General features: G+C 37.2%; 1 protein-coding gene and 1 non-coding gene across 9 annotated transcripts; both read left to right on the plus strand.

The window, feature by feature from the left end:
• Positions 1–28,252: 28,252 nt before the first annotated feature.
• Positions 28,253–28,359, plus strand: LOC140854933 (small nucleolar RNA R71). Its single transcript, XR_012138027.1, has one exon. It is a non-coding gene; the product is annotated as a small nucleolar RNA R71 (small nucleolar RNA).
• Positions 28,360–60,128: 31,769 nt separating this feature from the next.
• Positions 60,129–64,193, plus strand: LOC105039185 (uncharacterized). Of its 8 annotated transcripts, XM_073244956.1 has the most exons (5): positions 60,140–60,714; positions 61,048–61,601; positions 62,039–62,181; positions 62,273–62,335; positions 62,416–64,193. In XM_073244956.1, exons 2-4 carry the CDS (start codon positions 61,157–61,159, stop codon positions 62,285–62,287), a joined length of 603 nt encoding a protein of 200 aa, XP_073101057.1. In that variant the 5' UTR covers positions 60,140–60,714; positions 61,048–61,156; the 3' UTR covers positions 62,288–62,335; positions 62,416–64,193. The 8 variants fall into 8 exon arrangements, 7 of the variants coding, with proteins under 7 accessions (XP_029118581.1, XP_073101046.1, XP_073101037.1 ...); XM_073244945.1 differs by having other exon boundaries at positions 60,130–60,714; positions 62,039–62,335; XR_012135027.1 differs by having other exon boundaries at positions 60,132–60,714; positions 62,039–63,166; positions 63,641–64,193.
• The last annotated feature ends 7,896 nt before the right edge of the window (positions 64,194–72,089 follow it).

Here is a 72,089-nt window from a genome sequence, read left to right on the forward strand (position 1 = left end):
TTTCTTTTGCAGGAATTATCTATCTTTCGAATTCTATTGCCTTCATTAAATTATTTTTCTATCACCTATAGGTACCAACCTTATCACAATAATAATGAATCCCTTTCAAAAGATGTGAATATTTTTATTATATTTGTCTCTTTTATTTTCAATTAATGTTATATTTTATTTCCCATTATCTCTTAGTAATGGCTTTCCACGTGGGCAGCATACCAATAGCGAAAGTCCTCGAAAGTTTATAATAGTAAGACAATTACTATTTTTTCTCTCTTTTCTAGTTCAAACGGATGGTATAATCATGCTCTAGGCTGACCAGTATCTTTGTTGGCCCCTCCTAAAGAAAGAAAGAAAGCTAAGTATTGCATGAGCCTCTTTTGTTCTAGCTTCGACTTAGTTGCAGTGGATATCATGAAACAACATGATCTTCTTGAGCAAGAAGTCTCATGCCCAACAAGTTTTCCCCAAAGCCTTGAAGGCTTTGTTAGTTGGGAGCCATATTTTGCCTTCAAACAAAGTACACCAGGTTTTCTTCTTCTTAAGAATCCCTCAATCATAGGATGGTGATGTGAGATTGCTCTTTGTTGTGTTTAAACTCTCCATTATACCTTGGAGAGCTTGTTCTAATCTCTCCTTATATGCTTAATGAATATAGGTGGTCTCTTTGCTCCTCCTCCAAAAAGATGAAGGTGAGTACTTGAATAAGAAGCAACAGTCAACTACAATGACAATTGGTCTGCATCTATGAATTCGCTTGCTCAAATGCCATTATAGATTGTCGTCTGATTACATAAGTGGATTGCAAGTCATAGAAGATGGTTCCATTGAAAGAGATATCTTTCAGAACAACAAAAAAAAAGGTACAAGATAAATTGGGTGTGGACCAATTGATCTGACCAGCAACATTTTTGTTCAATGACATGTAGTGTGTGGAGCCTGTAAGATTTTGATCTAAACTTGGCATGACTTGGTCTATGTGAGGCATAATTTGTTTTTGATTGCAATCTTATAATCACAAGTCAATGGTATCAAATTTTAAGGTTAGATCAAGGACAGACATTTGTTCATGTAAACATGATCAGAAGTGTGAAAAAACAAATCTAACCCTATTTGGATCAAGATCTCATTCTTATTATTTTTTTTCCTTTTCTTTCTTTCGTTCTTTGTCGCCATGGGCTTGATTTAAACTTTTTGACCAAGATTTAAAGGGTGATAGAGATAACACTGGAGATAAATCAGGGATTCAATCATGATTGTGTAATCTATAAATTAAGAATATTTGAATTTATATTTAATTCATGTAATATCTTGTAATCATAATTGTGCATATCACACCACTATATAATATCAGTAGACTTATCCTGGTGAATAAGGTGAGATTTTTACAAATTCTCTCTAAAAATCCATTATGGTGTCAAAGCAATCTTTTGGATAATTTTTACCAATTTTTCCTATTTTCTTCTACAATTTTCTAATTCACCCACATCCTTCCAATATTCTTTTCACATTCATCCTTGGAAATTTTCACATTTACCTCATCTTCTCAGTTTTTCTTTCAATCTCACCCTCTTCCTCCTTTCAATCTCACCCTCTTCCTCCTTCATCTCACACACGACAGATCTACTCTCTACTCATCTACATGAAACACTATGCTCAATCCCCTTTCCCCATGCAATCTACATCCACTCTTCCTTCAATAATCCTAAATCTAGCTATTAAACTTGACGGATCCAACTTTTACATGTGGAAAGATGTCACATTTTCTTGGGTATGCCAATGGCTCCATCCTAGCACCACCAACCACGATTCGTGACAAGGATGATAGCCTAATCTCCAATCTAACATATGAACTATGGGTGGTTCATGATCAGTTTACACTCATAGTTCTCCTCCTCTCAATCGATCAGAACATCAGAGCCAACCTTGTCGGACTCTCCTCTACGCATGATGTCTCGTTGATTCTATCCAAACTGTTCGACTCTCAAACGATGGCCCAAGTCGACTTTATTGACCACTAGTGGCGACAACTCAGCAAATCTGATAAAACCATGCTTGAATACTTGAAATCAGTGAAGGATGTCGCAAATCAATTTGCTCAAATCGACAAACTTGTTTCTCCAGCCGACTAGACTCGGCTTAGAATGGAAACCTCTGATCTTAGCCCTAGGCCCAATACTGTGCACTATGACCACCAATGATTTATAGGCTCTTCTTCTTCAGGAGCAGGCACAGCACAACTTCACCGCCGCAATCGAGCAACCACCACCCCTCTCTAGGCTTCTCAAACCCATGCCACCGCTCACCATGAACTGGACTGACGGACGCAGCACCTCCATTTACAATGGCGGTCACTCTTCTCGTGGACAGTATGGCGGCTATGGTGGACGTGGTGGTTCTTCTCAGCACGAATAAGGATCCTCTCCTATACAACCCACTTTTCACCGTACAGGCCATTCTTCATTTTTTTCATGTGGGCCTACTAACTTAACTCAGCCCAACTCATCTGGACCTGATGACCACACAGTGCAGCCTTATTCTTCTGGGTCTAGCTGAAATAATTTGGCCCATCACAAGGAGTCTTCTAGGCCTAATAACACTTTTAATTATTATGAGTCTCAAGTTATTTGTCAGTTGTGTAACAGACCTGGACACATCGCCCTATTTTGCTAGCAAGACTTTTCTCTAGCACAAGCCCACTCTCTTCATGGCTCTCTTTCTAACACACATGACTGGGATTAACACATTGACTCTGGTGCGACACACCATATGGCATTTAATCTTGCCAATCTGAGTATCAGAGATGATCAGTCTATCATGGATCATGTATTTATCGATGATGGCTCAGGTTTGCCTACCCTTGCCTTTGGTTCTTCCACTTTACATACATTTTCTCATCTTTTATATATGAAAAATATCGTTTGTGCTCCCAAAATTTTCAAAAATTTACTATCTATCTCTAAATTTGTGCATGATAATACCTGTTATTTTGAACTTCGCTCTGATTATTTCATTATTAAGGATTTTTGTACACACTAAGAGCTACTTTTCGGACCAATTAAAGATGGCTTGTTCTGCTTTTGCCCAAGTTCTAGATGCTCTCCTGATCCACAGGCTCTCTAATCCACCTCTACTTCAAGCATTTTCTGGCACCAGCATTTAGGTCATCCTGTCTTTTTTATTATTGAACGAACTTTAAACTCTAGAGTTTAATTGAATAAGGATCATGCTTCACATATTTGTTCTGCATGTCAAATGGGTAAAATTGTTAATTGTTCCTTTCCTATTACCATGAATAAAAGTATTGAATTATTTGAGCTTGTTTATACAGACATATGGGGTCCTGCACCGATTCTCTTATATTCTGGCCATTCATATTACATATTCTGGTATCTCATATTCATGGTTTTTTATCATGAAATAATGTTCCGATGTGACTCGTATATTCCATGCCTTCCATACACAAATTGAAACACTCTTTAGCTATAAAATTAAATACCTACAATCTGATGGCGCCAAAGAATTTCTATCACATCATTTCAAAATGAACTATAAAATCAAGGTATTTTTCGTGGTGTATCCTATCGTCACACACCTCAGCAAAATGGTTATTCTAAGCACAAATATTACCACATTATAGACATGGGGCTCACTCTCCTTACTCATTCTCACTTATCTCCCAAATTTTGAGATTATGCTTTTGAAACTGCAGTATTTCTTATTAACCATCTACCCACTAAATTTTTTCATTTTCAGTCTCTATATCAACTTTTACATGGTCACTCTCCAGACTACTCTTCTCTTCATGTCTTTGGATGTCTATGTTTCTCTTATTTGAGACCCTACATGCAACACAAACTTGAACGACGATCTTATCCATGCATCTTCCTTAGCTATCCTCCACACTATCATGGGTATAGATGTTTAGACTAGGCACTAATCGTATCTTTGTGTGTCGCATGGTAGTTTTCAATGAACACTCATTGTTCTTTGAATCTCAATCATCTACCTCGATCGGTATCAGTACACTATGTTGGGATTGTCTTAAAGCCAATTATCTATCTGTAGACAATTGTGCATTTGTATATATATTGTACTTTGATTTATATTCACAAAAATTTGACAGTTCATCATTTCTTGCATCTTCCATTCTTATTATAATGATGAAGTCCTTAGAACAATAAACACTCAATAAAGACGATGAGAATTTATCGAATAATTTTTAAATTATGTTTGCGACCAAATGATATATTATTAATAGGACGATAACGCTTATCAAGTTTAGGTCGTTATAGGCCATATGGGTTAGTTGTCCTCATAACCAAGGAGTGTAAAGATACTGGTATGGCATGCAGGTGAAATATAGAAGTACATTATTACTGAACGTGACTCAGCTGTGGACTCTACTATTAAGAGCAGGTCGCGAAGGATATGGATATAAGTATCCCTCCAACTTGAAATCACTACAGTGACTTGCAAGCAACTCACTGTGCTTTGGTGTTTAACTATCTATATTTTTAATATAGTGATAGAAAGTTTCTGGATATTGTCAAGCACTTGTGAAGTCTGTATGTGAGTCAAGATGGAATTGACCACTCCAGATTATAGGAGATAATGCTTCGCTGTGTTTCAATTCAGTAAATTCTTAGTCAAGATAATCCATGTGATCAATCATAGAATTTATAAGATTGAAATACAATATGGAAGGTAGATTAAGGATTTGATAATTTATCCTAAAGTCATCCTAAGCATTGAGGGTCAAAGGGATGAATTATGCAGTAACTATATGCCAAGTTTCTTGAATATTACTTCATATTTATTTGATCTATCTGGATGTCGAGTATCATTGCTAGATAGTCACTTCGATTAATACAGAAATTAGTTTTTATACTATCAGCTTAGTGTTCGAATCTATGGAGTCATACATATTGTCAAGCGATGTGGAAAAGAGACTTGACCTAAGATCTATATGTTCAATTTGAAAGTAGGTGACTTGATTGAACAAATAGATTTATTTGATTGAGAATTAAAATTTTAGATTATATGAAATTAAATACTGACGATGTGCAGTTAGCATTAGATATTAGCTGCAAAATTAATTTTGGGGATGAACTTGAATTAATCTGTAATCCAAGGAATGTGAGGGGATTGGGTTCGAGTCCTAATTTGGTTAGGACTCGAACTTCTAATCAATGTTTGATTTGAAATTAGAGGAGATTGGGTTTGAGTCCTAAATTGGTTAGGACCCAAACTTCTAATTAAAACCATCTTCTGATCAGGAGGTAGTTTTGGACATTTGAATTATGAATTCAAATCATAAAAAAATCAAAGGATTTGAGAAATCAAAAAAAAATTAGGAAAAGTCTCCTCTGAAGCAGAAAATCCCATGCCTTCATCTCTCTTTTACTAAGTTGCTGGATGTGCATGCGAAGTAGAGGAGCTACACCTGCTGCCCTCACAAAAGGATTTTCAATAACCTTAATCCAATTTTTTACTATAAATCAAGGTAAAATTCATAATTTATTGAATAATTTTTTAGAAATCTGTTCTTCCTTTACTAGGGATCCAACTTCAGTCTATCTTTTATCGGATTTTCTCCTCAACTGGTATCAAAGCGTGATATCAGATTTGAAGACAAACTAGGTCTGGTTAAAAATCTGGTTCTATTCATATATTTTTTTAGAATTTTAGATCTAGTTTTTGACTAGTTTTTTTTATATGAAATTAGATCAGATTCCATCCTGATTTTTGAAAAGTTCTAATTTGGTTTTGACCAGACTTTCATGTATAAAATCAAGATCTGATTCTATCCTAATTCCTATGTAAATTAGGATCTATGTTGACAGAATTTTTCTGCTACCTAGATCTATTTTTGAACAGACTTTTACAGATATACAGATTAGGTTTTAATCAAACTTTGATGTGTATTAAGAACTATTTTTTACAGGTGTCTATGGGTATTCAGATCTGAATCTAATAATTTATATTTTGTATAAATTCAGATTCAGATATGAAGTTTATGTAAAGTTATTTTGATCTAATATGATTAGATATAAATTTCTACTGGCCTTAGTTTATGTATATGTCCATGTGCATGCCCAAAACTTAATCCGTCGCACATGTAAATTAGATTGGATCTGATTTCAAATAATTCAGAACTAAAATTAATCAATTGATCAAAGGATCATATATACTGACATAAAGTTGTCCTGATATAAGATTTACCCCTTATACTGCAAAGATTGTCCTAGTACATGCTGATCAAGTTTGGAAAAGTATTTTTTAAAATTATTTTAATCATTATGTTTAAACATGAATTTTATGGTAATGGATTAACTCGAATTCGATCCTTTTGACTAGGTTAGACCTAGAGTCTAAAAATCAAATGCATAATGGACAAATTTTTTTTTAGCAATTGATGAAATCTAACCAAGAGTTGATTGAGATCAGAACTAGAATACTCTAGATCATACACAATAGTTATAGTTGATCAAGCCCATATTTTTTATTATACCAAATGGATCTGATTGTGGCTTGATGGTCGAGTCTGAATTCTTAGGCTGATTGAATCGAAATTGATAAACCAATTGGTATCTAAGATAAGCGATTGAAAATTTTTTTTAATTGTGACTATTATCTATCCTGGCCAATGATGATGTCTAAGGAAAGAAATAAGAATCCTCCTACCAATCCCCACTTGGCCAATGTGGTCAATCAATTTTCAATTAGGTTACTTAAGTGATTCGAGTTCACCCATGCTATCTAGGTTAGTCAGTTAGACTAATTAAGGTATCCTTGGACCAGCTTAGTCTCTTGTCCTCTTCGATGACTTAGTGAAGCCAGTAGAAGGAATTTCTAATTACTGGTTGATTTTTTGATATTTTTGTATGTAAATAATCATTATCATATCTTAAACTCTCTAAATTATTAGGTCCTTAAAATGACATAGTTATCGAGATAACTATAATTCATAGCCCCCCATTAAGATGCATGGTAATAGGTCTAATAGTCTAGATAAACATTAGAGGCGCCACATGCCTGGTATTTATCTAGATATTAGAATTGTCATCCATGATATGATGACCTTGTTGTGTCTTTCAAATGGATGGGCAGGTTGGTCGAGCCACACTCAGGCCTAATCATTCATTAGTTAGATACACTGGGTATGGTTATGTTAATGGTTAGACCTAACCAGACTTTTCAATGGAGGCACCATACGTCTACTAAAGGGGAGCCTGGGGTAAAATTTTTTATTAAAAATCGTTTGAAGTAATAATTGGTTAAGAACATATCTATAGATGCACATAGGTTGGTCGAGCCACACTCAGGCCCATATACAGTCTATGTGAATTCTATTACCTGCTAAAGAATCAAATAAATTTTTTAAATTAGAGGTAAAGGCTATCAGTTCATATAAAATAGTGGAAGAAATATTTAGAATAAAGTTCAAGTCTTTAGGATTGTATAATTCATATACTTAAAGATTTTTGTATTTTCTTTTACAGTAATGGCTAATACTTTATCGCTCTACTTACTGTTAGATAGTGATAAGTTTATGAGATCCAACTTCGATAGATGGTATCGAAAGTTGAAAATTATTTGGAGCATGAAAAGATTTTGTATATCCTTACAAATCTTGCATCTGAAGAACCTGCTGCGAATATGCATGGTACAATTAGAGATGCTTATCAAAAGTGACTCAATGATCGTATGACAGTATGTTACATTATGAGGGTGGTAATGAATGATGAATTTAGTCATAAATTCGAAGACGTGCAACCAGAGGACATGCTTCAAATATTGAACGAGTCCTTCGATACTTCTAAGGATGCTGAGAGATACAAAACCTTCTGTGTAGTATTCAACATCCGGATGTGAGAAGGGATATCAATTACGAACGTTTAAGCAAACTTGACTTTTTGTTGTACGAACAGTTAGGTAAGAAGGGATATCAACTAATATTACTATCTTGGTATTGGATACTGAAAGTCCAACTAATATTGGTAATTCATTGCAAAGACTTCAGATTAGTAAAAAATTTAAAAATGACGAGTAATTCCTGAACATTGGAGATGGAAGTCTTGTTCCAGTTCTAGCCTTAAAAATAGTTCGGCTCATTTTCAATTCTAAAATTATCAATTTAAAGGATTGACATTATTGTCCCTCCTTTCTATTAAATGTAATTTCTATTGGCCTTCTGGCCAAAAATGATTTTAATTTTTTAATAAAAAATGATTTTTATGATATCATTATGAATAATATTACAATTATGCATGGATAATTGAGATATGACATATACCTTTTATCACAATCTGTTAGTGTAATGTACATATCAAATAAACGTCCAAAAATAGATTATGTCATCAATGCCTACCTTTGGCATTGTTGGCTTGGTAATATAAATAAGAACAGGATAAGTGGGTTAACTAAAGAAGAAATTCTCAATATTAATGATTGTGAATCATTGCCAATTTGCAAATCCTATCTTCTTGAAAAATGATAAAGTCATCCTTTACAAGAAAAGGTGAATGGATCGGTGATGTTTCGAGTCTAGTACATAGTGATGTATGTGGATCCATGAACACAAGTACTAGGGTAGATATTATTACTTTATTACCTTCACTGATGACCTATCTAGATATGGATACGTCTATCTTATGAAACATAAATCTGAATCTTTTGAAATGTTCAAAAAATTTTGTAGGAAAGTGAAAAAGTAAACTGAAAAGAATATTAAAACTCTTTGCTCAGATCGAGGAGAAGAATACCTCACCAATGAATTTTTGATATATTTTAAAAAAATAAGATTCTCTCTTAGTGGACTTCTCCTGAAACACCACAACATAATAGGATGTCTGAAAGAAGAAATTGAATGCTGTTGGATATGGTTCGATCCATGATAGATTTTGCAAATCTATTAATTTTTTATGGAGATATACACTAGATACTGCTTGTTATATACTGAACAAGATTTCAAGAAAATATGTCAATAAAACATCATATGAGATATAGACGAAGCGTAGGCCGGTACTCTCTCACTTTAGAGTTTGGGCATGTCCGACTTATGTCAAATATTTAAAAATAGATAAGCTTGGATCTAGATCCGATAAGTGCTTATTTGTTGGGTATCCAAAGCAATTAAGAGGGTACTATATATTTTTATCTCACTGAAGAACAAAAGGTATTTGTCACTAATAGGGCATTCTTTTTGGAAAAAAAATTTTTTGGGTAAGAAACTAATGTCACTGAAATTTGATTTGATGAAGTTCGAGAGGTAAAAAAATTGACATAATCAAATGAACTTACAAAACTAGATTTGATTAGAAAATCAAACCCCAATCTCCTCATGTATGTGCCTTTGAGGAGATCTGATAGAGTACGATATTGGTCGGATAGATATTATGATTTTTTGATTCGAAATAGTGATCCTGTTGAATTAAATGAGAACAATGAGGATCCGATCATCTATATGGATGCTATGCAGAGGACTGACTCTGAGAAATGGCTTAAAACCATGAGATTCGAGATGGAATCTATGAAAATCAATGATGTATGGACACTCATTAATTTATCTGAATGAATAAAATATATAGGGTGCAAATAGATTTTTAAAAAAAAAATTGATGCAGATGAAAAGGTAGAGATCTATAAAGTCCGTTTAGTTGCCATGAGATATCATCAACATTATGGTATAGATTATGATGAGATATTTTTTTCTATGATAATGCTCAAATCCATTTAGATTATGCTTGCGATAACAGCATACCTTAATTATGAAATCTGATAAATGAATATCAAGATGGCCTTCATTAATGGAGAGCTGGAAGAAGAGGTGTATATGATATAGTCTGAAGGATTCACATCTATAGATAAATATAAAGTATGCAAGCTACAGAGATCCATTTATGGATTGAAGCAAGTCTCTTGGAGTTGGAACATATATTTTGACAAAACAACCAAAACGTATGACTTCATTAAGAATGGAGAGGAGTCTTGTATCTACAAATGAGCTAATAATTCTGTAGTCATATTTCTTGTACTGTATGTGGATGATATTCTCTTAATTAAAAATGACACCCTAACATTATAAAGTATGAAGCTCTGGCTGTCATCATAATTTTTTATGAAAAATTTGAGAAAAATATCCTACATCTTAGGGATGAAAATCTATAGAGATAAATCTAAAAGATTGCTTAGATTGTCCCAATCCACGTATATTGATATCTTACTGAAATGGTTCAGCATGACGAATTCTAAAAGAGACCATCTACTGATAGGTCAAAAAATATCTCTTTCTAAAAAAAATTATCTGACAACCTCATAAGAGAGAAAGAGTATGAGTAAAATCTCATATACCTTGACAGTAAGATCTATCATGTATGCCATGACATATACGAGATCAGATGCGGCCTACTCGCTAGGGATAATGAGTAGGTATCAATCCGATCTGAGTGAAAAGTATTGTAAGATTGTAAAAATAATCCTTAAGTATTTAAAAAATACTAAGGACCTATACAGATTTTAATTTTCAGTCGGACCATGATGACAGCAAAAGTATATCTGGTTATATTTTTATCTTGTAGGTGGGGTGTTATGTTGAAAAAATTTCAAGCAACATATAGTAGCCGACTCTATTTGTGAAGTGGAATACATTGCGGCATCTGATGCTACCAAAGAAGTAGTTTGGTTAAGTTCATCAGTGAGCTTGGGGTGATTTTCTCCGTTAATGGTTCAGTTCTATTATATTATGATAGTACTGGAGCCATAGCTCAAGTTAAGGAACCCAAGTCCCATCAAAGAATCAAACATATTCTGTGTCGCTATCATCTTGCTCGAGAGATTATTGATAGAGGTGACATTGATTTGCAGAAGATCAATCAAAAAAAAAAAATCTAACCGACCCCTTCATTAAAGCTCTCGGGATTAAAAAGTTCGACGAACTCAAGTGAAAAATAGGTATTAGATATAGATCTGATTGGCTTTAGCACAAGTAAAAGTTTATTGGGATTGTGTCCTAAAGTCAATTGTCTAACTGTAGATAATTGTGCATTTATATATGTATTATATTTTGATTTATATTAATAAAAATTTGACAGTTCATCATTTTTTGCATCTTCCATTCTTATTATAATGATGAAGTCCTTAGAACAATAAACACTCGATAAAAGCGATGAGAATTTATTGAATAGTTCTTAAATTATATTCGTGACCAAATGATATGTTATTAATAAGACGATAACGTTTATCAAGTTTGGATCGTTGTGTGTCGTATGCGTTGGTTGTCCTCATAGCTAAAGAGTGTGGAGACATTGGTATAGCATATAGATGAAATATAGGAGTACATTATCACTGAATGTGATTCAGCTGTAGAGCACTCTACTGTCGAGAGTAATTTGCAAAGGATATGGATATAAGTATCTCTCCGATCTGAGATCACTAAGTGACTTGCAAGTAACTCATTGTATTTTGATGCAGGACTATCTATATTTTTAATACAGTGATGGAAGATTTTTGAGCACCGTCAAGTACTTGCAAAGTTATGTCTAAGTCAAGATGGAATTGATCGCTCTAGATAATAGGAGATAATGTTTTACTGTGTTTTAGTTCAGTAAAATCTTGATCAGGATAATCCATATGATCAATCACAAGATTTATAAAGTTGAAATACAATATGAAAGATTGATTAAGGGTTTGACAGTTTATCCTGAAGTCATCCTACACATTGAGGATCAAAGAGATGAATTATACAGTAACCATATGCCAAGATTTTTGAATATTGCTTTGCATTTATTCGACCTATCCAGACGTCGAGTATCATTGCTATATGGTTACTTAGATTAGTACAAAAATTAGTTCCTATACTATTGACTTAGTATTCGAACCTATGGAGTCACGCACATTGTTGAGCGATGTGGAATAGGGCTTGACCTAAGATCTATATATTCAATTTAGAAGTAGGTGACTTGATTGAACAAATAGGCTTGATTGAGAATTAAAGTTGTAGGTCATACGAAATTAAATATTGGCTATGTCCAGCTAGCACTGGATATTAGCTACAGAATTAATTTTGGGGATGGATTTGAATTAATTTGTAATCTAAGAAATGTGAGGAGATTGGATTCGAGTCCTAATTTGGTTAGGACCCAAACTTCTGATTAGTGTTTGATCTGAATTTAGAGGAGATTGGGTTCGAGTCTTAAATTGGTTAGGATCCGAACTTCTAATTAAAACCATCTTCTGATCCGGGGTTAATTTTGGACATTTGAATTATGAATTCAAATCTTAAAAAAAAATCAAGAGATTTGAGAATTCAAAAAAAAAAATTAGAAAAAGTCCCCTCCGAAGCAGAAAATCCCTTGCCTTCATCTCCCCTTTGCTGAGTTACTGGGCGTGCGTGCGAAGTAGAGGAGCCGCACCTGCTGCTCTCACAAAAGGATTTTCAATAACCTTGATCCAATTTTTCACTGCAAATCAAGGTAAAATTCATAATTTATGGAATAATTTTTTAAAAACATGTTCTTACTTTCCTAGGGATCCGACTTCAGTCCATTTTTTGTTGGATTTTCCCTTTAACCCCTCTGCTCCTATGGACACTCCTACTGCAACCCCTGGTGTTGGGAATAGTGTCCCAAAGTCAATCGTCAGCCTGTTGATGGTTGTGCTCCTTTTGTATTAGTACATGAATTATAAATAAATAAAAGTTATTTTGGTATTTTTTTCATCACAAATGTTCCATCTTCTAATGAACTCTTGTGTTGTGGTGAAGTCCTTAGGACTATTTAGACTCGACAAAGGAGGATTTGTCGCTTAGTCCTTAAACCTGTTCGCGACCAAATGATACGTTGTTACCAAGGATGACAACGTTGATCAAGCATAGGTCGTTGTGTGCCATATGGGTTGGTTGTCCTCATAACCAAGGAGTGTGGAGACACTGGTATGGCATACAGGTGAGATGTAATGGTACATCTGCACTGAACGTGACCGACTTTGGAGCTATTTCTGCTGTCAAGATTTGCTCCGATGGGATATGGGTATAAATATCCCTCTGACCTGAGACCGCCATGGTGACTTGCAAGCAACTCACTGCACTTAGGCACTGGACTACCTGAATTTCTAATTCAGTGATGGAAGACTGCTGGGTGTAGTCAAGTACTTGACTTGTCGGTGCGTGTGTCAAGATGGGATTGACCACTCCAGTTTAGGAGCTGTGTACAGTCGTGTTTCAATTTAGCAAAACCTTGGTCAGGGTCGTCCTAGTGAGGAGTCACAGGACTAATTGAGTTGAGCACGATTCGGATGATCTCATCAGGGTTGACAGTTTAACCCTGAGTCATCCTAAACACAGGGGTCAAAAGGGATGAATTATACGGTAACCATATTCACGTAGGTTCTGAATATTGCGATTGCGACTATTCGACCTATCCGGTCATTGGGTACCATTGCTAGATGGTCACTTCGATTAGTACAGGAATTGGTTCCTGTGCTACCGGCTTAGGTTCGAACCTACGGGGCACACACATTAGAGGTTCCTTTCTGATCTGATGGCTGATTATGAGTCTTATGTGTTTGGGACTCTATGATTGAGAATTAGGATTCTCTGATCATGAGTTCCACACATTTTGGATACCGGGGTCAAAATTTTGATTTTTAAATTTTGAATTTGAAATTTGAACTCTTCGATCAAGATTTCATATTGATGGACTTTGATACCCGATTGCCCATCGAATTTGGACTCAATAATTATGAGAAGTTTTATTAGTAATTTGATCGCTAATTAACTCAATTTGATTAAGTAATTATTTTTGGATCAAGTCCAATTCAATTGGATTCAGTTGGGTTTGACCTGATTAGGTTAAGAGTTGACCTAATCGTCGAGATGGTTTGATCCCTGATTTGATCAGGGGTTGGACTTAGTCAATTTCTAATTTGATTAAAATTTTATTGAGCCTAATTAAGGTGGATTTAATTTAGTCTAATTATGCTTAACCTATTTTGATTAGGTTGGTTCAATTAAGATCAAACCACCATTTGAATTTGAATCCCTGCACCACCTTAAATCTCTGCGCCCACTCTTGTGCACCAATATGGATGGATAAAGCTGATTAGTTAACTATTCAAATTCAAAGCGTGTTTGAATTTGAATGGATAACTTATCTTTTTTGCCTTCAAGCTTATCCATCTTGTGCACCACATAATTCACACGAGAAAGAGTTTCTCGTGAAATCTTTCCACGCACAAAGAGTCCACGCCCTTCTCTTCTCATGCCACAAGTGGATAGGGATGAGTTGGTTTTTATTTGAATTCAAATTTGATTTGAATTCAAATGTGTAACCACTTATCTTTATCCTCTCACGCGGATAAGACACGTTTTGAACTGTTTTAAAAGAGATAGGGAGGTGGGACGTGCGTAGAAAAATTCTGAGAAAGAAAGTGGGGTGTGAGAAAGCCTTGTGCATGAGGTGAAGGTCCAAAACCTTTCGAGAGAAAAAGAAAGAAAAGAAAGAAAATTGGACGCAGGGTTTTTGGTGTGTACCCTTGGGTTTCTACCTAGGGTTCGGGAAGTGAGATTGGTGTGCCACGAGTGTCGTGAGTCTACCAAATTTCAGAGAGAGATCCATCAGCCTCTCAACCAATCGTGTAGATGATCTGGAGCATCCGAAGAGTCGACATACATCGATCGAAGGAGTTCGATCAACATCAGCCATCAAAAGGATGAAATCACGAACTAGCATTCGTGAGGAGCCGATCAAATGGGAGCTTCGTGTGGACGATCCGCAGAGGCCAGACACTAGTGTGGCTGTGACATGATAATCAGAGTCCCCCGACGGTGATCAGATTACGATGATCGACTACCCGCAAAAGGTGATGTATTCTGAACACAGTACAGTAAAAAAGTTTTCTGTTTCAAATTTGAATTTTAAATTTAAATGCATGCCGTTGTATCATATTTAGATCCTAGTGTAGGGTTAATTAGTATTAATTAATGAGATTAATTAATAATTTCACTGTAAAATAGTAATTTTGAAAAATTTATTTAAAATTACCATTTTGCCCCTGCACTGAATTATCACTTCAAATGGTATCAGAGCATGGTTCTAGAATATGATATACATATGCATGCGTAGATTAAGGTGTAATCTATAAGTTCAAATTTGAAATTCAAAATTTGAAATTCAAAATTTTGAAATTTGAATTTTGAAATTTAAAATTTGAAATTTGAAATTTATTTGAAATTTGTTTGAAATTTTAAATTTAAAATTTGAAATTTAAAATTTAAAATTCAAAGATTGAAAATTCAAAATTTGAAATTTGATTGAAATCTCAAATTTGAAATTTAAAATTTGAAATTTACAATTTAAAATTTGAAAATTAAAATTCAAAATTTAAATTTTGAAATTGGTATATTTAGATATACTTGATCCAAGTAGCAAGTAATCTAATTGGGTTGGTTGCCATGGCCGTCCGGTCATAGGAGAAAAGTAGGGTTTAAAGGCCCTCTCTTCTCATTCGATGGGGTCTCCTATGGCGGTAGGGGTGCCGATGCAATTATATCCCATGCCGATGAAGCAGCAAAATGACTTAATTATAAAATTTATCATGAATGTGTTAGATTAGATCTAAAAAAAAATTCATGATTTGTTTTGAGTTATTTTCTATTATGAAATGAGCAATAGGATTGTTGTTTATGAATTGTGCTGATCCGTTTGTGAAATGAGTCAACACATTTGGTGAACAGAAAATAAAATCTTTCAAAATTTAAAAATTATTTTCGAAATACCAAACCCTGACCCATCAGCCCAAGTACTTAATAAAAAGAATTAAGTATTGTCTAGTAGGTCTAGAATTGTGAATTAAGACCTAAGATAATTGCATAAACTTGTGGGTCAATGGGTTAGATGAATTAGGTCCATAATTGGGTTAGACCTAAGGTTAGCTTAAAAATAGACTAAATGGAGTAATTGGTCAAATCTAATCAAAAGTTGAATTAGATTAGGTCAAGGATACTCTAGACTCAACTTCAATAGTTGTAGTTGAATGGGTCCATGTCTTTAACTAGACCAAGATGGACTTAATTCATGGCTACGCAGTGGAGCCCTATTTACTAAGTTGATCAAAATTAAAACTAATGAACCGGTTGGTGTCTAAGGTAAGTTCGACAGTTTTGATCAATGGTTCTTAAGCGGGAGCTACTCGCATTGATTCGATCATTGACGAGTTAATGGCAAATCCCCACCACTGATCTCACTTACCTGGCCAATCTGGTAAGTTAGATTTTGATTAGATCACTTGGTGATTAGAGCTCACCCATGTCATTAGGTAAATCAGTGTGACTGATTTAGGTGCTCCTAATGCCAGCTTTAATTAAATCTTTTTTAATCTGACTTGGTGAAGTCAGTGGGAGGATTGAAATTGGCTGGATGATTTCTTCTCTACTATCCTTTAATAAAATCCTTAAAAATTATTAGGTCCCTAAAATGATTAAGTTATAATGATAACTAAGTCAAAGCCTCCCATTAAGTGAGTGATAATGAGTCCATTAGTTCAATGATCATTGGAGGCCCAAAGGCCTGGTGCTCATTGGCTAATGGAATTATCATTCATAATATGATAATTTGGTTGAATCTTTCTGATGGTGGTTAGGTTGGCCGGCCAAAGTCAGGCCTGATCATTTATTGATCTGATTCACCAAATTAAGTCATGTTAATGGTTGGACCTAACCAGATCTTTTCAGTGGAGGCCAAAGCCTACTGATTAGGTTTTGAGGCAAAATCAATTACTAGAAGTTGTTTAGAGAAACAATTGGTTAAGAACTTACCCATAGATGCACATGGGTTGACCAACCAAAGTTGGGCTCGTGTGTAGTCTGTATGGATTCTAGTACCCATTAAAGAATTAAAGTAATCCCTCGAATTGGAGGTTGAGGCTACCGGTTCGTAAAAATATTGGAAAAAACTTTAGACTAAAGTTCAAGTCTTTAGTATTAATTTATGTACTAATAGAGGTCTGGTTTTCCTTTATACAGCTATGGCCACTACCCTGTCGCTCCGATCATTATTAGATAATGACAAGTTTATGGGACCTAATTTCGATAGCTGGTATCGAAAATTGAAAATCGTCCTTGAGCATGAGCGGATCCTTTATGTAGTAACGGATCCAGCATCTGAGGAGCCAGCTCCGAACGCTAGTAAGGCGATCAGAGACACTTACCAGAAGTGGCTCAATGACCGCACTACCGTCCGATGTATTATGCTGGCAGCAATGAATGACGAGTTCAGTCATAGGTTTGAGAACGTCCAGCCACAAGAGATGCTTCAAATGTTGAACGACTCCTTTGGTATGCCTGACGATGTTGAAAGGCACAAAACTAGTTGTGCCATTTTCAATGCTCGGATGAGGGATAGGGCCTCAGTCACTGATCATGTACTGTACATGATCGAGATGATTGAGCACCTGAGCAAATTGCATTTTTCTCTGCACGAGCAGCTCGGTAAGGATGCGATCCTTAATTTCTTGCCCAAGTCCTTCCTCCCATTCCTTACTCATTTTCGAATGACAAAGCCTGCAGTAAACTACCACGGATTGTTGAGATTACTGCAGAACTTTGAGAAGGATCACTAGCTCCATAAGGAGTCGGTGAATGTAGTGGGAGGGTCTTCTTCTCGTCGTCGACCCTTTGGGAAGGGGAAGAAGAACAAGAAGAAGAAGAACAAGAAGGTGCAGCCTCATGCTGGGACGGTTGCACAGGGTCAGACCAAGAAGCGCTAGCCCAACCAGAGCCAGGCGGAGTGCTTCTTTTGCAAGAAGCAGAGGCATTGGAAGAGGAACTGTCCTCAATACATTGCCTCCCTGGACTCGAACAGGCTGAAGAAGAAGCAAGGTAATTATATGATAACTCCTTGCAACTTTTCCATTTGTGATACTACTGCCTGGGTATTGGATACCGGAAGCCCTTATCATATTTGTAATTCGATGCAAGGTCTGCAGGTCAGTAGGAGATTTGATGAAGGCGAGAGGTTCCTGAACGTTGGAGATAGAAGCAGAGTTCCAATTCTAGCTTTAGGAATCATGAGTCTTGTAATCAATTCTCGTAATGTAATTCTGAGTGAATGTTACTATTATCCAAGTTTTTTATTAAATATTATTTCTGTAGGCCTTTTGGCCATGTACGGTTATGATTTTTTAATAAAAAAAAATATTTGCAATATCATTTTGAATGATATTACAATATTTGTTGGATAATTAAATAATAAAATTTACTTACTATCACAGCCTGTTAATGTGGTTCAAAATTTTGGTAAATGCTCTAGAATAGATAATGTGTCAGAAGTCTACCTTTGGCACTGTAGGCTAGGTCATATCAATAAGTACAGGATAAACAGGTAGGCTCAAGAAAGAATTCTTGAACTTGGTGATTGTGAATCACTTCCAACCTGTGAGTCTTGTCCTCTTGGAAAGATGACTAAGTCACCTTTTACTGGAAAAGGTGAGCGAGCCAGTGAACTCTTGGGTCTGGTATATTCTGATGTATGTGGACCTATGAGCTTAAGTACAAGACATGGATATTTCTACTTCATAACCTTCACAGACGACTTATCGAGGTATGGGTATGTCTACTTAATGAAGCATAAGTCGAAGTCGTTTGAAATGTTCAAACTATTCCGAAATGAGGTAGAAAAACAAACTGGAAAGTGTATTAAAATTTTTTGATCTGATCGAGGAGGTGAATACCTTTCCAATGAGTTTCTGACATATCTAGGAGAGAATGGAATTCTCTCTCAGTGGACTCCTCCTGGAACACCACAGCATAATGGTGTGTCTGAAAGAAAGAATCGGACCTTATTGGACATGGTTCGATCCATGATGGGGTTTGCTGGTCTGCCGATCTTCCTCTGAGGATATGCACTCGAATCGGCTTGTTACCTTCTAAATAGAGTTTCGAGTAAGTCTGTAGCCAAAACGCCATATGAGATATGGATAGGACGTAAGCCAGTACTCTCGCACCTTAGGGTTTGGGGGTGTTCAGCTTATGTTAAACATTTAATTACAGACAAGCTTAGACCTAGGTCTGACAAGTGTAATTTTATAGGGTACCCAAAAGAGACCAAAGGGTATTATTTCTACCTTGCTGATGAGCAAAAGGTGTTTGTCAGCCTTAAGGCAATCCTTTTAGAAAAGAAGTTTCTTAGTGAAGGAACTGTTGCCTCTAAGGTTGAACTTGACGAAGTTCGACAGGTGGAAAATTCGACACATGTTACTGAACCTGAACCGGATTTGATTAGATCAGATTCAGAGCCCATTGATTATGCACCCTTAAGGCGGTTTGGTAGAGTACCACATCAACCGGACAGATATTATGATTTCTTGGTCTGGGATGGCGATCCTGTCGAACTTGATGAAAACGATGAGGATCCGATCACCTACATGGATGCAATGTGGAGACCTGACTCTGAGAAATGGCTAGAGGCCATGAAATTCAAAATGGAGTCCATGAAGGTCAACGATGTGTGGACATTGGTTGACTCACCTGAAGGAGTGAAACCCATAGGGTGTAAGTGGGTCTTCAAGAGGAAGAGGGGTGCAGACGGAAAGGTGGAGACCTATAAAGCCCGTCTGGTTGCCAAGGGATATCGTCAACGTTATGGTATAGACTATGATGAGACATTTTCTCCTGTGGCAATGCTCAAATCCATTCGGATTATGCTTGCGATAGCTGCTCATCTAGACTATGAAATCTGACAGATGGATGTGAAGACAGCCTTCCTAAATGGAGAGCAAGACGAAGAGGTGTATATGATACAACTTGAAGGGTTTACATCCACAGATGAGTCTAAGGTATGCAAGCTACAAAGGTCCATTTATGGACTTAAGCAGGCATCTCAGAGTTGGAACATATGTTTTGATAGGACAATCAAAACGTATGGCTTCGTTAAGAACGGAGAAGAACCCTACATTTATAAGTGGGCTAATGGTCCAGTAGTAGTATTTCTTGTATTGTATGTGGATGACATTCTCTTAATCGAGAATGATGTTCCTGCATTACAGGAAATAAAGATTTGGCTATCGTCATAGTTCTCCATGAAGGATCTGGGAGAAGCTTCCTACATTCTAGGGATGAGGATCTATAGGGGTAGATCTAAAAGGTTGCTTGGCTTATCCCAGTCCATGTACATTGATACTATGCTGAAAAGGTTCAGCATGGAGAATTTCAAGAAAGGCTATCTACCGATAGGCCATAGAATTTCTCTCTCGAAAAGGGATTATCCGACAACACCTCAAGAGAGAGAGAGCGTATGGATAGGATTCCATATGCTTCGGCAGTGGGATCTATCATGTACGCCATGACATGTACACGACCAGATGTGGCATACTCACTAGGGGTAGTGAGTAGATACCAATCTAATCCAGGAGAGAATCACTGGAAGTATTTAAGAAATACTAAGGACCAGTGGCTTGTATATGGTGAATCGGACTTGAGACTTATGGGGTTTACAGACTTTAGTTTTCAGTCTGATCGCGATGACAGCAAGAGTGTGTCAGGATTTATTTTTACCCTTAATGGTGGGGCTGTCTGCTGGAAGAGTTCCAAGCAGCACACTGTGGCTGATTCAGTATGCGAGGCGGAGTATATTACTGCATCAGATGTTGCCAAAGAAGCGGTGTGGCTGAGAAAATTCATCACCGAGCTCGGAGTAGCACCCTCCTGATGTGCAAATCTAAAATTTGTTTATAAAACCGCAAGCACACAGTGTGCAGAGTAGCACGACCAGCGAGTATGGGTCGATCCCACAGAGACTTGGTTTAAAAATAATTTTTAAATCTATGCTCAAGCGAGCTTTAACGAAAATCAAAAATCGAAAGTTATTTGCTAAAGACAATAAGACTAAGGATCTAGGGTTTTTGAATCCACTAGATCTAGATTAGGAAATTCTACCTAGAATTTTTCTTATTGATCCTAACGACTACTCCTCTTATCTTTTTCAAGCATAGATTATGAAGGGACTAAGGTCCAACGATAACCCATCAAGATTCTTTACAGGAGAGTAGTAACTAGGATCCCTTAGGATTTTCTCCTCCTATGCACTGAATCAAGCATGAACTATGAAGGGATTCTGACCCAACTATAGTTCATCAAAAATTCTTGGCAAAAGAGGAAGAAAAAGAAATCCTAAGAAAAAGAAAGAACCCTATGTAAAACTCCTACTCATGATCTAGCTTCATCGCAAACCCTAGAAGGGATGCTTAGCTAGACATGATCTAAATCTACTTACAAAATTTAAATGCAAAAAAATAAACTACCCTAATTTCATAAATTAAACTATCATAATTGCATAAATTTAAACTGCATAATTTAAACTAACCTAATTGCAAGAAATTAAATTGCATAAATTAAACTATCCTAATTGCAAGAAAAATAAATTGCATAATGTAAAGAGATAAAATTGTATAAAAATAAGATTTTATATAAAAAAAAAATTATTACAAAAATTTCAAAGCTCGAGGCTTGAGAAGAAAGCTAAAAACCCCACTATCTAGGGTTACAAGCTTGATCGGAAGGAAAGAATCATTAAAACAAGGGCCTTTGGGGGCTTTTTATAGGTATTTGGGGGTTATAAGGTTTTCAAAACTTTAGATGTAGGGCTAAGAGGTTTTAGAGGGCTGTTAGGGGGGTTTAGGGGCTCAAATCTCGTTCAAAAAGCACTTAAATCCATCAAGAAACCCTAAAAATTGTTCCAGCCGTCCGATCTTCATCTAAAGGACCCAATTTATCTAATAAATCAAGCCGGGAGCGATTCTGGGCCGTCGGATCATGATCTGGGTGAAGCGCTGCCGTTGGATCGCGCTGCAGAGATGAGATCAGGTCGGATGCATCGCAGACCATCCGATCAAGGCGCTGAAAGATTTCGTCCGTTGGATCGCGCTGCAGAAGGATCCCGTGTTGTCCTAGTGTTTATTGATTCTTACAATTGCCTTGATTACGGTTGGATCTTGACCGGCTGCGATGGTGGCCGTCCGATGGCGCAAAAATGTGGAGCGTTGTATCTTGATCGGACCATCGAGTGATGTGAAGTTACCAGGTTGCCCTTCGGACCTTCTTCTCTCTCCTCATGAGCCCTGGACCGCGCGCGTGGACCGGGCTCGTGATGCATTGCGGTGAGCCGAGACTCGCTGATTGGCTGATTTATGGTGTGCCAATGGGTCCATGGTCTAGGCGCCTATTGCTGTGGACCAGACGGCTAACCAGATCACCAAATCAGTTGATTTTTGATCAATTTTGACCTGATTTGACTCGGGTTTGACCCAATTGAGTCTTCTTTCTTCATTCTTCAATTCCTGGGTTAATTTAACTCCATTTTACATAAAATTTGCACCGTTGGAATCCTCTTTCCTTGTTCTTTCTATTGATGACCTCTTCTTCTGCAAAATATAATAACAAGTATCAATTTTCTAATAAAGTTAGATAATTTAGATATTAATTGATACTTTTTATGTCAATTTGTGACATAAATCACCCCCCCCAACTTAATCATTACTAGTCCCTTAGCAATGTACCAAAATAAGATCATATTCCAAAAAGATCCTTCCTTTGCAAATTAATTTAAGATCAAAATTCAAGAAGTTTTCTAGTATTACTAAGTAATGAGCTTCGAATTAGAATCGGTAGTCAGTCTACTTAGGGGCTTTCTTAGAGTACACTTAAAGTTTTATAGCACTTGTGTGAGTGATAACTAACTTAGTATTTCAGTATTAACTTGTACAGGCCAATTGTATCATTTTTCATAACTTAGTTCGATTAATTTTCTATACACCCCAGATTAAACAAAGAACTAAGGTAGCTTTCACACTGTTTTTTTTTTTTTTTTTTTTTGAGCATCCTGGCCTTCCCACCACCATTTGATGCGAATCTCAACACTTGACTTAGGTGAAGAGATCCGATTACTAGGCTTAGGGCAATCCACATTTACTCTGTGTTTTGTATTTTATTTCAGGCAGGTAGCTCTTTCTTTAAATTCAAATTTTTTTAATTGGGGTGTAGAAAAAATTATCTAATTTAAATAATACTCAAATTCTTAATTGGCCTTACAATTAACACCTACTTTACCTTGTGAGTGTGCATGTGCAATTGGAAGTGCTAATAGTCTTTAAATGACCTAGGCCACCAAGAGTCTAACCAGCTAATCTTCTCCGTGACTCACTACATTTATTAGCAAATACTTTCTAACTTACTCTTATTTCTTTTCTAGATTAATTTATTTCAATTTTTTTTTAATATATTAAATGCAAGAAATAACTCATAGTGGAAGGAAAAGGAAATGATAACACCTGATTTTGTTCAAGCTCTCCTTCCAACTTGACCGACATTGTCCCCAATGGAGTTTATCTAATTTATTTGTCCTAAGCAAACTAAAAACAAAAAAAGTATTAGAAATTAAATAAGCTGGGTTGCCTCCCAGAAGCGCTAAGTTTTATATCTTCAGCCAGACCAAACCTCGAAGCAATTTAATCAGAATAAGTTGGTTCATAAAGAACCATGGCATCTTCAACAGTCTCGACAGGTAATTCCAAGAATGGTTTTAATCGTTGACCATTAACTTTAAAGATAACACCATTACTTGGGTTTTCTATCTCAACAGCTCCGTGTGAAAAGACTTCCTTTACTAAAAATGGTCCTGTCCATCTAGACCTAAGCTTTTCTGAAAATAGATGTAATCTAGAGTTATATAACAGCACCTTCTGTCCGATATTGAAAGTTTTTCTCATAATTGATTGATCATAAAATGCTTTGGTTCGTTCCTTGTATATCCTTGCATTTTCATAGGCTTCATTTCTAAGTTCTTCTAATTCATTCAACTGAAGCTTCCTATGGTTTCCAGCATCGTTCAAATTTGTATTTAGTTGTTTGATGGCCCACATGGCTTTGTGTTTTATCTCAATAGGCAAGTGACATGGTTTACCAAACACAATCCTATAAGGAGACATTCCTAGATTGATCTTGAAAGCGGTTCGGTATGCCCAAAGTGCATCAATTAATTTCAAAGACCAATCCTTTCTATTGGCACTAACAGTTTTTTTCAGGATCCGTTTGATTTGTCGGTTTGACACTTCAACTTGCCCACTAGTTTGAGGATGATATGGTGTGGCCAATTTGTGGGTGACATTATACTTTTTTCATCAATATTGCAAAAGGTCGGTTACAAAAATGGGTTCCCCGATCACTAATGATTGCCCTAGGAATACCGAAACGGGAGAGAATATTTTTTTTAAGAAACTTAATGACCATTTTGCTATCGGGTGTTCTACATGCAATTGCTTCTACCCATTTTGAAACATAATCAACTGCTACTAGAATATATTCATTTACAAAGGAATTTGGAAATGGTCCCATGAAATCGATCCCCCAAACATCAAAAACTTCAACTACCAAGATTGGGTTGAGTGGCATCATGTGTCGCTTGGTGATTCGATCTATTTTCTGACATTGAGCACAACTTTTACAATATTCATGAGCATCCTTAAACAAATTGGGCCAATAAAAATCACATTGGAGAACCTTAGCAGCAGTTTTCTTAGACGCGAAGTGACCCCCACATGCTTGATCATGACAAAAAGATAAAATATTCATGACTTCGTTATCTGGGATACACCTTCTAATAATTTGATCAGGATATTGTTTAAAAAGATAAGGATCATCCCAAATGAAATACTTCACTTGGGCAAAGAATTTATATTTATCCTGCTTAGTCCAATGAGAAGGTATCTTACCTATGGCTAAATAATTTACAATATCAGCAAACCAAGGTTCAGTAGACACAGACATGAGTTGCTCATCTGGAAAAGATTCATTGATGGGTGGTTCACTAGATGGTGCGACTGAAATTCGGGACAAATGATCTGCTACAACGTTCTCAGTGCCTTTCTTGTCTTTAATTTCTAGGTCAAATTCTTCAAGGAGCAAAATCCATCTGATTAAGCGTGCCTTGGCATACTTCTTTGCTAGGAGATGTCTAATGGCTGAGTGATCGGGGTAAACAATGGTGTGGATCCCAACCAAATAAGATCTAAATTTCTCTAAAGCAAAGACAACGGTAAGGAACTCCTTCTCAGTTGTGGTGTAGTTAAGCTGCGCATCATTTAAGGTTTTACTTGCATAATATATCACTCTAGGCAGCTCATTTATCCGTTGACCTAAGATTGCGCCCACAACATGATCGGACGCATCACACATTAATTCAAATGGTTCAGACCAGACAGGAGGATGAATGATTGGAGCTGATACAAGTACTTTTTTTAGAAATTCAAAAGATTCCAAGCACTCATGAGTAAATTCAAATTTGGTATCCTTTGCCAAAAGATTAGTCAGTGGACGTGCTACTTTGCTAAAGTTGGCAATAAACCTTCTCTAGAATCCAGCATGACCTAAAAATGAACGTATTTCTTTCACAGATTTAGGTGGTGGAAGACTTGCAATTAGATCTATTTTGGCCTTGTCCACTTCAATCCCCTTTTTAGAAATAACATGGCAAGAACTATTCCCTGTTTGACCATAAACTGACATTTTTTCCAGTTGAGAACTAAGTGCTTCTCCTTACATCGTTCTAGAACTAATTGCAGGTGATTCAGACACTTGGAGAAGGTTAGGCCAAAAACAGAAAAGTCATCCATAAAAATTTCTAGAAATCGTTCTATCATATCTGAAAACATGCTGATCATGCATCTCTAGAAGGTTGCTGGTGTATTACATAGTCCAAAGGGCATTCGTCTATAAGCAAAAGTACCAAATGGACAGGTGAATGTAGTCTTTTCTTGATCTTCAGCGGCTATGGGGATCTGATTGTAATCGGAGTATCCATCAAGAAAACAGTAAAACTCTTGTCCGGCTAGTCTTTCCAACATTTGATCAATAAATGGCAAAGGAAAGTGATCTTTCCTTGTCGCAGCATTCAACTTTCTATAGTCTATACAGACCCTCCATCCCGTTTGGGTCCTAGTTGGGATAAGTTCATTTGCATCATTTTGGACCACTGTTACCTCAGATTTCTTGGGTACTACTTGAACTGGGCTTACCCAAGAGCTATCAAAAATAGGATAAATTATTTCATTATCTAGGAGTTTCAGAATCTTCTTTTTAACTACATCCGTAATAGCTGGATTAAGCCTTCTTTGGGTTTCTCTTGTTGGTTTAGCCTCTTCCTCTAAGTATATTCTATGTTGAACTATAGAAGGGCTTATTCCTTTGATATCTGCTATGGTCCAACCTATTGCTTCTTGATTTGCTTTTAGAACTGACACTAACTCCTCCTCTTGCTTGGGATCTAGGTCTGATGCAATAATTACAGGCAAAGTTTTTTTGGGTCCTAGATATGCATACTTGAGATGTTCTGGGAGGGGTTTCAGTTCTAAAATGGGTGCTTCCTCTATTGATGGTTTAGGTGATGATTTCACCATCTCAATGATTGGTTCAGTAGGAAGTGTCGATTCCTGATTAATCTGATTTTCTTTAAGTATTTCATTGACATCCTCAGACTCATGGATTAACCAGGGGTTAGACTCTAGGTCGACTTCATCATCACTAATGTCAATGGATTCATAAATACCATCTTGGACTACATTGACATCAGCATGAGAAGAGGATTCCTGTTCTAAGTTAAAAACATTAAGCTCAATGGTCATATTCCCTAAGGATAATTTCATTAGACCATTTCGACAATTGATTTTAGCATTGGTCGTAGCTAAGAATGGTCTTCCTAAAATGACAGGTATATGTCCTTTAGGATTCACAACTGGCTCAGTCTCTAAAACAATAAAATCTACAGAAAAAATAAAATTTTCAACCTTTATCAGAACATCCTCGACCATTCCCTTAGGGATCCTGAGAGATCTATCGGCTAACTGTAATGTGATCCCAGTAGGTTGAAGTTTTTCTAATCTTAGTTGCTCATACACCGAATATGAAAGGATATTCACACTAGCTCCTAGATCTAGCAAGGCCTTTTTTATATTGGTTTCTCCAATAACACAAGAAATTGTTGGAGCTTCAGGGTCTTTATATTTAATTGGCACATGGCTAGATAGGTATGAACTGACACTTGCAGCCAAAAATACTTTCTTTGGTACATTAGTGGTCTTTTTCCTAGTGCAAAGATCTTTTAAAAATTTGGCATAAGTTGGAACCTGATGGATTATATCTAAAAGAGGAATATTAACTTGGACTTGTTTAAATACCTCTAAAATTTTGTCTAAATGTTCAGATTTATTGAATTTCAGTCTGTTTAGAAAAGGAGCTCTAGGACTTTTAAGTACTGGACTAGGTGAATTTTCAGTTTCTGGTGCTTGAGGTTGAAAGGTAGTAGTTTTAGAAGGTGACTCGGCAGATGAGTCCTCTATATCATCAAGTGCAACTACCTTATTGTCTATTTATTTTCCCGATCTTAAGGTATGAATGACATTTACACCATTAACTTGGTTTCCTTGTTGGGGTCGTGGATCATTTTGGTTCCTAGGATTTGGCTCAGGTTGGCTAGGTAACCTACCATGTTCTCGTTCACTAATGGTCGAAGCCAGCTGACTTACTTGCATTTCCAGACGGGCTATAGCTTGGGTGTTATTATTTATGAGTTGACCCGTGGTTTGCATAAAGCTGGTATGTATCTTCATCATGGCTTCTAGGCTTTTCTCTAAAGAGGTAATTTTCTTGTCATTATCATGGAAGCCTGGCGGGTTGTTCATCACTGGGTTGGACCTTAGATTTTACTGATTGAAATTTGGATTGCCTACATTAGGATTCTGGGACCATGAGAAATTCGGGTGATTCCTCCAACCTGGGTTATATGTGGGTGCATAAGGATTGTTCAATGGTCCTTGATAGGTGGTATTCATCTGTGCACACTCATTCGAGTAGGAACATTCTTCTAAGACATGGTCTGGTGCATTGCACCCTTTACACATGGGTGCAGATATTTGATTTACATTGGCTGGTCTCTGTAATTCTAAGGCTTCCAATCTACGTGTTAAGGTTGCAATCTTGGCCTCTGATGCTAGGGTTGGTTGAATTTGATGCATTCCTCCTTTTGAAGGTGTAGCTTTATCAGGTTCCCTAGTTGTTTTCCACTATAAATTTTTCTCGGCTAGGTCTTCTAAGAATTGCCAAGCTTCAGTAGTTTCTTTATCCATAAATTGGCCTTGGCACATGGACTCTAGCATGGTTCTTGAGTTTGAATCTAACCCCTCATAGATGATCTGGCATAGTCTCCAAGTTTCTATTCCATGGTGTGGGCATTGGGTCAAAAGATTCTTGAAACGATCAAAGTACTTCCAAAATGATTCACCAGCTAGTTGGTAAAATTGATTTATTTCATTCCTAATCCTAGCTATTTTATGATGGGGGAAATATTTTTTCAAAAATATTCTCACAAAGCCCTCCCAGGTAGTGACAGAATAGTTTGGCAGACTATAAAGCCACTTCTTAGCATTATCCTTAAGGACAAAGTTGATTAATCTAAGTTTGACCTCATCCTCTGTTAATTGCAGTTTCATGGTTGCACATACCTCCTCAAATTCTCTAATAAATATATAAGCATCCTCTAATCCTGTGAATTTTGAAAGCATATTTATGATTTGAGGTTTGATTTCAAAATTGTTAGCAGTGGGTTGTGGCAACCTGATACAAGATGGTTGGATGGAGCCAACTGGATAACACAAATCCTTAAGGGTCATGGGTTGGATTGGTTCAGCCATTGGAACAACAGGAATTGACTCAATTCTAACTAGACGACCCGACACTCTTCTCCACACACGAGGTGTACAGTTCTCGATGTTTATATAATTTTTTTTTTATAAAATTTTTATGTATAAGAAAAAGAAAGAAAAGAGAAAAAGTCCTAAAGAAAAGATCCTAAGGAGTCCTAAATCTAAAGAAAAGTAACCAAATTAATTTAAATTTTAATAATTTTTTTTTAAAAATTTTTCAAACAAGTGAAACAATAAATTAAACTCAATCTATTCTAGGGTTAACCTAAATCTAGACAGCTCCTAACTGTTCCAAGATGACCCTTCAAGCCTTCCAAGTGGAGATTGGTCAACTAGTTAGCCAGGTAAGTATAAGAGGTGGGAGGTTCACTCATCGTTGCCTTTCTAGACACCAAACGAGTTGGCCAGGCCAGCAACTGAACCAATTTAACAAACCACCCTCAGGGACTTGCCTAGACACCAACTAATCAAACAACTCAAATTTGGTAGAACTCTTAGGGTTCCTTGTCCTATTGAGCTCGAATTCCTTAAGGTTGACGTCTAATTGATTTTAAGATTAAAGGTCTAGGTAATGCAATATGATGGAGATGGTTTTTGGGCTAAGGAAGGGTAATGAAATCCCCACCTTATCTTGTTAATAGGTTGATGCCCTTAGATTAATTATGAAAATACAAATGCAAATAAACAAGATGACCAAGAATGTAAAAGATTTTAATTTAGAATTTTTTTTTATTTTGATATTTTACTTCACGATTATGAAATATCTTTTGTTTTGTTTTTTTATTATTATTTTTTTATGATTAAGTAAATTCAAATGATTAGGTCTAAAAGGAAAAGTAATTAACTAAAAATAATAAAAGAAAAATTAGAAGCATACCTGAGTTTTCCAGCAATCACCAACTAAATCTAGAAACCTAAAGGAAAAAGAAAGAGAGTTATAAAGCACGAAGAACAAATATTTGAAAATAATTTAAAACGCCAAATCCCCGGCAACGGCGCCAAAAACTTGATGTGCAAATCTTAAAATTTGTTTATAAAACCTGTTGCTCCTAGATTGATTTTGATGATTACAAAGCAGATTGAAGGGATACAAATAATTTTAAAATGAAAAAGTCCTTATGCTCTTCAAGGGCAAAATCGTAATTTCACTAAAATACTGATTTGATAGTACCATTTGGTAGAACAAATGATTTGAAATCTATTGGTGAAAATTTCATTGTGTTTGGGTTTATATTTTTGAAGTTATGAAGGTTTGAAGTGCATGAGTCGACTCATGAGTCAACTCATGGCACTGTGAGCTGATTGGCACGCAAAAATTCTCCTTGGCACGCTAGTTTTCTGGCTTGGCACGACCTGTGAGTCGACTCATGAGTCGACCCACAAGGCATGAGTCGACTCATGAGTCGACCCCTGCTAATTTGAGCCAAGAATTTTCAGAAATGCATTCTCTGGTTTTTGCAACAGAGGTCGACTCATGAGTCGACCCCTGAAGCATGAGTCGACTCATGAGTCGACCCCTGCGATGGGAAATGTCAGCAACGACTATTTTTTTGCCCGTTTTAATTGCCATTTATGCTTCCTAAAAATCCTCTAACGGCTCTTTATCTACCTAAATTGTTTTCTCTTGCTTCTAATGCTACAAAATGCTTAAAATGATGAAAAAAATTACAGATTAAATAGCGGATCAAACGTGAAATCAAAAAAGAGAAGAACAGAAGAGAGGATCCAAAAATCTGCACGAAAAAGCCTGAGATCAACGAAAAATCTAAAAAGAAAAAGAGAGAGGATCCACAGTATACCAGAGAGATTGTGAAAGAGAAAAGCAAGATCTTTCAAGGAGAGAATTCTTCACGCCTATTGTTTCAACCTTGATCTAGAGATCGTTCAAAGCTTTCAAGAGATCTTCAATCAACAATCAACCTCTTCTCAAGCATTCAAGCGTTCATCCACTTTGAGAAAATCTGAAAAAGGGGTTTTTCATTTGAGTAAAGCTTTTATTGTTATATTCGCTCATTTAAGGAGCTGTTATTGTATAAATCTGTGCTCAAAATTTTCTAACTCTTTGTGAGTTTTTGTTCTTATTTTTGGAGGATTTCCAAAACAAGGAAATGTTGATCCGAACCTGAAATCGGAGTGTTTTGGGTTTACTTGTACCCGGGAAACAAGTGATCTAGCTTGGGATAGCTAGTGTCGGAGTTTCCGACGTTTTGTATTCGGGTTGAATACAAAGGATAGTGGATTGAAATTCCCAAGTAGGATCTTGGGGAGTGGATGTAGGTGCAAGGTTAGCACCGAACTACTATAAATCCTTGTGTTTGTGGTGTGCTTTATTGCTTTATCTTATTTCTTTATTATATCCTTGCAATACTGCTTTAGGTAATTAATATTGATTTAAAGTCTTAGTTTTGTTCTTCATAAGTAATCAGTTGGGCTTAAAATTTTTAGAAACCCAATTCACCCCCCCCTCTTGGGTTGCATAGCTGGGCAACAAGTGGTATCAGAGCCGGTGCTTTAGCCCTTCTTTGATCTAACAATCAAAGAGCCAAAGATCTATGGCAACCCATGTTGGTACTTCTCTAGCCGAGGGGCAATCAACAAACCGACCTCCACTTTTCAATGGGTCTAATTACACCTATTGGAAAGCTCGGATGAAGATTTTCATACAAGCACTTGACTATGATATGTGGAGTATCATAGTGAATGGTCCTCACACACCCACCAAGATTATAGATGGTGAGGAATCAACCAAACCCGAGAAAGAATAGGATGAGGTTGACAAGAAATTGGCACAATTAAATGCCAAAGCCATGAATGTTCTTTATTGTGCACTAGATGCAAGTGAATTTAATCGCATTTCTACTTGTGCATCTGCTAAAGAAATATGGAATAGGTTAGAAGTAACCCATGAGGGAACAAATCAAGTAAAAGAGTCTAAAATAAACATGCTTGTACATAAATATGAATTGTTCAAAATAGAGCATGATGAGTCCATAGCTGCTATGTTTACTCGTTTTACTGATATAATCAATGGTTTAAAGAGTCTTGGCAAATCTTATACTAACAGTGAACTTGTAAGGAAGATTCTCAGGTCACTGCCAAGAACTTGGGAAGCCAAGGTGACTGCCATCCAAGAAGCAAAGGACTTGAACACTCTACCTCTAGAAGAGCTTCTTGGATCCTTGATGACTCATGAACTTAGCATGAAGCAACATCAAGAGGATGAAATCAAAAAGAAAAGAACCATTGCCCTCAAATCCACAACTTCGCCTGATTATGAAACGGATGAATCTGAAGATGAAGAACAGGATGAAGAGATGGCTCTCATCACCCGAAAATTTAAGAAGTTTCTAAGAAAAAGAAAACAGGGGATGAGAAAGAAATTCACAAAAGGGGATCAAAGCAAAGAAAAGGAGAAAGATCAACCCCCTATATGCTACGAGTGCAAGAAGCCAGGACATTTCAGATCCGAATGTCCACAATTGAAGAAAGGTCCAAAGAAGTTCAAAAAGAAGGCAATGATGGCGACCTGGAGTACGAGTGATGACTCAAGCTCCGACGAGGAAACTTCAACAGAACAAGCCAATCTGTGCCTGATGGCACATGAAAATGAGGTAACTTCTGAATCCACTAGTGAATTTACTTTTGAAGAATTGCATGAAGCTCTCTATGATTCAATTGAGGAATTAAAGAAACTAGGGAAGAAAAACAAAGAGCTGAAATTGGAAAATCAGTCCTTAGTGAAACAAGCTGAAAATCTTTCAATTAAAAAATTCACCTTGATTCAAGAAAATCAAAACTTAAAGGATGAAATGAACAAGCTGAAATCTATAGTAGATAAGTTCACCTTAAGTTCAAACAAACTAAATATGATCCTTGAAAATCAGAAAGCTATATATGATAAGGCTGGACTTGGTTATAAACCCCTGAAGAAACAAAAATTTCTGAAGGACATTTATGTAAATTATTCAAGTAACAAGTCTACAAATATTACTTGTTTTAAATGTGGAAGAATAGGACATAAATCATACACATGTCTTATTAACAAATATGCAAACACAAAGAAAATATGGGTTCCAAAAGGAACCATTCTGACTAACCTGAAAGGACCCAAGAAAGCTTGGGTACCTAAGACAGAAACTTGACCTTTGCTTGCAGGTGTGTCTAGCATCCCAAGAAGGAAACAGAAAATGGTATCTTGACAGTGGATGCTCGAGACACATGACTGGTGATGAATCATAATTCATCACGCTTGATGCTAAGGATGGAGGGATGGTCACCTTTGGAGATAATGGCAAAGGAAAGATCATCGGGATAGGTAACATTGGTATCACTCCCTCCAAATATATTGAGAATGTTTTATTAGTTAAGGGTTTAAAACATAACTTACTTAGCATTAGTCAATTCTGTGATAAAGGGTATAAAGTAAGTTTTGAATCATCTGTTTGCATTGTGACGAGTCCTATTAACGATGGCATTAAATTTATAGGACATAGGCATGGCAATGTTTATATGGTAGACTTGAATGATTTAACTAAATTAGACATGCAATGCCTAGTTTCCTTAAATGCTAAAATAAATGAGACTAGTTGGCTGTGGCATCGTAGACTTGCACATATTAGCATGCATTCTCTTTCAAAATTAATTAAAAAGGATTTAGTTCTCGGTTTGCCAAAACTGAATTTTGAAAAGGATAAAATTTGTGATGCATGCCAATTAGGTAAACAAACTAGAGTATCATTTAAATCCAAAAATACTGTTTCAACTTCTAGACCTTTAGAGCTGTTACATATGGATTTATTTGGACCAACAAGAACCACCAGTCTAGGAGGAAAATGATATGGCTTTGTAATTATAGATGATTATTCTCGTTTTACTTGGGTTTTCTTTTTAGCTCACAAAAATGAAACTTTTCAAATTTTTATGAAATTTCATCGAAAAGTCACTAATGAAAAAGGGTTTTCAATTCAAAATATTAGAAGTGATCATGGAACAGAATTTGAAAATCATGACTTTGAAAATTTTTGTGATGAAAATGGAATTGGCCATAACTTCTCTGCTCCTAGGACACCCCAACAAAATGGGGTAGTTGAAAGGAAAAACAGAACCTTAGAAGAAATGGCCCGTACCATGCTTTGTGAAAGCAACCTTCCAAGATATTTTTGGGCGGAAGCTATTAACACAGCATGTTACATTTTGAATCGTGCTTTAATTAGACAATTTTTAAAGAAAACCCCCTATGAACTTTGGAAAGGAAGAAAACTAAATATTGCATATTTTCATGTCTTTGGTTGCCGATGTTTTGTATTAAATAATGGAAAAGAAAAATTTGGTAAATTTGATGCAAAATCAGATGAAGCAATCTTTCTGGGTTACTCCTCCACTAGTAAAACATTTAGAGTGTTCAACAAAAGAACTTTAGTAGTTGAGGAGTCCATACATATTGTCTTTGATGAATCTAACGATCTTCCTTCGAGGAAGAATGAGGGTGTTGATGATGCAGATCCACTAATAGAAGGTATAAAGGAGATCACTCTGAAAGATTCAGCAACTCCAGAAGACAAGGATCAAGAAGACGAACAAAATGAAAGAGGTGAAGAAATTCAAGAACAACCTCAAGGTACAAATGAATTACCCAAGGAATGGAGGTATGTTCACAACCACCCTAAGGAGTTAATAATTGGTGATCCTATGCATGGGGTAAAAACACGTTCTTCACTTAGAGATGTACTTAATCATTGTGCATTTGTATCTCAACTTGAACCTAAAACTTTTGAAGAAGCTGATAATGATCATAACTGGATTAATGCTATGCAAGAAGAACTTAATCAATTTGAAAGAAATAATGTTTGGACCTTAGTGAAAAGACCTAAAGATTATTCAATAATTGGCACAAAATGGGTCTTTAGAAACAAATTAGATGAGCATGGAAATGTAATTAGAAATAAAGCAAGACTGGTTGTTAAGGGATATAATCAAGAAGAAGGAATTGATTTTGATGAAACCTTTGCACCTGTTGCTAGATTAGAAGCCATTAGACTTCTACTTGCTTATGCTTGCTTTATGAAATTCAAACTATTTCAAATGGATGTTAAAAGTGCATTTTTAAATGGATATATTTCTGAAGAAGTATATGTAGAACAACCCCCTGGATTTGAAAATCATGCTTTTCCCAATCATGTCTTTAGATTAAATAAAGCTTTATATGGTCTAAAACAAGCACCTAGAGCATGGTATGAAAGGCTAAGCAAATTTCTACTAAATAATGGTTTCTCAAGAGGCAATATAGATACAACCCTATTTATTAAAAGAAACCAAAATGATATGCTAATTATACAAATTTATGTTGATGACATAATTTTTGGGTCTACTAATGAATCCCTTTGTCAAGACTTTGCTAAGCTTATGCAGGGAGAGTTCGAGATGAGCATGATGGGAGAACTCACCTTCTTCCTCGGACTCCAAATCAAACAATCAAAAGAGGGAATCTCCATCACCCAAAGCAAGTACACCAAGGAACTACTCAAAAGATTTGGAATGGAGAACTGCAAACCAATTGGCACACCAATGAGTCCCTCAAGTAAGCTTGACAAGGATGATGAAGGTAAAAGCGTAGACTTAAAATACTACAGAGGTATAATTGGTTCATTATTGTATTTAACTGCAAGTAGGCCTGATATCATGTTTAGTGTTTGCTTATGTGCAAGATATCAATCTAATCCTAAGGAATCTCATTTGAATGCTGTTAAAAGAATCCTTAGATACTTAAATGGTACACAAACTATAGGGTTATGGTACTCTAAGGACTCACAAATTAATTTGTTAGGATATTCTGATGCTGATTTTGCTGGATGTAAATTAGATAGAAAAAGCACAAGTGGAACTTGCCAATTTCTTGGAGTAAACCTAATCTCATGGTTTAGCAAGAAACAAAATTCGGTGGCACTGTCTACGGCTGAGGCCGAATACATTGCAGCCGGAAGTTGTTGTGCTCAAATCTTGTGGATTAAGCAACAACTCAAAGATTTTGGAATCAAACTTAATGAAACACCAATAAAATGTGATAATACAAGTACCATAAATCTATCTAAAAATCCAATTCAACACTCAAGATCTAAACATATTGAAATAAGACATCATTTTATAAGAGAACATGTTCAAAACAAAAATATAATTCTTGAATATGTTTGCACTGAAAATCAATTAGCCGATATCTTTACAAAGGCCCTTAGTGAGGATAGATTCTGTGAAATTAGGAGAAATCTAGGAATTCTAGATCCATTTGTCTGAAATTTCTCAATTTCCAAAGAATAGATGTCAAAAAAAAAAAAAAAAAAATCTTAGAGCTCAATTTTCAACATCTATCCTGGTCTCAAAAACTCAGATTTATCACTCTAAAAACTTATCATTGAGCAAAATTCCTTCTCCCAAAATTTCAATTTTTTTTGGAATTTATTTGTATTTTTTCTGAATTTCTGAACTTCATGAGTCGACCCCCATGAGTCGACTCAATGGCAAACTTGTAAATCCCACAAACTTCCCACGGGCTCATTGTTTTTAAACGGGAACCCTGTCTGTGAGACGACTCATCTTCCCATCGTTCTTCTTCCAAAAGTCGTCTTCTCCAACTCCTCTTGCTCCAAATCCAAGGATCAATTCTGAGGCAATTCTCCATCCTACTCTCCACCAAAAATCGCCTCCTTCAAAAGGATTTTATGTGCTTTCTCGCTTTGCTTGGCGCGGTTTGAACGTGCCCTAGCACTTCACCGAACTTCCAAAATTCACTTCCTTTCTCCACTAAAATTCCTCTTTACTCTCTTGTGATCCCTCCTCCTCTCAATTCAAGTCTTCTTGTCTGCTACTTTTTTGGATATGGCTCCAAAGATGAAACTTTCCCAAAGAAGGAAATCAATCCGTGAGCCTGAGGAAATTGTCCGAAAGAAAAGGCATGCTCAGTCTTCCAGTGTTCCCGATCCAGTTTCAGTACCTGCTCAAGGTCTCTCTCAATCCTCCATAAGCCCCAGTGTAAATCCTATTTCTGATAGAAAAATAGAAATCGGGAAAAATATAGATTTTCGGTTCTTTGAGAAAGAAGGCTTTACTTTTGCTACCAAGATCAAAAATCAAGGATGGGAACTTTATTGCTCTCTTAAGGAAGTCACCTATGTTGATCTAGTTAGAGAGTTCTACTAGAACCTAAATTATGGAAATGAGTCAGTGACTTCAACAGTCAAGGGGATTGACATATGCTTGGATTCTAGGATATTGGGAGATATACTTCAGTTGCCTAGTGAAGGATACTCATATATGGAACTCCCAATTAAAGAAGAAGGGATCAGAATTATCTTAAGAGAAGCTTTTTCAAGAAATTTAAACAAATTGGAAGCAAAGCTATTATCCATTGAAATGAGGGTCCTGCATCAGTTTGTAACAAAACTCTTCTTTCCTAGGAGTGGTAGGCATGACTTACTGTCTGGCAGAGATGTATGTGTCATGTTTCATATCATCACTCAGACCCCCTAAACCTCCCTGCACTTATGATAGAGGCCATGAGAGAAACTTTGAACAGATCCAAGGCACACTTGCCTTATGGTATGGCCCTTACTAGAGTATTTAGGAGGTTTGGAGTTAGCTGTGAAGGGGAGACACCTACCAAGCTCTCACATGTGGACACTTTCAACCAACACAGCCTGCATCGAATGGGAATTACAAAGACTGTTGGTGGTTGGACCAAGGGCTCTGAAGAAAGAGCTGAGGAGAGAGCTGAGGAAAGAGCTGAAGACAGAACTGAAGGCAGAGTAGAAGAAGAAGGTCCATCTTCTCCTGTACATGACTTCAGGGCAGCTTCACCAGATACCCAGTTCATTCCTGATACTGAGGCTGGCCCTTCTGAGTTTACTAGGATGCCCACACCAGTGTATCAGCCAGAGAGCAGAGCACCTCATTCAGAGTTCAGACTGGCTGACGATCAGATCGAGCATATATCTCAGCGTGTGGCTTCTTTGCTGTCTAGCCAGTGGGGTAGTACTTCTTTTGCACCTGGTGCCACTTCTTCTGATCAGACCATTACTCTCCACATCTCCACTGTGTTTCAGATGATATCAGATCAGTCCATCAGGATACAGCAGCTTGAGGACACAGTCTGGAGACTTACTGGCAGAGTTCTTGACTTGCAGGGGCAAGTCCTTGCATTGGCCCATCTCCAGCCACAGGAGTCTACTATTGAGGTCACAGACCTCACTGCAGAGGCTGGCAGGCTCAGAGGAGCACTAGAAGGTGGATATGAGCTACTGAGGAAAGAGATCCGAGGATCGAGTGAGCATGCTACCACCCAGTTCACTGCTCTACTTCAATCTGTTTCCAGAGCACTGAACGTACTTGATTCTATCAGACTCATGGTATCAGCCCTAGCATCTCAGCATTCTCAGCCACCCAGTTCATCTCGCCCTCCTACTCGTGGCAGAGGCAGACGGGGTAGAGGACGCACTTCTGATCCATCATCTCCTCACCCTATATCTGATGACTCCGATCATTGACTTATCTTGATCTTTACTAGGTCCTAGGAGTTAGTATCTTGTTCTAGGATCTATACCTTGGGGCCATGTATTGACAATTAGCTGGTTGAATTTTATTTTTAAGAACTATGTATTGAAATAATTATGATATTAATGGAATCATCTTTTACCTATATTTCTACCTCTTTGTAATGATCATATTTTGGTTATATATTTTCTTCTTGTTGAAATATTGTCTTCTCCTTGTTGTTGTTTGCTGTTGATAATTGCTATATTAAGGGGGAGCAAACATCTGTGAAAAACTCTAAAGGGGAAGAAATTAAAGAATGTTTCAGAAAAAGGAAGAGTTAACTATGTTTGATGATGTCAAAAAGGGGAAGAAATTAAACAAAAACAAAAATTGAAATTAGACAAAAAGCAAAACCCTAAATTATGAGAAAAAGGAGGAGAAATTAAACAAAAACAAAGATTGGAAGATTAAAACAAATATTGGAGAAATTAAACAAAAACAAAGATTGGAAGATTAAAACAAATATTGGAGAAATTAAACAAAAACAAAGATTGGAAGATTAAAATAAATATTGGAGAAATTAAACAAAAACAAAGATTGAAAGATTAAAACAAATATTGGAGAAATTAAATAAATATTGGAGAAATTAAACAAAAACAAGGATTGAAAGATTAAACAAAACCTTGAGAAATTTGGTATCGAAATTTGGTATCAGACAGAACTTAAACAAAAAGCCATCCATCAAAAGCAAAATCATAAGTACAATGCAAATAAGTATTTTTTTTGCTCTGATATATTTCAAAATTCAAACTTGCTCTGATACATCTTTTGAAATTTTATTCACCTTGATACATCTTAAGAAATTTGTTTTACTCTGATACACCCTAAAATTTCTTTTAACTTGCTCTGATACATGATAAAATTTGCTCTGATACAGTGTGAAGGTTTCTCTGATAAATTATAACATTTGATCTGATACAGTGAGAAAGTTTCTCTGATATATTATAATATTTGCTCTAATACAGTGTGAAATTTTCTCTGATATATTATAAAATTTTCTTGCTCCGATACCTTGTAAAATCTTTTTTGATATCATCGTAAAAATTATTTTTCTTGCTCTGATACATTGCAAAATTTATTTATCTTCTCTTACTCTGATATATCTTGAACTCAAAATGATCTAATACCCTTTTCAAATCTTTAAGAAAATGGACAAACTATTTTTGCATTTATATTACATGCCAAAAGAATCATACTCTTTTCAAGCATATACACCTATAATGGATTCTTTTGAAATTAATGCATTAACATAAATATTTTTGTTCAAATATTTTGTCATCATCAAAAAGGGGGAGATTGTTGCTCCTAGATTGATTTTGATGATTACAAAGCAGATTGAAGGGATACAAATAATTTTAAAATGAAAAAGTCCTTATGCTCTTCAAGGGCAAAATCGTAATTTCACTAAAATACTGATTTGATAGTACCATTTGGTAGAACAAATGATTTGAAATCTATTGGTGAAAATTTCATTGTGTTTGGATTTATATTTTTGAAGTTATGAAGGTTTGAAGTGCATGAGTCGACTCATGAGTCAACTCATGGCACTGTGAGCTGATTGGCACGCAAAAATTCTCCTTGGCACGCTAGTTTTCTGGCTTGGCACGACCTGTGAGTCGACTCATGAGTCGACCCACAAGGCATGAGTCGACTCATGAGTCGACCCCTGCTAATTTGAGCCAAGAATTTCCAGAAACGCATTCTCTGGTTTTTGCAACAGAGGTCGACTCATGAGTCGACTCACATGAGTCGACCCCTGAAGCATGAGTCGACTCATGAGTCGACCCCTGCGATGGGAAATATCAGCAATGGCTATTTTTTTGCCCATTTTAATAGCCATTTATGCTTCCTAAAAATCCTCTAACGGCTCTTTATCTACCTAAATTATTTTCTCTTGCTTCTAATGCTACAAAATGCTTAAAATGATGAAAAAAATTGCAGATTAAATAGCGGATCAAACGTGAAATCAAAAAAGAGAAGAACAGAAGAGAGGATCCAAAAATCTACACGAAAAAGCCTGAGATCAACGAAAAATCCAAAAAGAAAAAGAGAGAGGATCCACAGTATACCAGAGAGATTGTGAAAGAGAAAAGCAAGATCTTTCAAGGAGAGAATTCTTCACGCCTATTGTTTTAACCTTGATCTAGAGATCGTTCAAAGCTTTCAAGAGATCTTCAATCAACAATCAACCTCTTCTCAAGCATTCAAGCGTTCATCCACTTTGAGAAAATCTGAAAAAGGGGTTCTTCATTTGAGTAAAGCTTTTATTGTTATATTCGCTCATTTAAGGAGCTGTTATTGTATTAATCTGTGCTCAAAATTTTCTAACTCTTTGTGAGTTTTTGTTCTTGTTTTTGGAGGATTTCCAAAACAAGGAAAGGTTGATCCGAACCTGAAATCGGAGTGTTTTGGGTTTACTTGTACCTGAGAAACAAGTGATCTAGCTTGGGATAGCTAGTGTCGGAGTTTCCGATATTTTGTATTCGGGTTGAATACAAAGGATAGTGGATTGAAATTTCCAAGTAGGATCTTGGGGAGTGGATGTAGGTGCAAGGTTAGCACCGAACCACTATAAATTCTTGTGTTTGTGGTGTGCTTTATTGCTTTATCTTATTTCTTTATTATATCCTTGCAATACTGCTTTAGGTAATTAATATTGATTTAAAGTCTTAGTTTTGTTCTTCATAAGTAATCAGTTGGGCTTAAAATTTTTAGAAACCCAATTCACCCCCCCTCTTGGGTTGCATAGCTGGGCAACAAAACCGCAAGCGCACAGTATGCAGAGTAGCACGATCAGCGAGTACGGGTCGATCCCACAGAGACTTAGTTTAAAAATAATTTTCAAATCTATGCTCAAGCGAGCTTTAACGAAAATCGAAAATCGAAAGTTATTTACTAAAGACAATAAGACTAAGGATCTAGGGTTTTTGAATCCACTAGATCTAGATTAGAAAATTCTACCTAGAATTTTTCTTATTGATCCTAACGACTACTCCTCTTGTCTTTCCCAAGCATAGATTATGAAGGGACTAAGGCCCAACGATAACCCATCAAGATTCTTTACAGGGGAGTAGTAACTAGGATCCCTTAGGGTTTTCTCCTCCTATGCACTGAATCAAGCATGAACTATGAAGGGACTCTGACCCAACTGTAGTTCATCAAAAATTCTTGGCAAAAGAGGAAGAAAAAGAAATCCTAAGAAAAAGAAAGAACCCTATGTAAAACCCCTACTCATGATCTAGCTTCATCGCAAACCCTAGAAGGGATGCTTAGCTAGACATGATCTAAATCTACTTGCAAAAGTTAAATATAGAAAAATAAACTATCCTAATTTCATAAATTAAACTATCCTAATTGCATAAATTTAAACTGTATAATTTAAACTAACCTAATTGCAAGAAATTAAATTGCATAAATTAAACTATCCTAATTGCAAGACAAATAAATTGCATAATGTAAAGAGATAAAATTACATAAAAATAAGATTTTATATAAAAAAAAATTTATTACAAAAATTTCAAAGCTCGAGGCTTGAGAAGAAAGCTAAAAACCCCACTATCTAGGGTTACAAGCTTGATCGGAAGGAAAGAATCATTAAAACAAGGGCCTTTGGAGGCTTTTTATAGGCATTTGGGGGTTATAAGGTTTTCAAAACTTTAGATGTGGGACTAAGAGATTTTAGAAGGCTGTTAGGGGGGTTTAGGAGCTCAAATCTCGCTCAAAAAGTACTTAAATCCATCAAGAAATCCTAGAAATTGTTTCAGCCGTCCGATCTTCATCTAAAGGACCCAATTTATCTAATAAATCAAGCCGGGAGCGATTCTGGGCCGTCGGATCATGATCTGGGTGAAGCGCTGCCGTTGGATCGTGCTGCAGAGATGGAATCAGGTCGGATGCATCGCAGACCGTCCGATCAAGGCGCTGGAAGATTTCGTCCGTTGGATCGCGCTGCAAAAGGATCCCGTGTTGTCCTAGTGTTTATTGATTCTTGCAATTGCCTTGATTACGGTTAGATCTTGACCGGCTGTGATGGTGGCCGTCCGATGGCGCAAAAATGTGGAGCGTTGGATCTTGATCGGACCATCGAGTGATGTGAAGTTACCAGGTTGCCCTTCGGACCTTCTTCTCTCTCCTCATGAGCCCTGGACCGCGCGCGTGGACCGGGCTCGTGATGCGTTGCGGTGAGCCGAGACTCGCTGATTGGCTGGTTTATGATGCGCCGATGGGTCCATGGTCCAGGCACCTGTTGCTGTGGACCAGGCGGCTAACCAGATCACCAAATCAGTTGATTTTTGATCAATTTTGACCTGATTTGACTCGGGTTTGATCCAATTGAGTCTTCTTTCTTCATTCTTCAGTTTCTGGATCAATTTAACTCCGTTTTGCGTAAAATTTACGCCGTTGGAATTCTCTTTCCTTGTTCTTTCTATTGATGACCTCTTCTTCTACAAAATATAATAACAAGTATCAATTTTCTAATAAAGTTAGATAATTTATATATTAATTGATACTTTTTATGTCAATTTGTGACATAAATCACCTCCCTTGTTGGTCCAGTTTTGCTCTATTGTGACAGCTCTGGAGCCATTGCTCAGGCGAAGAAATCGAAGGCACACCAGCGGACGAAGCATATTCTGCGCCGCTACCATCTCATCCGGGAGATCGTGGATCGAGGTGACGTCGATCTTCAGAAGATCGATGGGAAGGAGAACCTGGCCGACCCATTCACTAAAGCCATTACGGTGAAGGAGTTCAACGACTACAAGTCGAAGATGGGTATTAGATACTGCATCGATTGGCTTTAGACCAAGTGGAAGATTGTTGGGAATAGTGTCCCAAAGCCAATCGTCAGCCTGTTGACGGTTGTGCTCCTTTTGTATTAGTACATGAATTATAAATAAATAAAAATTATTTTGATATTTTTTTCATCACAAATATTCCATCTTCTAATGAACTCCTGTATTGTGGTGAAGTCCTTAGGACTATTTAGACTCGACAAAGGAGAATTTATCGCTTAGTCCTTAAACCTGTTCGCGACCAAATGATACATTGTTACCAAGGATGACAACGTTTATCAAGCATAGGTTGTTGCGTGCCATATGGGTTGGTTGTCCTCATAACCAAAGAGTGTGGAGATACTGGTATGACATACAAATGAGATGTAATGGTACATCTGCACTGAACGTGACCGACTCCGGAGCTATTTCTGCTGTCAAGATTTGCTCCGATGGGATATGGGTATAAATGTCCCTCCGACCTGAGACCGCCACGATGACTTGTAAGCAACTCACTGCACTTAGGCACTGGACTACCTGAATTTCTAATTCAGTGACGGAAGGCTGCTGGGTGTAGTCAAGTACTTGACTTGTCGGTGCGTGTGTCAAGATGGGATTGACCACTCCAGTTTAGGAGCTGTGTACAGTCGTGTTTCAATTTATCAAAATCTTGGTCAGGATAGTCCTAGTGAGGAGTCACAGGACTAATTGAGTTGAGCACGATTCGGATGATCTCATCAGGGTTGACAGTTTAACCCTGAGTCGTCCTAAACACAGGGGTCAAAAGGGATGAATTATACGGTAACCATATTCACGTAGGTTCTGAATGTTGCGATTGTGACTATTCGACCTATCCGATCGTCAGGTACCATTGCTAGATGGTCACTTCGATTAGTACAGGAATTGGTTCCTGTGCTACCGGCTTAGGTTCGAACCTGCGGGGTCACACACATTAGAGGTTTCTTTCTGATCTGATGGCTGATTATGGGTCTTATGTGTCTGGGACTCTATGATTGAGAATTAGGATTCTCTGATCATGAGTTCCACATATTTTGGATACCGGGGTCAAAATTTTGAATTTCAAATTTTAAATTTAAAATTTGAACTCTTCGATCAAGGTTTCATATTGATGGACTTTGATACCCGATTGCCCATCGGATTTGGACTCAATAATTATGAGAGATTTTATTAGTGATTTGATCACTAATTAACTCAATTTGATTGAATAATTATTTTTGGATCAAGTCCAATTCAATTGGATTCAGTTGGGTTTGACCCGATTAGGTTAAGAGTTGACCTAATCGTCGAGATGGTTTGGTCCCTGATTTGATCAGGGGTTGGGCTTAGTCAATTTCTAATTTGATTAGGATTTTATTGAGTCTAATTAAGTTGGGTTTAATTTAGTTTAATTGTGCTTAACCTATTTTGATTAGGTTGGTTCAATTAAGATCAAACCACCATTTGAATTTGAATCCCTGCACCACCTTAAATCTCTGCGCCCATTTGAATTCACGAGAAGAAACTTCTCGTGAATTTTTTCTCATGCAAAGCCCTTCTCACGCCCACTCTTGTGCGCCAATATGGATGGATAAAGCTGATTAGTTAACCATTCAAATTCAAAGCGTATTTGAATTTGAATGGATAACTTATCTTTTTTGCCTTCAAGCTTATCCATCTTGTGCGCCACATAATTCACACGAGAAAGAGTTTCTCGTGAAACCTTTTCACGCACAAAGAGTCCACACCCTTCTCTTCTCACGTCACAAGTGGATAGGGATGAGTTGGTTTTCATTTGAATTCAATTTTGATTTGAATTCAAATGTGTAACCACTTGTCTTTATCCTCTCACGCGGATAAGACATGTTTTGAACTATTTTAAAAGAGATAGGGAGGTGGGGCGTGCATAGAAAAATTATGAGAAAGAAAGTTGGGCATGAGGAAGCCTTGTGCATGAGGTGAAGGTCCAAAACCTTCCGAGAGAAAAAGAAAGAAAAGAAAAAAAATTGGACGCAGGGTTTTTGGTGTGTACCCTAGGGTTTCTACCTAGGATTCGGAAAGTGAGATTGGTATGCCACGAGTGTCGTGAGTCCACCAAATTTTAGGAAGAGATCCGTCAATCTCTCAACCAATCGTACAAATGATTCAGAATATCCGAGGAGTCGGCATACATCGATCGAAGGAGTTCGATCAACATCAGCCATCAAAATGGTGAAATCACGAACTAGCATTCGTGAGGAGCCGATGAGATGGAAGCTTCGTATGGATGATCCGCAAAGGTCAGACACTAGTGTGGCTATGACATGACGATCAGAGCCCCCCAACGATGATCAGATTGCGGTGATTGACTACCCACAAAAGGTGATGTGTTCTGAACACAGTACAGTAAAAAATTTACTGTTTCAAATTTGAATTTTAAATTTAAATGCATGCTGTTGTATCATATTTAGATCCTAGTGTAGAGTTAATTAGTATTAATTAATGAGATTAATTAATAATTTCACTGTAAAATAGTAATTTTGAAAAATTTATTTAAAATTATCATTTTGCCCCTGCACTGAATTATCGCTTCACCTGGACCATCTACTGGTCCATTAGTGACTGCTCATCTCCCTCAGGCTGGTTCGACATCCGATCTCTGGTGTGTTACCGTAGTCTGCTACTCAGTTCTTTGAACCATTAGTGCCTCCTGCTAATGTACATGTGGATAATATGACTTCTGTTTCCTCCTCTAGGATTCATCAGATAGTCACCCGATCTTGTGATGGTTCTCTTCCTCCACCTCGATTTGTTATATCTTGACATCTGGTTGTCTTGTATATATTTGTTGATCTATAGGAGCCCAAATCTTATGCTTAGACTCGCAAAGACCCAAAGTGGGTTCAGGCGATAGAGGAAGAATATCACGCATTTCTTCATAATCAGACTTGAGAACTTGTTCCACCCTCTGCTACCCAAAATGTCAGTGGCTGCAAATGGGTTTATGAGATCAAGCAGAAATTTGATGGTATGATTGATAGGTTCAAAGCTCGATTGGTTGCTAAGGGCTTTAATCAGGAGGAAGGCATTGACCATGAGGAAATATTTAGTTCGGTTATCAAATCAGTTACTATTTAGGCCATCTTATTCATTGCAGTCTCTCTAGGGTGGCCTATTCGATAGCTTGATATAAAGTATACCTTCTTACATGAGTACTTGACAGAGGAAGTATATATGCAGCAACCTCCAAGATTTATTGATATCTCTCAATTTAACTTCATCTGTCGATTGTGTCGGTCTCTTTATAGCCTTAAACAAGCACCAAGAGCTTGGTTCAAATGTCTCAGTAGTTTTCTTCAATATCTCGATTTTTTTAGTTCTCAGATAGACTTTTCTTTGTTCATCTTAGGTGGCTCTGACTATATGATATTTTTTTGGTTTATGTCGATGATATTATTCTCACTGGTACTCTTGGTGCACTATTTTCATCCCTTCTTACTGCCTTTAGTCAGAAATTTGTCATGAAGGACTTGTGACCGCTTCATTTTTTCCTTGGTATTGAGGCCCACTTTAGTTCCACTAGCTTACATCTCACACAGTCCAAGTATATTCATGATATGCTCACTCACTACGCTATGCTTGACTGCAAACCACTTAGCACTCCTACCACCACTGGTTCTTGTCTCTATCTATATGATGGTACTCCATTCGATAATCATTCTCTCTATCGAAGTATAGTTGGTAGCCTACAGTATCTCACACTCTCGAGATCGAATATTGCTTATGTAGTCAATCAAATTTGTCAGTTTATGCACAAACCCAACATGACTCATTGGGCAGCTGTGAAACATATTCTTCACTATCTGAAGGGTACTATCATACATAGATTGTTTATTCATCTAGGCTCTATTGGTTCTTTGCATAGGTTTTCTGATGTTGATTGGGCTGGTAATCTTAATGACAGACACTCCATTAGTGATTTTGCTATTTTTCTTGGATCGAATATCATCTCGTGGTCTTCTAAAAAGCAACGTACTGTATCTCATTCCAGTACAGAGTCAGAAACAAAAGCTTAGCTAATACTGCTGCTGAACTCATCTAGATCCAATCTCTTCTTCAGGAGTTAGGCCTATGGACACATCATCCTCCTACCCTATGATGTGATAATTTGTCTGCTATCTATCTTACAGCTAATCCAGTATTTAATGCACAGACCAAACACATTGAAATTGACTATCATTTTGTTTGGGAGTATGTTTTTCAAAAGCAATTGGCTGTTCGATTCATTGGGTCTGACAACCAACTTGCAGATGGTCTCACGAAAGGACTTTCTTCATCCCGCTTTGTAATTCTTCGATCCAAACTCAATATAGTTGTCTTCCTATTGCGCTTGTGGGGGGGGAGTGATAGAGATAATACTGGAGATAAATCAGGGATTCAGTCATAAGTGTGCAATATATAAATTAGGAATATTTGAATTTGTATGATAGAGATAATACTAGAGATAAATCAGGGATTCAGTCATGATTGTGTAATCTATAAATTAGAAATATTTGAATTTCTATTTGATTCATGTAATCTCTTGTAACCATAATTGTGTTGGGTTTCGAGATGTCATACATGCTGATTTTCTTCAAAATAATTTTGAAACACACAGCGGAAGATTGGATTAAAATTATTTTAATCTACACATGCATAGATCTAATCTTACACCTATCGATCTAGTTCATATGATGAAAATAAGAAGAAGAGCATGCATCTAATTTTTAAAATAAAATAAATCTGGATGATCAAATCATCTACCTGTATCGCTAAACTCCTAAATTTGAATTTGAGGATATCTATAGGTTCTGTTAGAAGCTGCACATGCGTTCGATCTCTACGGATATTTATATAGAGATGAAGTAGATCGAAAGTACTTGAGATCATCGAGATACTAACTCTCTTTCATATCTCTGCTTCTCTGATTTAGATCTATTTTTCTTCTTCGACTATCATAAAAGATGATCTGATGATCTATGCGCGAACTCCTTTCTCACAGAATTGGAGGAAGTAGAGAGATGATGGGAGAACTGTTTCTCCTTCACTTTTCTCTTTCTTTCTGATCTCTCTCTCTATGGCCAACCAAGGGGTTTGGGCATGTGGAATTTGGGAGACAGAGGAGGAAGGGGGTGGCACATACATTTAATCACTTAAAGTTCTTTTCATGCCCAAGAGTACCCTTCCTTAAATAGATGTCTGCCAAGGAGATGAGATAGAGTTCAATTGAATTTGAACTCTTATCTGATAAGAATTCAAGTTCAATATGAACTTATCAAATCCCCAGAAGATGAGGAGATAGAGAAGCTAGGAGGGGGCGACAACTTTGAATTTGCACCCTCTCTCCCCATCTTTTTCTCCATGTGCAACACCAACTGATATTGGCATCCACATGAGGTGAGAGGGAAGAGAGAGTCTCAGAAATTGGGACCCTGGCTCTTGATTCAATTGGGTTTAGGTCAGAATTCAATTCGAATCCAATTTGAATCTGATTTGAGCCCAATTCGATCCAAACTCAATATTAATCTAATTTAGGATCCAATTCTGAAATCAAAAGCCCAATTAGGTCAAGTCTAAACTAATTAAATCTAATTTAATGATTTAGAACTTGATCTCATCAATGTGGATTGCAATAATTACAATTAGGTCCTTCTTGCTAACTGTTAGCTGATCCTATACTTGTAACTTTTACAAATTGATCTAAATCATCAATCATATTGATAATTTGATCATGATCCAATCATTTGATTTGATCAAATCTCTTTTGTATGTGATCTTATAGATTATATTCTATCTGGTAGTGAGATATATCATGATCTCCATCATAATATCATCGAAACATCTTTTAATGAATTGAAATATTTTCAACTCTTACCCATTAAGGATCATCGATCCAGAACGATCCTAGTGAGCTCTCACAATTCACTAGTGATGTCTAGCAGCATGTGTTGCCAACTCAATAGAATAGAATAATTAGAACTCCTAGGTGTAGTTACCATGTGATTCAGTTCCTCTATCATAAGTTTCGATAAGATTGAGGTTATGAAAACTCGTCAAACCTCAATATCTGTCATATGAAAGGTTCAATTAGCTTAAGTCCAAATCGTAAAACTCATAAAAACTTATTTTCATCAATCATCTTACTGTGGCTACAGACTTAAGAATTCAACTTCTCAAATTTCATTGAACTACTTCTTATCTACTAAGATCGATAGATCCCATCTAGATGTGCATCCTACTCCTATAATGAATCTACTATAGCCAACATATACTACAAAGATCCAAATGACTAGGAGACCATGTTTATATGCAGTTAAACTACAACAATCCTACTGTGCGTAGCTGAGACACCGTAGATCAAAAAACTATTCACACGACTACAACATCGAGAATATCATTGACGAATGAATAAACATCCAAGTGATCTCTCATATGGTCACGCTCAATATCGATGTTCTTAACAACCATCCACACTCTCGCTCAGTATCCTTATACTGTAGACTAGAAACTCGTCTATCCTGAAGAAAGCGATTTATGCACTGATCTAGCCAGATCATCTACCATCCTTGTGATGATCCATTGATCGGACGTAATTTAGAAATTAATTATACATATTTTTAAGCTTCAATTCTTGAGAATATGTATCTTTAAATTATTAATTCCAAAGATGATTTTTGGACATATTAGATAAGAATGGATAGAAAAAGTCTCTTTTATTAATAAATCAATAATTTAAATATAAATATATATCCTAGAACTATTACAATATATCTGTCATATTGACTTCTAGAGTATATATCTAATAAATTATGTATATCACATCACTATATAATATGATAGCAGATTTATCTTGATGAATAATGTGAGGTTTTTATAATTTTTTTTTTCTAAAAACCTGTTAAAAGGGTTGGATACGAGATAGTATTTAATTTCACCCAAAATCAAATAAACATGATAGGACATCAAGCTGCACGTTGTCAAGCCAATATACCATAGTTGGTTTTTCAGTACCTATTTAAAAGCATCGGAATCAGTGTCCTGACATATCTTTGATCATAGGTTGAGCAAAGCTTCCTTCCACCTTTTTTTTTTTTTATGGGGAGTCTTGCATCGTCCAATTCAAAATGGGTTAATTAAGTGGGGAAACATTAAGATGGGTTGAGTCAGGCTGGGATGGGTACATAGGGGTTCAATTGAAACAAGCTACAAGCTAGTCATGCCCAGTTAGGTCTTGCAATATAAAACAAGAACACCTAAGCGTTGCAGGCCAGTTTGGTTCTGCATCGAAACCAAGCTAAGCTTTGAGTTGCTCAAGCTTGGCTTGTTAATGCACATTCCCAAACTTGATCTGAACTCCGTTATTTAGTTTCTAATTCAAACAAGCTGCTTATCAGTTTTGGATTGAGTTTAGCTTTGTGTTTTTGAGCTTAGACTGCTTGAGATTCATGAGTACTCAAGCCCTCCATAAGATCGAGCTAGGCTCGTTTCCCCCCAGGGACCAACTAGTTATTGAGCCAAGCATTATTTGCTCGTGAACAAGTCGATTCATTTACCGCCCCTAGCTAAGCAATCATAAACACATTGATAGGTCATATTAGGTACCAACTACCAATCAAGTTTGTTATTGTTATACCTTGACCTAAACCCATGAAGTGAGAATGACATCTATTAATATAGCATGAAGCATTACATTGATATTCTACTGATATTTGTGAGGCAAACAGAGCACGTCGTATTATATTTAGAGCACAGCACATGCCATGCATTCGAGCAGTATTATGGCGAGATAAGATTCATTAATCTAATGAATGCAAGAAGCGACACGAATGGTTGCAATCCTCCAATATAATTAGATAATTTTTCATTATTTATATTGCTATATGCTCGTGCACGACACTCCAAAATTTTGGTCTCATATTAGAATGCACATGGTCATCCACCTGCAACTACATACAATTGCCCCTGGAAAGCTGAAAGAGAGTTGCTTGAATACGCTTGGGTAGGAGGTGAAGACAACACTCTTTTGTTTATTGTGGAGTAGTACTGCACGCCAGTAACCGGAGGAGCTGACATCTAAGTTTTGGGATGGTAAACCCTTGCTTTTGAGTATTTCTGCACTCTCCTAGCTGTTGTCTGCAGATATTTCCTTGGACCTTGAAGTATTGTAATGACCAAGCAGCAGCTTGATATTTCTCTTGCTTAATCGAGGCTCTTGCACCCTGACATGATATGACTATGATACCCTTCGTAATTTGGGTGTAAAATATATATCCAGTAACCTATAAATAAAGTGCTTTATTTATCTCAGTGACATGGATATTAACTTGTCCTGGTTTACATATCCTTGTACACTTGCAACTCCTCCGGTTCCATTCCTCGGAAAGGCTGCGCAAAAACCTCATCTAATGGGATGGTAACAGGTGACTGGTGAAATTTAATGTTTTCACCGTTCAACAAATTTAATATTTTAAAGATGTCGATCAAATAATACTAGTTTAGCAAACGTGAAAAGTCAAGCTCCGATCAATGTGATATATACTTGTGACCAAAAAAAGAAAAAAAACCATTGTGATATTTGCATGCCACCGACGGTCATAAATACAAATAACAGATGTTTTTTGATCACCCGATTTCTGTTCTTGGTGATGTAACCGTGTGGACCAAAAATTATTAGTATGTGCATGCTCCGATGCAAGATTGGTGTGTAATGTCAGACTTTTAGGGGCTGTTATTTTCAGCGGTGACTCCAAGTCACTCATCCCATTCTTTAGCATTAAGCGACTGGTTGATTTTACTTGATACAAGTCATTAAAAAAATGCCGGCATTTGTATTGCATCCTTGATCTAGTAACTCTATCTCTAGAGGTTAGTTTGGCGAGAAAATCTAGTCTACCTTCACGTGGATTATATGTTGAATTGTGACCCGTCAAAATCTGCCAAGCATTCGAATCCCAGAAACTTTCTACAATTTGGAATTAACAAAGAATCCATTATCGGCAATAAAAGAACTTTAGGTGCCACTATTTATGCCTTGTTATTTCAGTCAATTCTGTACCACTATTCTTGCTTTTACTCATTCTGCACTAGAGGGCAACATATGAGCATAAAATTATGCTACGAAGGTGGGTGCACACCTCAATAATTCTCACTTGAAAAGACAAACAGTGGAATGAAGGCAGCTTTGCTTGGCTGATGTAACTCAAAACTACTTTCACTTGTGGGCAGGAGATGATGAATGGGTCAATGTCTATTAACATTTTAAATGTCCACTTGCTCATTCTAGAATATTAACTTTATGAGATGGGTGGCATGTATCTTTTGGTAGGGGTGAAGCTTCTTAGATACATCTCTTTTACGTGGACAACACTGCATGACAAAAGAACTGGTAGGTTGAGCGTTTTTTTGGATTGCCGAAGGTGACGGCGTCTGGCGGGCAATTAGTGGCTCTTGCGAACGTGACGGAGACAAGGCATTAAGGAAAAGCGGGAATCCGAAAGTAACGAGTAACCCGGGATTTGCCTCGCAGAAATTTTTGATAAAACTTATCAAAAAAATAAACAAACAAGTGTAAAGTTCGAGCCTATAATTTATATTATTAATATATAAGTATAATTTATTTAACTTATTATCATACATTCACGTTATTAAATAAGTAATGCTAAAAATATATATATATAATAATATATTTTATGAGATCAGTATATATAACTAAATCAAATTCTATATAAAATTAATAATTTAAAATTTAATGATAATTTTTTAAAATTTTATAAATTTTAATATTATTTATCTATATATTTATTAAATACTACAAAATATAAATTTATAGTAATATTTATAATAAAATACCATAAAATATTAATTTATAATAGTATTTATAATAAAATATCATAAAATATCAATTTATAGTGATATTTATGATAAAATACTGTTAATAAAAAAATATTTATTGAAAGATAGCGGTATTTTTATCAAAATATAGTAAAAAAAATTTAACGATATATAATAAAAAATATCACAAACAATTTGTCGTTAAAAATTATTTTTGTTATAGTATTTTTTTTTTAATTTTTGGATGGGTTAGGGGGTACAAATGCTAGGTGATTTGCATTGGATTCACCATTTCGAGCAATAATTTGAGTATATATGATGGGATCCTAGACCGTCTTATATTGGGATCCGATTTATGTTGGAACCCCGACAAGCATCTGGAGGTGTTTTGCCATTCTCTGATCAACAAAATCATCGATGCCCTGCACATTGATACAGGGAGGATGGAATTGTCTCAACATTAATATACAAGCAAATGTGTTAGTGAGTTTTGATATATCTTGGATCCAATCGTTGTTGGATAATAAAGCCAACCAATAACAGCTTGCTATGTAGCCTCCAATAAAGACGCTATAAAGCCGCTTAAAGCTCTTTCAATAGATCATGGGTTACACTCAATCTACAAATGCATGTCTCACATGGTTAATATTAAGATTTGATGTCTCGAGTTTCGGTCCATACTGAGCTCACAATGAGATCCGTGATAACGAACGGAGTCCAACGAGCCTAAAAACAACCCAAAAAGAGTCCGAATAAAGAAGTTACGGTCGAACAAAATCTGTACAGAGATCGGAACGGCGGAGGCCAGTGGCAGGCCGGCGGAGCAAACGCACACGGCGGTGCGTGGGATAGCTGCGAGCGAGGGAACATGCGGGCGCACGTAGGTGTAGCTCAAGCCCAGGCGGGTGGGCGTAGGTGTGGCCCATGCGGTCCACATGCGGTGCATGGATCGACAGTCCATGGAAGCCACGATGGACCAAAAGGGCATTTCCCATTTGGTTTTCGCCGTCCACCGTGGACCGACAGTATTTCAAGGCCATTTCTTGCGGTCCATGGCATTGTTTCATTGATCGAGTGGCATGTTGCACGATCCATGGCTCCTAGGACGTTGCGGTCTTGATCTGATGGTTCAGGGAGTTGTTTGGGTGTTGTGAGGAGTCCAACATCAATTTTGACTCCTATTTCGATTCGGATTTTGATCTTTAAAAGACCTTGTGGCAAAACAAAGAATAGATCGATGGCTTTGGTGGTTCGACAGAGATCCTATGCGCAACAAACAGAAGGGAGTTCGATAGGCACCAGCAGGCAAACCCTAGAGAGATGTCGATAGAGAGCAGAAGTAGGATGCTTCATGTAGATTGTCAGACAGCGGATAGCGGTCGCTTTAGGAGTTCAGGGAGGTCTTCTTAGAGAGAGAGAGAGCTTCTTGTGAGGGAGAGATTGAGTGTATGAGGGTTGAGGGTGTGATCTCCTCTCATAATTTTTTCTTTTCTCATAATGAAGCTTGCATGCCCCGTGGAGGCGAGCCTCTTGGCTGATCCACGTATTTGATTGTTTCTATTTTATTTTTTCTTTCTTCCTGCTGTGATGCATGGTATCGAAAAGATCCTGTAGAAATGGTGTCCTGATCAGACATCCTCAATAAGTGGTATCAAAGCAAGGTGGTACTAGAACGCAGATTGCGATGGTGATGAGTAAGATTGAAGATGGAGAAGACAGACTCAATCAAGATAGAGATCAATAGGTTTGATGGAAAGAGCAATTTCTCATTGTGGCAGACAAGAGTGAAGGACATGCTCATCCAGCAAAGGTTGATCGATGCTCTCTTGTGCGAGAAGAAGCCAACTACCATACAGGTGTACGATTGGAGGCAGCTCCAGATGTAGGCAGTGAGTACGATCCGTTTGTACCTAGCAGATGAGGTGGTGATCCATGTGCTTGGCGAAATTTTTTTGATGGTGCTGTGGTCTGAGCTCAAGGAGTTGTACATGGTGAAGTCTATCACCAACACTCTCTTACTCTGGAGGCAGTTCTATTAGCTGGGGATGACTGAGGGATAGAGTATGCAGGAGCATCTCAGTCACTCTTAGAAGATCCTCACCGACCTCCTTAGTGTTGGCGAGAAAGTTGAAGAGATGACCAGAGTGCTGGTCTCACTAGCATCACTTTTTTCTTCGTATGAGTTCTTAGTAACTGTTCTTCTAGTGGAGAAGAGCACCATCAAGATGGACGAGGTCACGGAAGTGATTCTTCAGAATGAGATTCTCAGGAGGGAGAACCCAGTTTCAAGCTCAGGTGGCAGCTCAGTTTTGATTGTTTCTGAAGGAATAGGAGGTAGTAGATGGAGCAACAGGAGATCGCAACGAGGGCAGTCCAAATCTAAGACGAGGTACTTGAGCAAGATCAGATGTTATCGGTGTGACGAGTTGAGGCATCTAGTCAAAGATTGCTCTCAACTCAGAGATTGGACGAGGGCTACTGCAGTGACAGCCAGTAGCGAGTCAAAAGATGATGTCCTGAAGATATCTGATGAGGTATCTACTTCTTTTCAGCAGTGGATTTTGGATTTTGCATGCACTTATCATGTATATTACAGAAAGGAGTAGTTTGACTCTTTGGAGAGGAGTGAAGGTACTGTTTATCTGTCGGATGGATCGAGCTGTGCAATCAAAGACATCAGGACGGTCAGTTGGAAGATACATGATGGTGCAATGAGGAGATTGGGGGACTTGAGCAAGATCAGATGTTATCGGTGTGACGAGTTGGGGCATCTAGTCAAAGATTGCTCTCAACTCAGAGATCGGACGAGGGCTACTGCAGCGACAGCCAGTAGCAAGTTAAAGGATGATGTCCTGAAGATATCTGAGGAGATATCTATTTCTTTCCAGCAGTGAATTTTGGATTCTGCATGTACTTATCATGTATATTGCAGAAAGGAGCAGTTTGACTCTTTGGAGAGCAGTGAAGGTACTGTTTATCTGTCGGATGGATCGAGCTGTGCGATCAAAGACATCAGGACGGTCAGTTGGAAGACACATGATGGTGCAATGAGGAGATTGGGGGAGGTCTGATATATATCTGATTTCAAATGGAATTTTATCTCACTGAGCAGACTGCATTCGAGAGGTTACAAGATAATAGCTGGCAGAGGAATCCTGAAGGTGTTGCATGGCAATAGAGTTATTCAGGAGGAAAAGAAGAGAACGAGAGGACATTACTATCTGACGGAGAGTCCAGTGTAAGGTAGAGCTTCAGAAGTCAGAAGGAGTCCAAAACGAGGTGGAGCTCCAGGTGAAGGTGGATCGGGCACGAGATGCGAGACTCAAAAAGATGAGAGGCGATATCACAGAGTGAGATTCTTATTACTGCAGAATGATATCTTAAGCAGATCTCAGATCAAGAGGAGCACAGCATACAATGGAGATGGGATCGAGCGATCTAGCTCGACTCTCAAGTTTGCCCATCTATGATCAGCAGGCGATTGTCCCAGGATATGGGGGCACGAAGATTCAGAAGCTCTCAGAGTTAGGAGAAGATCGAATATCGAGTCGAGATAGAGATTGTTAGAATTTGACACATCAAGTTTTGGTCCACACTGAGCCTATAGTGAGGTCTGCGATGACGAATGGAGTCCAACAAGCCTAAGAACAGCTCAAATGGAGTCCGGATGAAGAAGTTACGGTTGAAGGAAGTCTGCGTAGAGATTGGAGCGGCGGAGGCCAGCAGTAGGCCGACGGAGCAAGCCACCGTGCAGGACGGCTGCGAGCGTGCGGCCCAGCGAATAGATGCACAGGCGTGCACGGGCATGTGCAGGCATGGCCCACGTAGTTTTCCCACGCGCTCCACTTGCAATGCATGGACCAGTGGTCCATGGAAGCCGCGGTGGACCGAAGGGGTATTTCTCTTTCGATTCTCATGATCTACCATGGATCGACGGTCTTTTGGGGCCGTTTCTCACGGTTCACGATACTGTTTCATGAATCAAGTGGTCTGTTACATAATCCGATGGCTTTCAGGATGTTGTGGTCTTGATCTGATGGTTCAGAAAGTTGTTTGGGTGCTGTAAGGAGTCCAGCATCAGTTTTGACTCATATTTCGGTTCGAATTTAGATCTTTAAAAGATCCTGTGGTGAAATAGAGAGTAGACCGATGGCTTTGGTGGTTTGATAGAGATTCTGTGTGCAACGAATAGAGAGGAGTTCGGCAGGCACCAACAGGCAGATCCTAAAGAGGTGCCGACAGAGAGCAGGAGTAGGATGCTTCAGATAAATTGTGAGGCAGCGGACAGCGGTCGCTTCAGGGGTTCAGAGGGGTCTTCTTAGATAGAGAGCTTTTGTAAGGAAAAGTTTCTTGTAAGAGATAGATTGGATGTAAGAGGGTTAAAGATATGATCTCCTCTTATAATTTTTTTTTTATAGTGAAGCTTGCATGTCCCGTAGAGGTGAGTCTTTTAGCTGATCCATGTATTTGATTATTTCTGTTTTATTTCTTCTTTCTTCCTACTGCGATGTGTGATATCGAAAAAATCTTGTGAAGGTGGTGTCCTAATCAGACATCTCCAACAGTTAAGACTAGTGACTTGCATGATTTATAGGTGGTTGTTGAGCAATTAGGATGCACACCTGTCTTACTCAATAGATATATAGATATTGGACCTTGCTTGATTCATATAATCTACACTCGGAGATCTCTAAACATATTCTCTTTTATATTGATGTTGCTCTTGCTCTTTTTTGAGCTTTTATTATTTATCAAAATTTTTATTTAATATAAGCATAAGAAAATTTTTTATGGAATAAAATTCAGCATCCTGTCATGTTATTTTTATTTTTTATTTTTTAAATCGGACTTCCAACTCCAAGCAAGTTTGTTTGCTCCAGCATGATAACCTAAGCACAATCCAACCATAGCTAGCTTATCCAATCCTCTTCGCTCGAACTTGGACGGCAACAAGTTTAGAGAAAACATTAGCAAGTGTTACTTTACTACTGCTTAAAAATGTTCAGTCTAAATAATATTAGGTTTACCTCAACGGTCAGAATTAATATGTGTAAAATATCTAAAAAATAGCAGTTTTGACAACCACCCGTAACATCCTCATGCACGCATTTTTCTTGCTCCCACTGGAGGTGGGTAGCCTTACACGAAATGACAACATAATGGCGGAGGATTACGCTAAAATAGAAGGTTTCTCTACTTTTCCTTTTAATTTAAAAGGAAAGGAATGGTTTGAAGCATTAATGGCTGACGTAGCTCTAGTATGAGTCCTTTCACGTTCTACACGAGCAGTTAGAGGGGGGTCAATGGCTACTGACATGATGTCGATACCCCATTTGACTTGGCGTCCTTCTCGTTTTGTTTATTTACTTTGCTAGTACTTGAGATCGACGGTGCTAGAGCGAACGTGATCGCAAAATATGTTCTAGTATCCTAATTTGGAGGTTAGCATGGCGTAACTATTTCAAGTGGCCGTAAAGGTAAACGTTTCACCAGATAAATGCCCTTCATGTGGACGAGGCCACGGCCATAACAAAACAAATGAATTCGGAGGAGCTTTTGGAGCCTTTCTTGTGTGGCCTCCTCTAGTTGATGGTGACCCGTGGGAAATTAGCCTAAGTTCGAAAGCGGTGGGCCGATGGCAGCTGTGTCCCATGGGAGCGACGAGGAGGCACGGAAGAGGATGAAATTTAAAAGAAGCGTGGGTGGGAAGTAGTCCTATCCATTAGCTTTTCTTTTTTTCCTTTTTCTTTTTTCCAACTAAAATGAGATAACATTAAATCAATTTAGTATCCATATATTCATGGGAATGAGAATATAAAATATTCAAAAATTTATAAAATTCATAAAATTCTATAGTGCCTTTCCGATATGGCTGGCCATATAATCGTCATCCAATTAGCTTACATTATTAACTTTCCTATAAATATATGAAGCTTCAAAAAATATTAATAAGTGCATCATTCGCTAGCAATCTTGTAGAATAAGATGATATTTGACTTAAGTAGATGATGAATCCAAAAACTATTTAATAATAATCAAAGAATCTCCCTCTATATAAATGCATGAAGTTCTCAATATATACATAATATATATTAGTCTTTGTCATGCAGCACACAATTTTATCATTGTTGTATCCTTTAATCCTGTAGTAGAAATCTAAAATAGAAGAATCCTAACATTGAAAAGAGATAGAAGGGCATCGAGTTGAAAAAGGTTTAGCATGGCGTGTGCGGTGTCGTGCTAATATAGGGCTATATTGTTAAAGCATGTAAAAATTAATTATAGATTAAACTAACATATATATATATATATATATATAGAGAGAGAGAGAGAGAGAGAGAGAGAGAGAGAGAGAGATATCACATCTAGATGTTATCGTATCTAAACTGGTTCTGACACTGAGGTTTGGAATAGTAAACAATCACATATAGATGTAATTGTATCTAAATTAGTTCTAAATCATGTAAATGGCGGACTACGTGGCCTCCTCGGGTGTGGTTTGCAGCCGTGTCTTTTTTAAGTACAGAAAATGCTAAGGTTTGGAATGCTAAAAAAATCACATCTAGATGTGATTACATCTAAATTGATTCTCAATCATGTAAATAGCCGACCACGTGCCCTGCTTTGGTGTGGCTTCCAGGTCTGACCTTGTTTAGGCATGTAAAACGTTTGGAATGGTAGTAGTTCTTCCAAAGGGAAACGTAGGCGACCGATCCTCTCCAAATCCAAGGATAAGAATTTCCCCTACTCCCGCAAATTTTGAGAGGCCAAAAGATTCCAAGAGCAATTCACTCGCCCTTAAATACCATCTTTTGAACGGGGAGAGAGTCCTACATTTTGATTCCAATAGAAGTCCCTCACGTACCTTAGATGGATGAATCTCGCAATAATGTAATACTACGGGGTATTAATTCTTATCTTTTTAATATTAGTATATTACACGGTATTATTTTTTATCTTGACCGCGTTTAGTAACATTTCGAATTATATTGTAGTTATTTGGCGACGAGAAAATGCTATCAGGCACTGACGTGGCACTTTCTTGCACCGCAAACGCACGCAATCATTGGACGTTGCTCCAAACTCTCCATCCCCTATAAATTAATTACTAATTAAATGCACCAATGAAATAATCCATTATGATCGCCACCCCAGCGCGTGGCCCTCGTTCGGCGAAGTGCTGGAAACATGGACGGCAGATATGTTGCCGCACGTAAATTTCTATGGGGCAGGTTTTATGGACACGTCAGCGTCCGGTGGTGCGACGGATAAAATAATCCGGTCCACTCGAAGGAAGGGGATTCCAGCCGGGTCTAATGATTGGGGGCGTGTGGGGCCCACGATCGACGGACCTGATCTTCCTCGAAATATGGTCTCCAGATCTGGGCGGTCGATGATTTCGCGGAATCCAAGGACGCACGGCGGATCGGACGGCTATATATGGAAGGGGCCGACGAACGCAGGACGGGCGAGTTCCCTAATTAAAACCGCTTCCTCCCTGGTTCACGTCACCTCCTCTTCCTCCTCCTCATTTTTCTCTTCCGTTTCTCTCCTTCTCTTTATATTTCTCTCTTTGGGCGTTTTGGGGGGAGGGGGAGCCGGCGATCGCCGACGAAGACCGCGGGGGAGGCGTGGATGTGCTGAGCCGCCGGATCTCGGGCGGAGGAGGGGCTTCGGTTGCCGTATTTGGTTTCAGTTCGAATATTGGGGTTCGCCCTGATAAGTTTTCGTTACTTTTTAGGAGTTTGTCCCCGGATAAAATCCTTCAAGGGTTAGAGTTCTTTCTATCTTTTGCTCTTTTATGTTTGACTTAGATTTTTTTTTGTTTTATTTTATTTGACTCGGTAGAAGAGCAGGGGAAAAAGGAGGGTTTTGTCTTGTTTGGTATTATTTCTGGTTTCCTTCGGGGTATTATTTTCTTCTTCATTTCGTTTATCGTGGAATTTTTTGATGGTTATATGGAGATGATCTTGTTTTATGTGATTTAAGGGGGTCGTTTTTTGGATAGAAAAAGGTTACTTCGATTCATTTGGGGAGGAAAGTTTGGTTTTTTATCTCGGGATTGCATTCGATTGGTTGCTGATTTTGATTCTTTTTTCATCAGATTTAGAAACATCGCTTTTGTTCCAGAGTTTTTTTGAGGGATCGAATTCGATTATAAAGGGGGATTCGAGGCGTGGCTGGGCAAAGGCGAGGTTTTTTTCTGAGGGAAAATGGCAGTAGCTTTTACCCGTATTTCTTACTGGCTTTGGGGCGGTACAGATCATGAAGCCCAGAATAATTCTTCTCTGAGTCCTCCGGATTTCCCATCGGGGTTTAGGGAGCCGGATTCCTTGAAATTCCCATCCGTTAACGGGTCTAAGATGCGGTCTTCGTCGAGAAGAATTAAGAGGAAGTGGCATAGCCGGGAAGAGAGGAGGATTGACAGGGAGTACGATATTGTCCTCGTCCCCTCGGATGGGGGATGCATGTCCGGTTCTGAATCGGATGATTCGGATTGGTCGATTGGATGGTTGGAACCCCATGCACCTGACTTCCAGAGTGAGAGCGAAACAGAGAACAGCTTTGCTGTCCTGGTCCCGTGCTATGGGCGTGGTCGCTGTGAGCAGCCAGAGAGGTTGAAGACTCATGTCCTGGGTGCAGGTGACCTCATGGATGGTAATCTTTCTGCTGACATCTTGTTAAATTTCAGTATGTTATTTTATTTTTTGCATCAAAGTTTGAACTTCATTTAGATATATCTCGTTTAGCTACTGATGACTTCATCTAGTTTACCTTAGAAAAAGCTACCAAATTTATAGCATTTGATAATACCTCAATTAATGTAGAGCTAATGAGATGCAAAATGCAGTCATATTACTGATGGTCTCTTTTACGGAGTGCATTCTAACATTGTTTGATTGTGGTGTTTGGTATTATTTGAATAATTTGTGTGACAACCTAATTTGCATGGATGTTTTGTGTGCCACTTCTATGTGGGCTTGTGTGCATTGTCCTTCCATAGGCAGTGTAGCAGTTTTTAGGCATTTTGTTTCAGTTTGTGCGGTTCTGCTTGGCAGAGCTTCTAATTTTTGCATTGATTACTTAAATTAAAGGCAAAGAATGGTGTTTCCATAGTGTTGCTTGCAACGTCTACCTGGAACAACTCTCAAGGTCTGTTGTGAATGGTGTCACGCCCCAGTTAAAACTATTGTTTCCACTGGTGATAAATCTAAACACCAAGGGGCAGAAAGAGGAAGTAACCTTCTTTATTTATATCCAATGTTTGCAGTTTTTCCTGGCGAAAGTTTTTATCTGTTTGTTAAATTGGAGTTTCCTCACCTTGCAAGGACTCCAGCTACTGATGATATGCTTTGTCCCATCTGCCAAAGAAAAATCTTCATCAGCTTAATGTAAGTTATGATACTAGTCAAGATATTGCTGTTGAGCTAGTCTAGTGCAAAACATTCACTTTATCAATTTGCCTATACAGAGTGCCCAACTTGATGCATGGAGCTGGCTGTACAAAATTGGGATAAGGCTTGTTGATTATGAAAGGAATTCTTAACATTATTACTCAATTATCTTTTCTTGAATCAGCAAAATATATTATTTTTCCACCTTCTTCTTCTTCTTCTTTTTCGGTAGAGTTATAGGTTGTATGAGCTTAAACTGTGACTAGTAAGGTAGAAGACTGCCACCAACTGGCTTTACACAGGCACGCACACACATATTATGAAAAGCGCCTTTTGTGCTTAAATATGCCTTAGCATGAAACCTGTAACGATATCACAGAAGGTTTGATGTAGGTAGAAAGCTGGTTGTAAACTTAGCTGAATCTTTCCATGGGGCCTTTCAAGGTTTGAGCGGTGCTCTATGGCCAACCTTGTATGCATGGAGGCGCTCATACAAATATATCTGAATATTTTGTGTTGATAAGCATGATTGTGTGTGCAGATCAACTTTGGTAGATCTATTAGCATCATAGATTTGGGTCAATTCTAGTGGAGGAGCATGGAGCACTTGTGGGCCTTCCAATATTTAACAATATATTTGTGGCAAAGAAATTCAATCTGATAAATGTTTTTTGGGGTCAGAAAACTCATAATATTTGATAAGAGTTTCAGATTCCATTTTTCCAGCACATTCTGGGTGTGAAAATGCAAGATCCAGATTACTGATACCCTATGTTGACCTTGCCATATGGAGTTTCCTCTGTTCGGCCTTTATGTTTCTTTGTGACGGTAATTTTGTACTATAGACGTCAGTTTATCTGTTTTTAGACGTGTTATAATTTTTACACAATGTGAGACTGGTCATGGACTAGCATTGTTTCCATCATTAGTTTCTTTTGGCTACTGCATTTCTTTCTCTGAACTGCTGCATGTGATGTTTTGAGTCTATTTGTAATGATTTAGTTTTCATGGTAAAGGGATATTTCTTCTTGGTGTATCAAACTGGGCAAAAATAATAGATGAAATAGTGATCAATTTTTAACTGTTTACATATTTTAGTGGTTGATACTTGAAATTTTTTGCTTGATTTTGCTGCTAGCTGCAAATCATTGTTTTGTTAATTTGATATAGGACTTTTTATATAATTTGTCCTTCAGTGCAGGTCGGATGCATCTATAACAAATGCTTGAACAATATGAGATTGATGTAGTTTTATTATGTAGAAAAGTTGTTTTCCAATGCTTTATCAAATTTTATTTGCAGATGGCAAGAATTACATAGAACAGTGGCTCTCATCTCTTCAGAACTCCTGATCTCATGGACAAACTGATTGTTTAGCTTGGCCTTCTATAAACATGCGTTCTTTATCTTTCAAATATCCTATGCTTTTACTACATCATTAAAAAGGGAAAAGGATGAAAACAAAAAACTGGATAAGAGAAGGGAAAAAAAAAAGAAAAAAAAAACAGAGAGAGAAATGGGGTGGTTTGAAATTCCAGCTGGATTATTGTTGTGAAGATGCTGAAGCGAACTGCTTGGTTGATAAGCATTGAAAGTTCTGCACATTTTTGATTGGGGATTATTGAAGTGGCTAATTGCTTACATTGTTTAACCCCTCGCCTTCTGCCTCCCATTAGGGATTTGTTTCATTTTGGGTATGTACATATGTATATATAATTCTTCTGTAAATATCACTGTAAATAAGAAACCATCCTCGACGAATTTTTGCTGTAAATAGTCTATGTTTTAGAAAGGTCAAGCTTCCAGCACCTTGTAAGGCAGGTTTCTATGTTTAATGCTATATACTTTTATATAATCTCCTGTTATTCTTGTTAAACGGGATGTTGAGTGGCTTGATTCTCTGAAAGGATGGTTTTCCAGCCCTTTCCTTGTCAATGATCGTCTTTGTTTGACATCTTTTATTCCGAAATCATGCCCTTGCATTCAAAAATAGAGCATGCAATGTCATTTTTTTTTTTATATGAGTATCGGATGGTGCCATCTGCATTATTTGCACTACCTTTTGACCCAATCAATCCTTCAATTCCGGCAATTGTCTCTATGCCAAGCCATCTGCATTATTATTAATGTGTGCCTTTCTAACAACCAAGCCTCATACCAATTATATAGGGGTCAGATTCTGGTTGGATTTGTCCTGTCGGCTTTAGTGCTTTGGACAAAAAGAAAACTTCATGCATGTATTAGACTTTGACCTTGCCAATTTTTTGGTAATCTGAGGATTTCTTTCGCGGCTGCGTGGGTTAGAGTTTGCGGGAATATAAGCTATATGCTTTTTTTCCGGGTGACGACTGAGAACTCTGAAAGTTTCTTAGCAAGCACCGTTTTCAGTAAAAAAATCATATCCACTTTTGTGATAACCATTAGCTGCAGAACAAAGATGGAGGATTGGCAAAATCGCAAACGCCGATTCCCTCATCCAGCTGCGATTTATTTATATAAAGTTATGATTCTTTCTCTTTATCCATAAATTTCTGGTCAGAAATTAAGTACCAACGGGATGCACCACTGTCATGTCAAAGCGCATTATAAATTATTCTCAAACTTTAATAAAGTGTTTCAGAGTTTGGGCATGCAGAATGGAAATGAAAGACATATGATTGCGATTCCGCAATTTGATTAAAGGTTTATATGCTGTTCATCCATGGATAAGTACAGTTTTTTTTCAATTTTTTTTAAAAATATTGGAGTTCATTTACCAAAAAAAAAAAAGAAAAAAAGAAGGGAGTTTGCCTTTCCCTTAGTTCTCTTCTTCAAAGCATGAAAAGAGATATGATAAAATAGTTAAAATTGTGTTCGTTAGAGTTGTGCGACATGCATATTGGACAACATAGAGCCTTATTTTTATGGAGTAATGCAAAAGGTGATGAAGTTAATGTGGATCAAGATTACAAATTTCTTATTGACAGTGCTCTAGCTGCTAAACGATCCATCGTGGCCCATTTGGAAATTTTTTTTGCTGTTCCCAAAGATAAATTCTTCATTTTTAAGCCTTGTCAAGCTTCTTCGACTTCTTTTGTGCCATGTGTTGTGTCATAGTCGCGGACTTGTTCCTATTCCTCTATGCCCAAGATGTCATCACCCTGCTGTTGAAACCATCAAGCACAAATTGTTTGAATATCCTACACTGTATTTTGCTGGTAGCTTCTCAAGCAAAGATTTGGTTCACCATGCTCTAAATCCTTCTCTCGTTCTGATGCATACTACCAGCCTGCGGAAAGGTTATCCAGGAATATTTCTTGTTGGTCTTTGTGGAGTTTTGGGCTCTCAATCGGCTACCATGGTTCTTAAATCCTCTCACATCACACTTGTCCAGCTTTGATGACGATTGTTGGTGTGCATGAGTTGTTGCTTTGTTGGATAGCCGGGAGTCACGCGCCAGGCCCGGTCGGCTTTTCCTACTTCTGGGCCAGTGATGAGTGGAGGATGCGACCTATGAATGACCGATGGGCTAAAAAGAGGGCTATGTTGATATTGGTGGAACTCTGGTCCGTTTGGTATTTCTTTTGTTTTGTTTTGTTTTTTTTTTTAATTTTTAAAAATGTAGAGAAAAATTGAACTAAATTGAACAAATATGAGCAACTATGTACTACGAAAACTTTTTTAACTATTTATAAAATCCTTAGAGCTTGTGGTAGGAAAGATTTATCGCTATCAAGAGAGCTGGAAACAAAAGTAATGAATGACAGGAGTCCTCTCTCTACAATTGTTTGTAAAAAGCAAAAACATGATACCAAACAAGCCTTGCTGCTTTGTTTCTATGCACGTGCAACAATATAATAAGCTTGATTCAATTAGTTCCAAGATGATTGTGCTTAGCTCAATCGGGAGCTTGAACTATATTTATTGTTTTAGTTTTTATGGAAGAGAATGGGTGTAAGACTTTTTCAGAGATTTTAAATCATATTTTAGCTCTTCCATTATCCTTTTTGAGAAGATTTTTTAGAGTTCTTTGCATTCGATAATTTCTATCTAGTTCTGTTGGGGCAATTCAGCCAAATCCTTCGATTTTGATTTTCAATCGGCCTGATAAGTATGAAATGCTGACTATCAATCGGTTGATCGACCAACAGTCGGTTATTCTTCCGACTATGATAACTTAACTGATTTCAAATCGAAGATTATTGGCATATTAGAGTTATCATTCGATGGTCATTCGGACTTCCATAACTATCGATATATGATCGACACATTCTGATTGTCGACATAGTCGGCGTATCAGAAATCACCAGCACAGAAAGCACATAATGGTCAGAATATGATCAGTGGTAGGTAAACCCGCCTATCCCACTGTAATAATCGGTCTTTGGGCCTTAAGCTCAGCCCAGAAGCCCATCAAAAAAAAAAGGAGAGAAATCGGGAAGAAGACTCCCGATAGGAGTCTTCTTCTCCGATGAGCCTCGATGGGATCGGGAGTCCTAGGACCACCAGAAGTCCTAGGGCTCTCTATAAAAAGGCCTTCTCCCTTCCTAAGAACCCCCCACCGGTCTTCCTCCCTCTCTTCCTTCCCGATTTCTCCGATTGAAGCCGCGGCCCCTCGACTTGTGCTCACCGCGATTTCTCACCGGTGTGGTCATCGGAGCTCGAGGTAGTCCCTTCTTCCTCTTCCTCTCTCCTCTCCCTTCTTTCTCGTGCCTGTGGGTACGACTGCCGGTGACAGATGTCGTCGGATTTCGTCGGAGAAGAAAACCCCAGTTTCGGCCAAAGAAGGCCATGGGAAGACGGAAAGAAAAAGAAAAAGAAAAGAAAAAGAAAAAAGAAAAAAAAATGAGAGAAAGTTTCTCTCATCTCTCTCTCTCTTAAGTCTAAACTATTATTTTCTCTCTCTAGAATTGGATTTTCTCTCTCTACTTTCTCTCTCTAAAATTTTTTTCTTTCTAAAAATTTTCTCTCTCCTCCTTTCTCTTTCTAAGAGCCCTATGGATCTCCTATTAGGCCATCTTTTCCACTCCTAGGAATCTATGATCTTGAATCGATTTAGAGCCGAAGGGGAAGATTTATTGGACTGATCATCAAGTCAGTCACCTTCTTATATTATGTAATTTTATTAAATATATAAAATAAAATTTAATGATGATTTAATATTTTAAATAGGACTGTCTGATTCATTTAAGGAAGATTAAAAGGTCTAGAACGATCGATGTAAGTAGATCTTATACTTTTTATTTATTTTTAAATGATCATATTTTCATGCAAAGAATTATTATTGATGAAATCATATTTTTCATAAATTAAGGATCAGCATATGTGAAGTCAAAAATTATATTTTATTATGAGTATTGATTTCATGAATGTATTTTATGAAAATAGTATGATTATGAAGTATGAATTTCATTGTTTCTTTCCATCTATGTATACGTATGTTTTAAGAAAATGATCTAAGGATTTCAAAGGCTCTCAGATATCTATGAACGAATTTCTTCAGAAAGATCGACATTCGGAGCTAGCATCCACACAAAATATGACCTTACCAGTGGGTATAAAGTTGGCATATGAATTAAAAACTCTATCGATTAAGAAACATGGTCCTGTCAGGGTATAATAGTGACCTTGGCATGAACGTCTGTGAGCAATTTTTTTAAAACATGACACGAATATATGATAGAAATAATTTATGATTTATAATTATGAAATATACATGATTTATGCATGCATGATGAGCTTATAACTTATTTTATTTTATGCTCTATGAAATATTTATTTTTATAATAATTGTTATTTGCTAAATAATGTATTATCATAGAAAATTTATGCTGGATCCGGTAAGGAGGTGGAAGTCTACTTACTGAGCTAGTGTAGCTCATATTCTTTTTGTTTTCTTTTTCATGTACAGAGAAATAAGGCTAGGACTGGTGAAAAGAAAATTCAGGCTTGAGGATCAGCAAAGTAAGCTAGAAAATTTTATACTAGAAATTCAGTTTATGTTTATGGATTGTAGCTATTATGAATTTTGGAGCTTGGATTATTTTTTTTTTACCTTTGGATTTAGATGCTCTGAACCAGTTTTGGTTTAATTAAATATTTGAATTGAACTTTATTATTATATTTATTTATGATGCACCTGTTGTTATATTTAAGAAGATAAATTTTGGCTTCGTGTTATCGTGGACCCCATCCCTCGGTAGCATGGCCGTGTTATGTCTCGAATTTGGGGTGTGATATTTTATGGTATCAGAGCTATAGTTTAATCATGGGTAGCACTTAAAACCTAAGAGCGGGTAGTTAGGTTACGTATAGTTAGACTCTGACTTAAATGAATAAAAAAGGATAAAAAATTTTATTAACCGTACTACAGCTCTGTTATAAAAAATGTAATAATGTTAGCATTTGACTAGGAAGTGATGAGCGACAGGGAGGATGAGACCTTGGCAAATATGACTGCTAGGACAAGAGGAGCAAGATTGACGTCGCGGAGAGCTGCCAATCAACCAGTTGATCGGGCTCCTGATGCACCGGCCACTCAGGTGGACATTGCTAGTGTATGTCAAGTGGTGGCTCAGCTTATCCAGCAGCAGGCACAAGCTGCTCTTCGACCTACATTATCTATGGAGTCATACTATGAGAGATTCAGAAGGCTCAACCCACCTCTATTTTATGATCAGTACTTTCCTGGAATAATGAGATTGGTAAAAGAAAATAAGTTTTCAGTCTTAAAGCAAAAGGATGATATGACAGTGTTAGAATATGCTAACAAATTTAATAAGCTAGGCCGCTTCTGCCCTCAGCTTATGGAGTTTGAAAGGAGTAAAGCTAATAGATTCGAACAAGATCTAAGATATGGAATTTGACCCCGTCTGTCTTCTCATATTTTCAATAATTATAAAGACATACTGGAGCGAGCTTTGAAAGTGGAGTCTGAATTGAAAAGGTCAGATCTAAAAAGAGGAGATAGGAAGAGATCGAGATCAGCAAAAAATCTAAAGGATCAGTAGAAAAATTTTAAAAATAATAACTTTGATAAGAAGAAAAAATCTATATCCTGCTCATACTGTGAAAAAAATCATAATGGATCTTGTCTCAAGAGGATAGGAGCATGCTTCTTATAAGGCGAGAAAGGACATATGGCTCGTGATTGTCCAAATAAGAAAAAAGATGACTCTAGACTTAACAAACCAGTTGATCAAAAACAGAAAGGAAATGCATGAGTATTTGCTTTAAACCAACAGAAGGCCAATGCAAGTGATCAAGTGGTGACAGGTACTATCCCAGTCAATTCTATTCATGCTCGTGTGCTAATCGATTCTGGCTCTTCTCACTCTTTTATATCTCTCAAGTTTGCTACTTCTTTGAATTGTGTGCCTGAAAAATTAAATGAACCATTATATATTAGCATACCTCTTAAAAATATTGCTGTTGCTAACATTATTTTTAAGAATTGCATAATCCAAATAGAAGAAAAAGAATTAACAGCAGATTTGATTCAATTAAATATGCATGATTTTGACATTATTCTTGGGATGAACTGGTTATCTTCGTACCATGCTCATATTGATTATTTTAGAAAAAGAGTAGTATTTTAAATTTCGGATGAACCACAATTTTTCTTTCAAGATGAAGTTCATAATACGGAACCCAAACAATCTTTGAGTGTTATCTCAATCATGAATGCAAGAAAAACTTTAAGGAAAGGATGCAAAGTATTTTTGGCCCATGTAGTAGATGCCGAGAAGGAAAAGATAAAGTTGGACGATATCCCAATTGTCAAGAAATTTTCTGATATTTTTCAGATGAACTACCCAGACTACCTCCAGATCATGGGGTTGAATTTAAAATTGATATCACACTAGGGACCAGACCTATATCAAAACCTCCTTATCGGATGGCTCCCGTAGAATTACGAGAATTAAAGGATCAACTGCAAGAATTTTTGAATAAAAAGTTTGTCCGACCAAGTACATCACCCTGGGGAGCTCCTATGTTATTTGTGAAAAAAAAAGATGGGAGCATGTGTTTATGCATTGACTATCGGGAGTTGAACAAGGTAACCATAAAGAATAAATATCCTCTTCCTCGAATAGATGACTTATTTGATCAACTTCAGGATGCATAAGTTTTCTCCAAAATTGACTTACGATCAGGCTATTATCAACTAAGAATTAGAGATGAAGATGTACCTAAGACTGCATTCAGAGCCAAGTATGACCATTATAAATTTTTAGTAATGCTTTTTGGACTAACCAATGCACCGGCTACTTTTATGGATATGATGAACAGAATTTTCAAGCCGTATCTGGATCAATTCGTTGTTGTTTTTATTAATGATATCCTAGTTTATTCTAAAAGTATAGAGGAACATAAGAGATATTTGAGGATTGTGTTTCAGACTTTGAGAGAAGAGAAGCTCTTCGCCAAGCTTAGTAAGTGTGAGTTCTGGTTGGATAGTGTTGTCTTCCTCGGCCATGTAATATCTAAGGAAGAAATCTCAGTCAATCCATAGAAGATAGAAGCCATGGTGAATTGGCCTCATCCGACTAATGTGACGGAAGTTAGGAGCTTCTTAGGCTTGGCTAGTTATTATAGAAGATTCGTCAATGAATTTTCTCAAATTGCAATTCTTCTAACCCGCTTGACTCAGAAACGAATAAAATTTGAATGGAGCAGTGAATGTAAGTAGAGTTTTCAAGATCTGAGCAACGATTGATATCTGCCCTAGTTCTTACTTTATCATCTAGTAATGGAGGATTTGTCATTTATAGTGATGCTTCCAAGAAGGGATTAGGTTGTGTATTGATGCAGAATGATAAGGACATAGCTTATGCTTCTGGACAACTAAAAACCTATGAGTAGAATTATCTGACACATGATTTGGAGTTAGTAGCTATTATTTTTGCTTTAAAGATTTGGCGACATTATTTATATGAAGAATCATGTGAAATCTTTACGGATCATAAGAGCTTAAAATACTTATTTACTCAAAAAGAGCAGAATATGAGGCAAAGAAAGTTGCTTGAACTATTAAAAGATTATGATCTAAATATTAAATATCATCCTAAAAAAGTCAATGCGGTGGCAGATGCACTTAATAGGAAGTCTTCAGCAAATGTGATGACTTTGCTATCTTTTTAGCAACAAATTCTGAGAGATCTTGAAGATTTGCAAATTGAAGTGACTTGTACCGATGTTAAAAATGTGTTAGCCAATTTAATGATACAACCAGTATTGATCGAATAGATAAAAGTGGTCCAACAGAATGATATTCATTTGTGTTAGTTTAAGAAGGACATGGAGAAAAGGTTACGAACTGAGCTTAGGCTACATACAGATGGAACTCTTTATTTTGGGAACAGATTATGTATACCAGGGATCCTGAACTAAAGAAAAAAATTTTGGAAGAAGCCCATAAATCTTGTTTCTCCTTTCATCCCAGTAGTACAAAGATGTATAGAGATTTAAAATAATATTTCTGATGGAATGGAATGAAGCAGGAGATAGTTCGGTTTGTATCTCAATGCTTGGTATGCCAACAAGTGAAAGCCGAATATCAAATACCTGCTAGTTTGCTAAAACCATTAGAGATACCAGAATGAAAATGGGAGCATATCATGATAGATTTCGTTACAGGACTTTCAAAGATAGCAAGAAAAAATGATGCAGTGTGGGTAATTATTGATCGGCTTACTAAATCAGCTCACTTTCTATATTTTTGAGTTGGTACTCCACTTGATAAGTTAGCCCGGATGTATATTGATGGAAT

This window comes from Elaeis guineensis, chromosome 1, assembly GCF_000442705.2.
Source record: "Elaeis guineensis isolate ETL-2024a chromosome 1, EG11, whole genome shotgun sequence".
NCBI classification, from domain to species: domain Eukaryota; kingdom Viridiplantae; phylum Streptophyta; class Magnoliopsida; order Arecales; family Arecaceae; genus Elaeis; species Elaeis guineensis.

Excerpts from the sequence above, each read along its gene's own strand:
- LOC105039185 (XM_029262748.2), top strand. The coding sequence starts at position 61,157 with ATGGCAGTAGCTTTTACCCGTATTTCTTACTGGCTTTGGGGCGGTACA. Across the intron at positions 61,602-62,038 it reads TGCAGGTGACCTCATGGATG|GCAAAGAATGGTGTTTCCAT; the intron begins GTAATCTTTCTG and ends CTTAAATTAAAG.